Source organism: Tympanuchus pallidicinctus, unplaced genomic scaffold (genome assembly GCF_026119805.1).
Source record: "Tympanuchus pallidicinctus isolate F22 unplaced genomic scaffold, pur_lepc_1.0 scaffold5, whole genome shotgun sequence".
Classification (NCBI taxonomy): domain Eukaryota; kingdom Metazoa; phylum Chordata; class Aves; order Galliformes; family Phasianidae; genus Tympanuchus; species Tympanuchus pallidicinctus.
Window position 1 is genome coordinate 11,690,726 of NW_026294769.1, and position 72,089 is coordinate 11,762,814.

At 35.5% G+C, this 72,089-nt stretch overlaps 1 long non-coding RNA gene across 1 annotated transcript; it reads right to left on the bottom strand.

Moving 5' to 3' along the window:
• Nucleotides 1-3,184: 3,184 nt before the first annotated feature.
• Nucleotides 3,185-41,472, bottom strand: LOC128091298 (uncharacterized). Its single transcript, XR_008211335.1, has 5 exons — nt 41,414-41,472; nt 15,724-15,783; nt 15,332-15,407; nt 4,199-4,308; nt 3,185-3,978 (listed from the first exon to the last, which is right to left on the bottom strand). It is a non-coding gene; the product is annotated as an uncharacterized LOC128091298 (long non-coding RNA).
• Between the last annotated feature and the right edge of the window lie 30,617 nt (nt 41,473-72,089).

Below are 72,089 nucleotides of genomic sequence, written 5' to 3' on the forward strand. Positions count from 1 at the left end.
CCATGGTTGAACTTGCAGAGGAAAAAGATCTGGACATGGTTTCAGGTTTGTACCAAAGATAATACAAACAAACAAGCAATCAAAAAAAAAAAAAAAAAAGAAAAAACAACAAACAACCCAACACAACAAAAACAACAGAATAATCTTTGAGGAAGTCCTTACAGAATCAGACAAAGACTAACTTATGTCTTATCATTAAGTCTCAGTTTATTTCAAGCATTCATTTAAGCTGCTATGAATATTAAATGATGACAAATATTTACTATTAAACCTGTAGAAATTAGTATTTGTTTTAAAATCAGGAATGGTAATCACTGACACTAAGGCAGCACTCCTGACCAACCTTCTACTGTTAATTGAATGACTTCAAATTTTCTCCGGAAAAATAAGAACCATTAGGCTTATTAAGTCCTAAATCTGATCAGTTCTTCATTTATTTTTGTATTAAGTATAGACATTTTCAATGTCAAAAGATTATTTGATTCAAAAATAATTGTCACTGGGGAAAGTAAGGCAATGAAAACAAATTGATGATAATGGACATTTTCATTTGTTCCAATCCCAGAAGCAATAAAGAAAGAATTAATATTGGCATATCCTGGCTCCCTCCCTTTGCTTTCTATTAATTCATTTCAACTTCATTAATGGGAGATAAAACTTGAAGTTTTGTTTTCACACCACCAAACAGTAATGCAGATCTTCACAACAGAAAAGCAATATGACTGTGAGTAACACTCCCTCAGCAACTGAAGCTTTAAGATATCTGAGAGCTGGAGGCACAGCCTCCTTACAGAATAATAAAACCTTTCTTGACAGCAGGAGGTGAAAATAAAATGACAGCAGTCCAATATCTGTTCTTCAGGAGGAGCCATGGATACACCCTGCTAGGCTAGAAAAGTGCAAATGTGGGTGTTTGACCTTCTAAGGATTCCTCTCTTGTACGCATAAAGATACAATCCTTGTTTAAGAGGAGAAGACATTAAAGATCCAGGTAAGAATTTATACTGAGACTTTAAAATGGCATTGGAAGTCATCTGTGAGCAAATAACAAAAATAATCCCGATTGTATCAGGACACAGGTATGTTTCTATGTTTCCATAAACTCACATTGCTCTTACATAGGTATGCATTCTTAATGACTTTCAGAAATAATTTTTTAGGGACTAATTTATTATTTGCATATTTTTATATTTTGATCCTCTACAATATCATCAGTAAAACATTACTTTTTAAATCCCCATTCAGAGGAAAGAAATAAAGGAAAATCCTCCTGTCTGAGTCTGGTAAGGAATTCGTAGTCTAAAATTAAAATGAGACAATCAACAACATTTTGTGGACAGTTTTACATTCAAAAGCATTTATTTGGAAATGCTTGAATGGGGAGGACCAGGAACGTTTTCTGGCACAAGACTTGGCCTGGGAGCAAATGAAAACAGTGTGATACAGGGAGTTAAAGAAATTAGGAGATGATACCATTGTATCTTCAGAAGGCAAGATACAAGCAGGCTCTCCCTGCCTCCTCTTATCTCTGCTGATTTAAATTTGGAAGGCCTGGAAGACAGGAACAAAAGAGAGAGCCAGAAGCTGTCACTCCAAAGAGCAGGCTTGACCATTCTGGAATATAAGTAAGAAAATGTGAATATGTAAATGTTCCTTGTAGACACTAACTAACCTTCACCACCTGGGCAACCTATCACAGTCAAAGACCAGAACCCCTGACACTAAGACTTTGCTGGATGGAGCAGTAGTGAACTGCTTTGCTTTGCTATTTGTATGTCGGTATGTCTGTCTATCTCCCTGTTTGCTACCTTTTCTCTTTACCTTCTATCTTTTCACCCTTTGTGGTAGCTGTTGCCTAACATTGTCTTAGAAATTTTAGCATAGAAATAACTCCCTCGCTGAAGTACTCTTGCCTGTAACACTTATTAGTCGTTATAAGCAAATTAGCCAGTTTTACCTCTGAATATTTGTTGTCAGAAATCTCTCAATAACTTGATTTGTCTTATTACTCTGAGTCTTGCCTAATTCCATTGTGGTAGTGACCCCTGTTGACCAGGGTGGGCACAACTTAAAAGGCAGAAAAAGATTCACTTCCTCAAAACCACTGAGTTTAGACACCTTCAAACCTCTACTAATGCAACATACAGGACAAATATGTACATTTAATGGCGTTTCTTGGGAGCAACCTTTTATGCTTTAATATATTTACTAGGATTTGAGTGGAGATCTTATTTTGTTTTGAAATTTATATGATTATTTAATAAAGATAATAGAGAGGTTTGTTGGTTAGTCTGAGTATTTCCATATCATTCAATCTCAGAAAAAATTCTGCTCAGGCTTTCTTCCAGTGGGAACAATTTCAGCAAAAAAATAATCAATAGCAAAATGGGGCTGGCTGTGCTTTGGTGCAATCAGCTTGCACTTGTGTTTGGAGAAAGATGCAAATAAATAATGTCTTAATATCTTCCTAATAATTGATTTTAACTTTAGCATTTTTGAAATGAATCTTGCAGTTTATAAAGCTAAAAATCAAGACTAATCACCAGTGTAATTTTCCAGCTTGTAAGAGAACAAGCTGTCATCCATGTCCTATAGTTAACATCTCGCTGCACAGCTAGACTTAATTTAGGTAAAGCTTTTTTTTTTTTTTCCTATAATTCTCTCATACAAGGTACCATCCATTCCAAATAAAACCCTGAATATTTCTTTCTTTCCATAGTGAACTCACTCAAAATACCAAACTGGTTTGTTTTTTTTTTACATGTTAGTTAAAAACATATCAAACACAAATGCTGAAATCAGTTATGTTGCACTTGAAGTACAAAATTGGCAGGCATTTAACCCTGCTAGTGTCTGACCACTGACTTCTCTTTCAGTACCATTTATATAATGTAGAGAGTTGTTTCCTGGTGATCTGAGGGCATTTCTGTGTTTTCATTCATCCATAACCTTCAGTCACTCATTTTTAAATAATCACTGCTATGTTAAATAATCATAAAGAATTCTGTTTATCATTAGCTCTTGACAAAGGCTACACATTATGGATAAAAAACTACAGTGGAAAGAGTAATGAGTCAGAAACTAATCACACTTCCTCAGATTCAGAGGATTCTATCAAACAATGCCATTAGATTTTTTCCATAAATTGAACGACATTTCAAAGTAGTTTTGAAGCCTTAGACAATTTCTGCAATAGTCAGTTTATGGTTTAATGAAAATTTCTGTGTATGAAGAAATATACAAAACACAGAATGACAGCAAAGATAATTTCTAAAAAAAATTATACTAAGTCTAATTACAGAATGATGTGTTTATATAGACAACATGGTTGTCAATTCTCTAGAAAGTTTATACTGTAGTATAAAGCTCCACTTTTAGATCATACATTATGCAATACATTGTATAAATCCAATAAAACTTTTACAAAATAATCAAAGCAGAACACAAGTAATTATCCTTGTAGGTCAAGCATTCAATTGTTTCCTGCAAGGATTAATTAAAAAGATATCTTCTCACAATTTAAAAGCAAGATTCTCATAAATAGCTAAATGCCCAATCCATTTTTTCAGTAAAGTTTTCAGAAATTCTCAGTGAGAGATGAACAGAACTCCTAAATGAATAAGGCTAAACACTAACAGAATGCTACAGTTCACAGGATTAGACACAAAAATCAATTAAATCATTCTTGCTGATTTCAATGAGCCATAGCCTTGATATAGATGAACATGAAGTTTTACTCACGAGAAAAAGGGATACTTCAACTGACATTAGGCCAATGCCACTGCTGGCTGTCCCAAGAATAGACCTCCTGCCTGGGTCCACCATGGCTGTTATAATTATATGTGATCCCCTCCTTACATGGAGAAGATGCATCTCCTCTCTGCTTTGCTTCTTTTCACATTCATGACTGACCCAGAGAAAGGTATCTGTCCCTGTTTTCCAGAGGATGCTGAAATATGAACCTTGATGAATCTTTTACTGACAGAAGAAAATAGAGAAAAGGGAATGGAACAATAAACACAGAACTAAAAACTCAGGATTTTTGCAAGCTACCGTTACATAATTTTTGGTACTTGCTTTTATCAGGTGAGTTTGGACTCAATGATCTCTTGAGGTCCTTTCAATTCTATGATTCTTTCTGACTTACTAGATCAATTGAGCTAGAAAAATATATTCCTCATTCCACTGGATGGTTTACCTTCTTTGCCCTTCTTCCAAAGCCATTTCTGGTAGGCTTGCTGCTTTAACTCCCTCCAGCCAGTGCAGGCCGTTGAGCAACGTGGAGTCAGGAGCACCACCGTGTGGCACCTGGGAAATAAAAAAAAAAAGTTACTACAACTGAAATGATGCAGGAAAAAGGCTGATAGGGGAAAGTTGCTATAAAATAGCACAACTTTTATTTATTTATTTATTTTAATAAAGGTAAGCAAAACTGTTTTTTTTTCAGTTTAAAAATAATATTAAATTATGTGGACAGACAGATAGATAAATTGTAGGATCCTTTCAGAATCTCAGAAAGATGTGTGGCCTGCTTTATTGTTACTTTCCAAACTTTAGAGCACTGGCTTTCTTAGGGCCTATACAACATAAACACATTTAAGTTTCTGCTGTGCTGAGGCTGCTTCCTACCAGATTAATTAATATCCCTGCTTTCATTTCCCATCTAGCCCTCCTGCTTGCTGTAGTTTAAACCTCAAAAGCATACACGAGGTCAGGACCATTTTTTGTTCTGAGCTTGGATGCCCCTCTGGCCAACAATGAGAGATCACAGTGCTATAGAAAGGTCAGTGGGTGAGGTAAAGATAAAGCTTGTTCAGTCAGCAAAAGGGAAATTAAATTATATTATTACTTGTTTTAAAAGCAAATAAGTAGATAACATTATTATAAGAGCAATTAGTTGCAAAGATTCTGATCTAAAAGAAATTATATTGGTAGAATATTTTATAACAGTGATAATGTGAGAAATAAATTATTTTTTTGGAGACCAAATCTCTTGTGAAAAAGTTTTAATTTGTGATATTGCAATCGCAGATGTCCTGCAAGCAGGATCACACAACCAAAAACACATCGCAGCTTTATATCTCCTATCCACTGACACCAAGAATTCCTTCTGTTCCCTAGTTAATCTACCCTATACTTAGTAGTGTATTTACATCCTAATCCCATCAACCTTTAATCACTCTCTCTCACCTCCTACTTTGTTACTCCTTGTTTATCGTGTTTGTCCCATCCATTTCCCTATCTCAACAGCTGAGCCTCTCACTATCTGCTTTTCTGTTAATCTAAGCTTACCATAACTGATGTGCGAGGTTGGAGGAAAAAAACAGTGACAATTTTAACTCTCACAATAAGAAAAATTCAATTTCTCTGTATTTTTCAAAGTTGAGGAAAACAAATCAGACATTGTAATTAAAATAATGACTTCATGAACTGTAAGAGTACTATACTTTTACAAACAAATCTTCAGAATAGCTGTGCTACTCAAATGCTGAATTCTACTCCCCATGAAAGGTACATTTTACTGAGAACTCAACTAGGTCCCAGCTGTATGTAATACATCTGTGGGATCTTGTATTTTCTACCAGTTTTCTCTGATGCTAAGGTGAGTTTGGCTGAGGAAAACAGGCCCTAGTGCTGAGAAACATTTTCAGCATGCTATTACTCCAGACAAAGTCAGAAACTTAAAACAGGAAGAATAGGATGTCTCCAGAGAAAGACATCTTCATGGTTACAGTTAACCATAATCAAACTTCAAAGAGTAATTACTTAAACTCTGGTCAAGCTTAGGGACATCAGACTAAACTGGTGACTTTCAAATAAGCACCTGAAAGTACATGCTCAGAAACAATCGTGTCCAAAAACACAAAGGGGCAGTAAAGGGAGCTCAGGGGCTGGCTGAAGGTGAGCCAGCTTTGCCAGGCACAGAACAGCCAGTATTCAGTTCCAGGACCACCCAGGTCCTATGCTTGTGTTCCTGCTGCAGCACACTGCTTCCCTCAGTCTTGTATAACCACAACTTCTTGGTTGTAACAGGAAATCACAAAAGAAATACATTTTTCAAGAGATTCTAACTTTTCTGTTGGCATTCACAACTGGGAGTAGTCCCTTTTTAATACTTTTTTCCTTTTTCATTTATTGATACCTTTCAAGACTAGTTCACTTCCAGAAATTCAGATGTTTGCAGCATTAATAAATAAGCAAAAGAGTATCATCATCTTGCAGGTTTCTGACCCTTCAGAAACGTCTGGCTTTGTTGTCTAATGCAGATTATAGTGCAAATTATTCTGCTTGTACATACATGACAAACATTTTGGGCACAGCTGGCTGGATTTTTTTTCGAATGGCTGCACTGGCATCCCAAAATGCAGCCATACAGTGTCCTCTGGCTTCTGCTATCAACCTAACATTTAATTGTAGTTCATTATCATTTCCTCAATGTTACAACAGAAAGGGAGGGAAAGATTGAACATAATTCTAAAACATAACATATAGCATCTATTTCTTTTATGGAAAAAAATTTCTTTAGTGGGAACTGGGGAGAGAGAATCAATTTCTCCCACATGAAATTTTTTTTCCATTTCACCCTTCTCCCCAAGGATTAAATCCTAGCAATATCAAAGATTATAAAGAAAATAGAAACATATGGGCTTTTCTAATTGCTGTCCTGCTGCATCTTATTAAAATATTAATACTTCTTACTTATATAGCACCTGTCTGCAGGAGCATCCTAGCTGCTTTAATTATAGAGCAAAGTCTATTTTAAAGATAAGTATGTGTAAGAGGAAAACAGAAATCATTAAACATAATTCAAAATAATAAATACACTCAGTGTGCCTTGAATGATGCATTATGATTAAAATAATCCCATGAATCTAACTTTTGGAGTGCCTTTTCAAATCTCAGGAGAAAATCTCATCCAACACACCACAGCCATGAGAACAAAGACACAGACGGCTTTGTCAGCTTCTGCAAACAGTGTTAGAGCAACACAATTTTAAGCTCTCTGAGGAAAAGATACTGTGATTGTTATTTATGTTACATTGGTGCCTAGGAGGCAAGAGCAGTCAGGCCCAGAGTTCCATTAAACTCTGCACTGTACAAGTGCAGTACAAGCCTGGTGTCAAGAGGTGAGTCCTTTCTGCCACCAAGCCTCTGACCTGTGCTGTGCCTGCTCTCACCATTAGCTCCAGTGCCTCACCAATTTCAGACAACCGAAAAAAACAAATTGCCTTTCAGTCAGAAATGGCAACTGCAAAATGTAAAAATAGAATGTCACAGGTAAATAGGAAGACAAAATTGCAAGGAAAGAAGAAACAGAGAGACAAGAGGTTGCTTTCACAAATTCTAGGTCAAAGGCAAAACACAACTGAGATCTCCCACATCTAAGTGTAAATCTCTGTTCCTTAGACTCAAGAGCCATGACTGTATATATGAAGAATTAAACTGCTATTAAAGCATTTAATTCCAAAAGAAAAATGAAATGATGCATAATTCTACTGGTAGCTAAAAACATGCACCCAGCAGTAGATGAGCAGAATCTTCCCTATTCAGACTATAAAATTATGATAGTTACTATATTTAGTACAAGTTGTATATATCAGTCAAATGTTCAAGCAGCTCAGCAAACCATGATGTCACAGTCTGGTCTTTTTCTTGAGCAAGCAAGCATCCATTGAACATATGAGCATGGAAAGTGAGGGCCAAACAGTCATTCTGAGGTTGTAGACCCCAGTCTGGTCACAATGCCTACTAAGCAAGTACTGAATTTTTAAAATCATCAGTATTTTTCCCCAAATCCTCTGCAATGACATCTCCTACAAAACAAATGCCCATGCACTGGGTGATGGACTTTGTACTGTGCAGATATGTGCTGGAGGTGAGCACCCAGACTGCAAAGCACAGAATGCTGAAGCACTGATAAAGGGCCAACAATCTCTTGTAAAATCCCTTACAACATCAACAAATGCTGCAGTTTGTGAAATATAAACAGGCTTCTGAATAAACTACAACATGCAAAAATAAATTATTTCTCTTTATATTTTATGTAGTTATTATGTATGTTGTCGTTGTTACTGCCCTATTTCAAGCCTTACAGAAAATAAGTCCTCCTGTAGTCATTACCCAGTCTTTCTATGACCAGATCAGTCAGTTCTGAGTGACCTAGACTTAGACAACACAAGTGATGGCTCTGCTACATGTCACTCCTGCTCTTACTGCAAAACTATTGAGAGGAATGTTGCTGTATATTATCAGTAGCACCAGGGGCCAATTTTTTGTTATTATTATTTTTTTATTTTTATTTATTTATTTATTTTTTCAAGAGAGCCTTAACCTAAATTACTAGCAAAAAAAAAAAAAAAAAAAAAGTGAAAAAAGGTGAATTACTGTCTGTAACCAGAGTGGGACCTTCTGGGAGCACCCCACTGTCTTTTGGCATTTTCTGTCTGCTCTGATTAGAAATAGTCTAGAACATACAACTTGACAGAAGAATCACACAGAGCAAACACAATGCTCTGTGACCCAGCCTACCAGGCACTACTGGAATCAGAGAGTATTAACAAGGATTCTTCTGGCTCTCTGTGATAAGGAAGTCATTACTGATTGACAAGAGGACCTGGACTGATATTCTCAGTATAAATCAGTGCTGCTCAAGTACAAATATTCACAAATCTAGAGATACAAGATATTCCTTTTTCACCAGTTTTGTAATTTTCATTGTTCCTGACTGAAAGTTCATAGAAATTGATAACAATCACAATGTATGTATTATAACCCAGCTGGCCTTTGATTTTGCAGGACAGTGGATTTATTTGTTGTTGTTTTTAAAATAATGATAACAATTTTAATATGTTTTAGGAACAATGTTTCCCTCTTATTTTCAGTGTCATAGCAGTTGCTCTGCATAAGGCAGTTCACAATTTCAGAGAAGTATGAAAACATGGATAAAGAACTAAAAAAAAAAAAGTCTTTTTTCACCCATTAAGGATGTACTGTCTCCCAATAATAGCTCAGCTCTTCTTATAGCACATTTGCAGAGTTCCTCAAATCACTCAACCTAATGCATATAACATGAGTGCCTTACACAGTGATAGAGTTCCCCAGAGAATCACCTGCAAGAAGCGTGTTATAGCAAAGTATAATCTACAGCATCCAGACTAGGAGGACGCCTTTGCAATTAGGCCAAATCTCTGAGTTTTATTAATTTAGACCATTTTTCTTTTCTTTCTTTAAAATTAATCAAAATTATGCTTCATCTAAGAGGCAAAGACTGTTTAAAGATAAAGTAATTCCAATATATAAACTGTGGCTGCTCTACTAACTTTGACAATACGTGGACAACCTCAGAATGACCATTTCCCCTTGTCACTGGAAGCAGAGTGGAAAACAGCACAGGATAGCCATAGGAAATATGGTCTTGTTCAAGACCACCCAGTCTGAGGACAGATCATCATACTTCAAATCTTATAACTGCCTTGTGACAGAGGGGACATACTCTGTATCCTGTTCCATTTATTTGGAGAACAGGGCATTACAGTAGTGGCAATTTCAACAATTCCTCAACAATTTGGTCATCAATTCCTCACAAGATTATTTTCTATCATTTTAAAATGCTGGCATATATCTTTGTGTTATAGCAATGAGACATAACATTGTGCAGTGATTCCTTCAAGTTAAGTGTGCAACTGCATGACTCATCTGTTTTCCAAATTTCACATTGTTCGTATTTCAGAAGCCATTCTATAGGATTTTGTGTCATGGTTAACGATATAGTAATTTTTACTTCACACTTTTCAACTGCCCACATTTATTAAAAAATTAAAAACTCCATGACAGCTCTGCACAGCCATCAGTCCTGTGAAGCACATACTATTCCATTTACTCTCAAGGCAGATAATATAAGATTGAGAAATTAATATGATTTGATTTAGCCTGCATGATTTACAGATTTAAGCTACAATCCCCCAACAACAACAAAACTGATTGTAATATGTGAAAATAAATTTAATAGACATTCACTGGACTCACTGAGTGGTTCCTGTGCCTTCCCACTTTTCTCTGCATGCTGAATGACTGTTTTACAAATACTATGTGCTCACAGTTCAGTTGAGAGCAGTAATGAATTCAAAACAAACACATCAAATGCTGCAGACACATCAGACTCAAACCAATAACTACCTTGAAACATTTTTTAGCTTCTGGTGCATTTTCTTTTGTTCCAGTGTAAAAACATTAACACAACACAGACATGAAAATAATGGGAAGAATTTTATGCAAAGGAGAGCCCCAAGTCTGAACAGCAACCAAAGCAACTTTCACAAAAAAAGATTTCTAGTGCAGAAAATGATTTGTAGACCAAAGTCTCTAAGGAATGCAGAGAAGCTGCAGTCTGACAGCTTTAATCTTTTGGTCACAACCTCATGATGAAAAGACACCAAATGTCAAGAATGATATTTGATTGTAGAAGCACCCAAAATTGGAGACACTCATTTCTGTACATGACTGATTAACGAAAATGAAGACCATCGTGATTTGATCCCAAGGGAAAAATTCCAGCAAAAGGGAAAGAGGTCTTAACTGCAGCACATTTGGGATTCAATGATCTGAGCACTGAGGCAAGCAGAAATACCTTGTGCAGGGATAGGACAATTGACAGTTCTAGAAAAGGAAAATAAATAAGAGGTAAAAATAATTTAGAGCCAATTTATGCTTTTCTTCTCCTGTCACCAAAGATACAGTGTTCAGCCTGAGATCTCCTTCACATATTCTGCAGCCCATGATCCAGAGAGATGAACAGTGAATCATGTCCTCCGCTGTCAATATGTTCTACTTTAAATTCAGCCTTTAGTACATCCAACCACATTGAGTTTTGAGGTGCATTGGCCTGCAGAGCATCTCCATTATTACTCTGTTGCAGAAAGACCTCAGAACCTGGCCTTGATGTTTTATTTCTTTTTTCTCCTCATTCTATGGGAGTATCATTTCTGTTTGTGCTATAGCCCTATGGCAACTTGTTAAACAATAACAAAATTGTATAACAATGTATCAATGCAAAGAGTATGCTAGCGTGCCTCACTGTCTCATGCACACTCTAGGAAAAGATAGCAATCATGAATGCTACCATACCTAGCCAAAATGGCACAATGTACTCATAACCCAAGCGGATCTAGCTCACTGCATTTGCAGATAATTCTGAAACTGAACTGCCAGTTAATTTCTAATTTAGTTTCTACAGATGAAAGACTTGGTGACTGGCCCCACTTACTCAAACTACAAAAAACTGCGCCAAAATTTACTATTCTACAGTTCCAGGAAAAAGAGAAGCTTAGAAGATGGTAGAAAATATTTTGTCTCCCCTTTTGAATTTTCAGACCTTAGAGTATGTCTTAATTTCCTCTAATTACTTCATTAGATCAATCTCCACTTGCAAAATGCAATGATTTTTGGCTGACTATAAAATAATCCCTTTCTCTAGTATGGACAGCAATAAATAACACTCACAAGGAAAGGTTACATTTTATTTTCTCATCAGTGCTTGGAAGCAGTTACTTTAAATTCTAAAGATCAGTGACAGAGAGGATATTTTGAATTAACAGATGCAATATGAATACTCTTTAATCTTCAATTTAACCTGTAAATACAAGCACACAATCTCGATATATTCCGTTTATATGCATCTCAGTGCTAATAAAAATACCTACAGAGAGAGATGCAATAATAATAATAATAATAAATCCCTTCCAAAAGTGCAAAATGACACAGAAGAGTCATAATGAGCTATTACACTGCAGAGTCTTGTTTCAATTACCCAGAAGATAAGGATGACTTGAAGATTTTGTCATTCAATTGCAAATTAAAGCATCACTTCATATGCAACAGGATCAGGCACTGAAATCACCTGTCAGGAGTTTGACACTTATAAAAGCTTCAGTGTTTGGAATTCATCATACCTTTTCCCACTGACTTACACACATTGAGGAGAATAAACTGCTCATTCAGCCATTAAGGTCTCAATGAAACTGTTGGTCCAGACTGAAATATTTTCATAAAAATGGAATGAGGAGAAGGAAGAGGGAACTCCAACCACATTATTTAGCTTAGAATCAATAATCTTGCACTCAATGAACAAGATTTAAGGAACTACAATTCCTTATGGCCATGCTTATTACAAAAATTAGTTAAGTAAAATGTCACCACTCAAGTTATACAAACTGATTTGACTACTATGGATTGTATTCTGGTGTAATGTTCTTGGGAATAAGTAATCATCACACATCTGAGTGACTTTAAAATCTTGCTCTTTTACAACGGGCAATTTCTCTAAAGTCAAGACCACTCAAACCATTCACATGACAACAGCCTCTTCTGAGATGAGGATGCATTCCATCATTTTGTCAGTTGCTACTGCCACTTTTTCTATAAAAATATTTAAAATGAACTGAAACAGAAAACTGAAAACAAGCCTTTTATCCTTTACTGAATGTTTCCCAAGCAGCTCTTCTACCAAAATAACCATCCTGCTTTCACTCAAAAGCGCGTATATAAATCTTTTCATGTATTCTGTAATGACTTCAAAAGCGGATACTGTGAGAATTCAAACTACAAAATATTCTCTTATCTGGAATTTAGAAAGACATGGCCTAGTCTGTCTTCAAGTGCCCTCAAGCAAATGTAGGATTTTATATTTTGTCTCCTTTAATCCAGATGATTTCTCTAACTGTTAGAAATGGAAGAAATGAAGCAAAGACAAACCCTTCTCTAATGACTCATCTTTACTTGAAGTGTGACAGACAAAAATATGTAGGGAAATCTATACCTAACCTTTGATTCTCAGAGTCCTGAGTTATCTTTAAGTTGAAGAAAATACTTGCTGGATTTTATCCCTCCATTCCTCACTGATATCATAGAATCACAAGGTTGGAAAGAACCTACAAGATCATCTAGTCCAACTGTCCTCCCATCACCATTACTACCACAAGCTGCTAAACCATATCTCATAGCTCCTCATCCAGACATCTCTTTAACACTGCCAGGGATGGTGACTCCACCACGTCCTTGGGCAGGCCACTTGTTTGCACCACGTCCAGTGCTTGACCACTCTCTGAGAGAAAAAGTTCTTCCTTATGCCTAACCTGAACCTGCTCATTGCCTGGGAGAAGAGGTCAAAACCCTTCTCATCACAACCTTTCTTCAGGAAGTTGTAGAGTGCAATGAGGTCTCCTCTGAGCCTCCTCTTCTCCAGACTAAACAATTCCAGCTCCCTCAGCCGCTTCCCATAAGATTTGTGCTCCAGACCCCTCACCAGTTTCGTTGCCATTTTCTGGACACATTCCAGGGCCTCAATACCTTTCTTGTAGTGAGGTGCCCCAAACTGAATGCAGTACTCTAGGTGTGGCCTCACCAGTGCTGAGTACAGAGGGATGATTGTCTCCTTGCTCCTGCTGGCCACACTATTTCTAATGCAGGCCAGGATGGCACTGGCCAAACAACATCAAGGGAGCAGACAGATTTCAAAGCATATATTTTGAGACTGAATATCTTTCTTGAATTATGGCCAAAACTACTCTACAAAATCCCATTTAAAATACCTGTGAAATTCAGCCATGCACCGGAACATGAACAGAAGAGAAATTGCTGTCAGTTGTATCATGACCAGCAGTGCTATATCATATTTTCAATGTCAACATTAAAAAGAAAACTTTTTAGATTAAATCTGACAAAAAAAAAAAAAAAAAAAAAAGATATATTACTATAAAAATAGTATAAACTGCTTATACAAATTACTTAGTGAAACAATAGTAGAACTATACCAAAGCCATGAAGGTTTCCACTCATAATTCCAGAAATCTCAGGGGCTAACAACAGCAAACCTGAAATCTATAAACCAAAGAAAAATACTGTAACAGTTTTAATAACAAAAGTGGACTAGATTTCCTATGTATCTGTTCAGGCCCTCTGATTTATCTCTTGAAGAATAGTCCATCACAAAACTAGCAATCATACATCATACTTGAAGGCACAAGACATAAGAAACACCTTACAGAAAATAAAGTACTCTTTCTCACCAGAAAAGTTTTATTTACAATGATGAAGCAACACAGATAATCTTTTTATCTACATTCTGACAATCTACAGTCCAGTCACTCCACCATAGTGGACTCTGGCTTGAGCAAGCAAAGAATTACAAAGAGAATAAAGTGGAAAGACATAACTCTCACCATCTTCCCAATGTCCCATCAGCATTAGCAGTATGCTTAGTCCAGAATGGGAGAGTAACTAATATGAGATGAGTATATATGGATTTGACCACACCTATCTCAGTATGCCCTATTGAACATCTTGCAAAGTTCACACATCATTTGCAAGAGTAAGTTCTTTCAGTTTTCATTAGGAAAAGGACAAAGTCTGTTCAAAAGAGTGTTCAGTTTCTTAACATGTTAGACTTCACCAAAATATTTTCTGACTTCTATTTTATGATGTCAAGCCTCATGAAATAAGCTAGAAATAAATTCAAAAAATTAAATCCACAAAAGGTGCAAGCTGATGGCCAAGACCCTTGGAAAAAATCATCATATACTCAGAATCCTCTGATGTGTAGTACCCCTCAGGCAGAGAAGCAAAGCTCACAAATGCACTGTACTACTCTCACAGGTCAGACTTTACTGCAAGGGTAAGCTTTTATCAGTAAAGACTTTTAAAACCATTGTGCCTGATGTTTTGACAGTTGTCGTAAATTATGAGGATTCACATTTCCAAACAGGATTTTTTTCCCCTAAAGCTACAATGAACACTGAATTTTCCATTGAGAATGAATAAGAGAGGAAAGGGAAGTTCTGCATATCACTGTGTAACTAATGAAAGAAAGAAAGAGAGAAATAGAGAAAGATGGAAAGAGAGAGTGAAAGAGTGATGGAAAAAGAAGAGGGAGGGAGAGAGGAAGGGAGGGAAACGAAGAATATACAAACCAAAAAACTCTGAATGCTGGCCATGTAAGTAAAAATTCATAAGAAAAAAAAAAGTCAGAATTTTGCTAGCAGGAAAGTAACCCTTCTTTTCTCATTCTTACGATGATTTTTTTTTTTGAGCCTTTCTCAGAGAAAGAGCCAGTGGTACTCCTAACAGTGCAACAGTTTTAGGAAACAACATTGCCTATTTCATGACATAGTAATGAGCCACAGAGAAACAGATCAGAACTATCACAAAGTCAACAACTACATCCAACACAGTTACTTTCCTGGTTTTTCCTATACTTTTCCTATACTTCCTTTACTATTACTGAGTGCAGTGTATCAAACAACATTCTACTTGAGACCTTGGTAAAGAAATATCTCACCTTCACGTGATCAATCACATAATTCAGGAATTGATAGCAATGACAGCATGAATTGATGACTCTCTTCACAGCTTGTCTTCAGCAACGTAAAATGAAGGAAAATAAAAATCAGGAAATCAGTTCATCATTCAGAGGAAAAAAATCAACATAATGAACAAAACAGAGGCATGGTTGAGAAGGCTGATCATAATTTAGCTCATTCCTAAATATCTGATTGACTGATGAACTCTTTCCAAACACCTTTCTGCTCTGGTGTTTTATGGAGAGTTTTTCCACGTGTCTGTTCAATTGGAGGAACAAATTAAGTTAAAACTCAACTTAAAGGTAATTTTGGATCTCAAGAGAGGGCTCAGAATAATTTAAAAAATAAAATGAAAACAGCAGGTATTTACCATTCTCTGGAGGAAGTACACCAAAATGTTCCAGAGGAACATTTCAGAACACATGCTGACCTATGGATGTGTAGGATGAGAAGCTTCAACTAGAAATCTTGTGAGAATTTCAAATGTCTACAAATTGCAAGTACTACATAGCAAACAGTGTGTATAACTGGTTCAGTTTCACAGTAGCATGTATCTCCAACATCGCTATAATCATTCTGAATCTTGGAAAATATGAAGACAATTCTGAGAGCTGTACTGCATATGAAATTGACTTTTATTATTGGCTGTGAGAAAACAAAACATTTTATTGATTTTTCTGTATTTTTTCTTACTGTTAGGTATTATCTGGGAAACATTTGAAAGTATGAAAATATGTATTTATCTGTGCTGCGAATTTTTTCACTTATATAGATCTGTATATTTTCTTGTCACAAATACTGTCCAGACTTCTCAAAATGTATTTGAGTTTAGGTTCTGTTAAAAAAGAATTATTTATTTCTATAGAAAGCAAATATTCCACTACAGAAGTGAAAGAATTTACTCCTAAAACAAATAAAAGAAGAAAAAAGCCCAACAACATAGCTACACAAAGGGCTAACAGTCCAAAAGTTTGTGAGGAAGGCAGTAAATTTAGTAAATTTAGCTAATTGTATCCGGTTATATCTCTTCTGCAGTTGCCCAGCGTTTTAATAACTATGGGTTTGTAAATACACTTGAAGCAGTAGGCAAAAATAGCAGTTAGAAAAGCAGGCAGGTCAGAGGGAAGAGAGGAGACACTAAAGTATTTTGTTCTGTTTGTATTATATACAAATAATGTCTTATAGTTAAGTATTTATGAATGTATTAAGTATTTAAAAATGTATTTAAGAATAAGGCAAAGCATGGAAAGCCTTATCATTTAAAACTCTTTAGATATTCTACAAGTAAAAATCTTTGACTATATAATTGAACGTGCAAATTCCAAGAAAGAAGATTTTCTAAGACAATCTGTATCTATCTTATTAAAAATAATCATGCTTCCAAACACACATAACACTTAGGTTAGCACAAACTAGTAGACATCTTCATAGCTACACCTTTACTCTTGATTTGTAATACTTTCTTTGATCAGATGATTGACTTCACGTATTACTTTCCTTTACCAATAATTTCACTCCAGATTTACTCCCTTTGACTAGCAGCACATACAAACATTTTTCTGAATCTACAGCTCAGATATGATGACTACATACAAAAAGTCACTGAATGATAAAAGATTTTGTAACTATTTTTCATATGATTTTCAATAGCTTTGGATTTCAGTTTGATTGTATCAACATAGAATCTAATATTAGCATTAACTTAAGGATATAAAATAAAAAATGTCCAAAAACATTATATAATTATTATATAATATATAATTATATTTATATAATATATATAACATATATAATATAATATATATTATTATATAATATAAAAGTGATAAAACCTCACTGTGGGACAACACTTGTTCTTGGAAATATAGGACAAACAAACAAGTGGAAAAAAAAGGCTTCCTATAGAGTAAACTAATTTTTGCAACCAGATGTATTTGCTGGCAAATTTAGGTGAAAGGAAGGCCTGTAAATCCAGACAATAATAAGAACCTCAGTAGTATTGAAGCGATGCCTTTCAACAAGGTAAAGCTAAATGGGGCAGTGACTCAAATACATCCTTGCAGGTATTTGACAAATATTTCAATCTAGCCATTACTAAAGAAGCAGGTTTGACTTATTTTCATCAGCACTTCTCTTCCCATCTCCAACAGTTCTCTACACAGCAGATATAAAGCTGTTTGAAATATCATGCCTTGTACTAATTGATTTAATACAGACTTGAAGAACTTCAGTGAAATTTAATGATATTCAATTATGTGCAATAGATTTGTTTCCTACCTAGCTCTTGCCTGATCAGCTCTTTTTCCTAGACACAATCAAGTACATACACAGACGTTTTGTTTCACAGTCATTTTATTGGTCTCAGCAGCAATTTAACTCCCATACTTTATCCGCTTCTCTAATCATTAAACCTCAGATAAGTATAATAGAGAAGGGGATCATTCACAATTTTGGGTGCTGACTATTGTCCATATACACAAGGAAAGACAAGGACTGTGAATAAACATAGAATGTAACTTAGTATCACTGGACTTAATTAATCTTCACAAAATTTTCTTATGGATTCCTTGGAGTTTATCTCTATTTTGACAGAAATTTCTAGTTCTCTTATTAAGCTGTCATTCTTCCATAAGCTTCTCAAAAACCTAGATCATTTAAACTGTCATCTGTCTTGCCATTTTGTTACATAAGGTCAGACTTGTTCAAAAAGAGTTTAATTGCAGGAGCCATATAGACAATTGCAGTTTTTCTCGAGAGGTGCATATACCAAATGCTACAAACTCTCCAACAAAGTCAACCAATGCTTTGTAGCAGCCAGAATTACTCTTTGCTAGCACAGGATCTAACCATAAAGTCATAGTAACACAGGGTCACTTTAGTAACCCTGTCGTCAAGAAGAAAAGGAATTGAATAACAAATCACAAGTAAAAAAATGAGATGTGTCAGAAGACACTTCAATATGTAGATATACCTTCAGAAACATATGCCAAAATAGTACACCTAAAGACATACCATTGAACTTCTGTCTCAACTGGAATAGTACTTTTCTGACACACTTGTAGATAGTACAGGAAGCAGATGCAATACCTAAGGTGATATAAACACCTTTTCCATACAAATCAATTAAATTTTGCTCCTAAATAAAAAATGCAGCCTAAAGAAAGTTTGAAACATGTTGATAACTTCAAGATAATCATTAAGATAACTTAGAAATACCTTAGCAAGTTATATAAACTCTTGACTCATCACCAAAGAGATTAATAACAGAAGTTCTGCAGTTCCTTTACAGTGAAGTATGAATTTCACTTTTGAAAATAGTCTCCTGCACAAAGAGAGTAGAATCACTAGGTTTGCCCGGAGAGGTTGTGGATGCCCCACCATGAAGGTGTTCAAGGCTAGGTTGGATGGGGACCTGAGCAGCCTAGTCTAGTATTCAGTGTTGAGGTTGGCAGCCCTGCCTGTGGTGGAAGGGTTGGATATTCACAATAGTTGAGCTCCCTTCCAAACCTAGGCTATTCTGTGATTCTGTGATTAGATATCCCTGCTGGTAAGTCATCTAACAATTAGAAACTAATACATCTCTATTCTTAACAGCGATATGCAATTGCTTTGACTCCATGTGTCTGGGAACAGTAATTTTAAGTGTCTGTGTAAAAAGACGTTTGAAATTCTTAAATATTTCTGAGAGATAAATCTACATCAATGGAGACAGAATTTGAAGCACTTTTGAGGATGACTGTTTGCTAATTGACAATTCTTAACACAAAGCTTGATCTACACCTGAAATGTATTGTTATTATTAAACAAAAAAATACCACTACAGTTAATCACCAGTAATATGCATCAGCTGAAAGATAATACACCCTGTTTTTGGAATAAATAGAATATATATTTTTTAAAAAAATTTCAAACATAATTAAAATAAAATATATCAATGAAAATGCATTAAGCCCTCACCTGTGACAGCTTTTATTTTTGCATTTGTAAAAAACCACAGGATTCAACAGGAAGTAAAAGCTCACATGTACAAATATTTGCAATTTTCTTGCTGACAGAAAATGATGCACCAGAAGTAAGTATTTTCTTAAGGCATATTGCAAGACATATATTGCATTTTCACTTCTAGAGATGGAATTTCAGCTTAGCACTAAAGTTACTCGTAAAAATTACAAATACTGGTATACGAAAATATTTCATTTGAATTTTTTTCATGAATGTCTCAATTCTAAAATATGTACTATTTAAATACATTTAGAATTTATGTTCCTAATTTTTATAAAATTCATTTGCATTTTCCACAAATGAGAAAGAAATCACGTTTTCATTTCTGATCTTTTTTTTTTTTTTTTTTTAATTCCTGAATTCATTTTTATAATAAAAAGTTTTATAAGTAATACTTCTTAAGGAAATGAAGGAAATTATATCAAAATAAAGGTTCCCTTTCATTTTTCCTTAGGAACATTTGTTGTTTTACAGAATTGCAAAATTTCCACAAAATATTTTCTTTGATATCATTATCTTTGTTAATAGACATGTTCTATTGACAACTGCAAAGAAAAATATATATGCCATCTATAACTGTTCACAGTATTTTTCTGGATTTAATTAAGAATATAATCTTCAAACGTTTTTGTTCTCATGAATGATTTGTCAAGATAAAACTTTAGTTATCTGTGCTTTTCATAGCATTATTTGTATCACAAAATAAACTATTCACTTACAAGATTTTAACGAACAAAGATGTCCATCAGCCAGTACAGCAATTCCAGAAGTAAGAAATAGCATGGGACATGGTTTAGTGGGAGCTATTGGGAATAGGTGAATGGTTGGACTGGATGACCTTTTAGGTCTTTTCCAACCTTGGTGATTCTATGATTCTATAACTATTACTTCTTTTTCACAGCTGTAATATGTCAGTCCTCTGCTCCGGTATATGTAACAGAAAATACTTAAAGTATTCTTGGGAAAATTATTATACATATGCATATTTCAATAGAGAAACTAAACTTGTGTTAAAAAGATAGGGCACTCTTTTCTTCGCATGCAGTGATGTATATAATATCCCGTATACCATGGTATTTTTGGCAAGGTAGCTTAAACACTCAACATCATAAGATCATTTTAAAACATTCAGTTTAAATTCTTCCATAGAATAATTATCTGCCTTTTTTCCACTTTTTTTTTTTTTTTTTTTTTGCTTGCTTCCTTATTAGAATTGGAAAATGAGTAAACAGATCTCTCAGCATGGATATGCAGAAATGTATTGGTTTTGCCCTAGAGCAACATGACAGAGCTTCCCTACAGGTAGGAACTACCTTTAGCTCTCATTAAACAGCAGCATGAGCTGAGACTGTGTGACAACCTGAATATGCATCCTTCCATTTTCTCAGTTAAATTCAGCCATGGACTATGTGAGCAATTATTTCTATTTATTACAATTTTTTTACTAGCCCCAAAAAATGCCAATAAAAACATACAAAAGAAATTATATTCAGAAAATGCTGGAGATCATCCAAACACTAGAAATGAAAATATGTGAGACTTTTTCAAAGACACACCTGTGTGTGGAAGGTTTTGACATACAGAAAGGACTTTATAGAAAAGCATTGGGTACGAAAAAAATTTTAACTATATACTTTGAAGTTTATAAAAATAAGAGTGTTTCTATGATTAAAAGTACATTTAGCCAAAATAAGAGAGCTTATACTTAAGCTTAGATAATACTTATAGCCTACGTGCACACAAAATCTTTCAGTAGAAAACCACAGGTTATTTATTTTCAGCAATGTACATGAGTCTAATAGAAAGACATGCTGACTCCTTTCAATGCAGAGATCTTCCCAGCAATGTGATGGAATTACCATCCTTGGAGGTGTTCAAGAAATCTGTAGATGTGTTAGTAAGAGACGTGGTTTAGTGAGTATGGTGGGGAAGAACTAGACTAGATGATCTTAAAGGTCTTTTCCAATCTTAACGATGCCATTATTCTGTTCTATGTTTCTAACTCTTGTTAAATTCAGGATTGAAACAAGAACCAGAACTTTCTACCTCATGTTGTTTTATTGAGTTAAATATTATGTTGTATGTAATAATTCTCCTGTTCCAGCCAGTACTACCAGGGATTCTGAGAAAAATACATACAGAAAATGGAGAGTCCACAGAAACCTTCTAGAACCATAAAACTAATAGTTCATGCAAATACATAAGCACTCCAGGATTTCAGCAACCAAAGGCTGTAACAGGCATTTACTAATTAGCTCTCCTGAGTCAAATGCAGTTACTTTGTTCAATATGTAACAGTATCAATTTACAGGACATATCAATGATTAACAGAGCTTTCTTTGTTTTCTTACATCGTGCACTGCAGGTGGTCAGAAGTAGAAGTTTTGAGTTAATTAAGCTAATATATTTTTTTAGATTGAGAACTCCAGAATGTGAACAGTTTTCTGAAAGGAAAATTAATATCAACTAATCACTTTGCCAATGCTTTGAATTTTACTATGTTGCATCATTTTTGCTCCCATAGTTAAACTGATCACATAGAAAGAAGTCTAGCCCCATAAGGACTGGTGACCTATGACTAGTTCACACAGTTTTTGCTGGGAACTTCACATTTGAGGTCATTCTTTTTTTTTTTTTCTTCTCTCTGTATGTACTAAGTGGCTAAACTGCTGACTCAGATGCAAAAAGATAGTAAGGTATCTTTAAGGCACTAACCACCAAAGAGGTTGAGATTCAGATCCACACTACACTACATCAGCTCAATTTGAAAAATATAATATAATAATCAGCTAAAACCTACTTTCAGAATTCCTAGTTTTAGCCAACTGACCAGAATGTTCTTTCTGAAGAAAAAAAAAGAAAAAAATGCTCATGCACATGGCACTGCAAATAAATTTCCATAGCTAAAAATTAAATGACTAATTTTCTTAAAAAACATATGATGAATGTATTTGTACACTGGTTGTTGCTTATATAGCTGGAGATAATTCATGGTTAGTAATTTGAATTAATTTCCGAGTAACCAGAGGTTATACAATAATCATTGAGACAGTACAGTCTGGAGAACTACTGGAGAATACCCACAAGATTTTTATGCTTGTAAAATTTAAGTAATCTTTACACTCATAGATACAACAGTGACTGCAGTTATGCAGGCTGCTTTTGTAAGAAAGAGAAAGCATCTGCCTACAGATCAAGCTACCTAAGCATATTCTCATTTGACCTCACTTTTTCTGCCTTCTATTGCTTTGACAATATTTTATTCCTTTTCTTTAAATGTCATTTGGAACATGTGAACATTTTTCACATCACTAGTATGTTGCCAGTTCTCTGACTGTCCTCAGCCTGTCTGTAATCACCATAAGTTTGTGAGAATTGACAAACATCAGGAATCCCCCTCCCCAACCTTGACTAACACTGCAATGCCCTGACAGAACAATATATATCTTTACAAAATATCCTTGCTGAAGGATATGATGTGATGTGGAATTCACAAATAATAAAGTTGCTCATACTCTCCCCCTTAGTTGTAGGCTGAAAGGAAAAAGTCAGATTGATGAAAACTCCCTTGTACCATAACCATCCCTGGTGCCTGCATTTCATTCTTGAACTCTGATGACCTGTGGGCAGAACCATTACATTGGATCTGACACAGCCTGTGTTTAGTGTAGTTCAAGAAAAGCCCCGTGGAGTTATTTGTGTCAAGATCCTTTCTACTCTATTTCCATCAGGAAGAGAACAACTATAGCAGAATATGCAGTGTTAAGTCTACTGTTCACATTCCCTCTCACACAAAGTAACCAGCTGTTCTGGCAGAAAGATTTGCTTCTAAAAGAAAAAGTCTACGACAGTTATTAAACATTACTACTGTGCATTTGAACCTTGAGACATTTCATGAGAGTGTGACAGAAAAAGTCACTGCTTTTCTGTTGACACCTGTAGTAACAGCTGGCTTATTTTCTGTAAAATATGTGAAGATGCATGAATAATACAGAAATCATAATCCTTTCGGAAATATTGATTTTTAGCAATACAAAACTTCTTATTTAAAAGAATACTGCTCTGCTAAATACTTACCAGGAGGGAAAGCATTATCCTTTCAATCTTTTCTGCAGCTCATCTACTCATTCTCTCTTGGTACTCCTCCATGACTGAACACTGTGGGGTAGCGCCTACTGAGGAAATGTCAAGTGACAAAGGCATTCAGCAGAGAGGGCAGAGATCTGATTGATCCTCATATAAACAAACTCAGGCCAAGCAGTAGTGCTGGAATCCTGTGAATGAGATTTTGTGTAGAGCAGATAAAATCCTCAGAAAGAAACATTACATCTCTTTCTAGCTGTAGAAGTTAAGTAAGTGTTCATTTGGTTATTTGTGCCTGTGCACAAACAAAATAAAAATGAGACCACTTCCCCTGAAAGAACTGCACATATAAGAATAAACCAGGGAAGACTCCAGCAAAACCCCTGGTTTCATCTCAGTATAAAGTGTGTACAGAAAGCAGAAGGCAGGGATTATGGCTCCATCAGTATGTTTGCCAATCCATCCATGATGTTTGAAGGAATGCAGCCTGAATGTCTGCATCCAAAAAAATGGCTTACTTCTATAAGCAGAGTCACCAGAGGTAGGACAAGACCTTTTGGCTGCTATCTCAATTCCTCACAGGCAGAAACACAACCAAATCATTTTTAATTTATTTAAAATTAAAAAAAAAAAAAAGGGGGGGGGGGGGGGGGGGAGGGGGAGGGGGGAGGGGAGGAGGAGGTAGGGGGAAGGGGGGGGGGAAGGGAAGAAAAAAAAAAAAAAAAAAAAGATGTAAAAAAAAAAAATCAACCATCATTGATTATCAGGAATTTCCAGTGTGCAACTACAGCAATTATTCCTATTGTTGATTTATTTGTTTTTCCATCTCGTTGCTTTAGTTAAAACTGACAAGTTCTACAGCCTGCAATCATAAGTGTTCATTATTCTAATCCCTAGTGCAATTGCAAAGAAAAAAATTGTCCCTCAATTTTTCTCAGAAAAAAGTGAGAGTCCACAGATAAGAAGGTTTTTCTTTGGATATGGTACCCATTTAAAATTCATATTGATTTTATTTGCAATGCATTTTTAATACTTCAAGGCAGAGAAAAAGAATGCAATGCAAAAGAATAGCACAGGAAACCCATTATTCCTGCCAAGTTTGTATATATATTGAACCAAGAGGGAAGTAGTATATCAAATCAATAACAAATAATGTGATGCAGTTTTATTTTTTATGTTTGGTAGAAACCTTTTACTATGGTAAACTTATGCAAATCACCATTTGGAAAGAAAAGGAAAATTCATTTTGAAAGCATAATATTAGGATTGTTCTGCTCTTCATTTTTTGACACACAGATCTATTGAGCAAATCTATCCCTTTATAGTTTAATTTTCTAAGTATGTTTATATCATATTTTTGAACAGGACCTAAGCCCAAAGACTTGATTAAGGCAGTGGTCTAACCACCACTGTTGCATCCAAATTAGAACATAAACTAAAACTGAGCTATTAGAGCCAAATATCTTGCTGAAGGCAGCTACCATTTCTCGCGTGACGATAGCCTGGACTCTGAATACTACTTCAGTACAGCTGCAGTTTGCAGGAAAGCAGATGAGCTCACTTTCTCACAGTTGTCTTAGCTGATCATTACTCATGCTTCTCCAACCTAAGGGCACTAAGTCCCACTGAAATATACTATTTGTTACCTTCTAGCTGAAATGACTAGCACATTTCTTCCTCATTTCAGCCAAGTGAGACCACAGGTGACAGTGTTGGTTTGTCTTTCTGTGTGCTGGACAAGGAGAAGAAAGTTACTTTCGTGATGAGCACAAGCTGGATCTTGTATCAGACATCAGTTTCATGCTGTAGCTACAAGATATTTCTTCCTATGTCGCTTTCAGTGCACACAACTGATAGAGGGAGTGGATACTCCCAAAGAGGCTTCAGTTTTCTCTAATCATTTCTTTCCAGGCATGGTCAGAAAGCATAGAGAAATTGGAAACAGCTCTTGGAAATGTATTAGAATGATCTATTAATTAGGGTTAAAACTCCAGTCCAAAAGAAGAACTACTGACAGATAAACTAAGTTCCACAGAACTTTCCTGCATGCAACTACTGTGTGTGGCAACTCTCATACTGATGTCAACTACTTCATAGGGCCAGAAACTCTCCCAAAGTAGTCCTATATAAAGCTTCAAAGAATGTGGTATAGCCCTTCAGTGCAAAAAATCCCACTGCAGCTAGGAAATAAGCAAACCAATCCACTAAATTCCTCTAAAAAATTCAACCTCAATTTTTTTGTTCCCCCCCCAAAATAAATCACCTTTGGAGAGTTTATACTCTGACAAATTATAATCGCTCATTCTGTTCTCACTTGCAACAGTATATATCAGAAATCTACTGATTAACTACTTGTATCTATAAAGGTACTTGTATTAGTGTACTTTACTGAGATACTGTGTAAGACAGAATGAATTGTTACATACAGAAATAGCACACTATAGTAGCTCTTCTTAGATGTGAAGTCTCTCTAATGCTCATCAAATAGCACCAGGGAACTTTAAGGATTGAATAAAGATAACGGGGAGAGAACCAGGCAGCCAGAAGTTTAATAAAATAAATAAATAAAAAGTAACAATATGATTCAAGACAGGGAAATAGAGAAAAAAAAATAAATGAGTCAAAATGTACAAACTGTCCAAATAATGAGAAAACAGCTATCAAGGACCAACAGAGAAACAGCAAGTAACAAATTACAGGCAACAACTATAGAAATGCTGCATTTTCCAATTCCAAGGTGAATACTCCTTTTTTGTTTGCACAAATATTTGGAGAACAATATTTCCTCCTGTCACAACTCTGATTTCTAAATAACAAGGCAATTTATGCAGAGTAAAGTGTATACATTATTTAGAATTCAGTGTGAGCCAGGCAACATTTGCCAGTGATTAGTCTTCTGTTTTAGAGATTTTTGCCACCAATAAATTTATGGACATGTAAATTAGGTAGCCAACCACAAAATGTAAATTAGGTAGCCAACCACGAAATACAATTAAAAAAGAGCATATACTTTACATAAGACAAAAAACCCACACAAACAGTATAATCAAATTTGATAACAATTCTTCAGTACTCAGGAATACAGAAATAAGAAAACAATATAAAGGGAAATTGGTGAGGTGTTTTGTATAGAATAGAACATAGAATTTGATTAAATTCCAAACGTGATAACTATGGTATAGGAAATCAGAAACTGTCTCTACTTTAGTTCAGTCAGGGTGGAATTACAGGGTGTCATTCCCCAAGCAATTTAGTTCTTATCTGGGTGGCATCGAGTGAAGGACTGACTGCTCAAGAGCTCTGGTGTATCACTGCCACAATGAAATTCACAGAAGCCAGTGTCTTGCTCTAATTTATAGGAGAGAGATGAGGTTCTTTTAATAATTTTAACACATGGCATGAGATTAAAAAACAATGGTTCGAATGTTGGTCCAATTACAGTACTCCAGGTTCAGCCACAACAGTGCCAAATATAATGATCACCTCCCTGATCCTGATGACTGCGCTCTCTCTGATACAAACAAGCCAGGATGCTATTGGCCTTCTTGGTCACCTGAGCACATTCATAGAATCATGCAATGGCCTGGATGAAAAGGACCATAATGATTGAGATTCAAACCCCTTGCCATGCACAGGTTCGCCAACCACCAGACCAGGCTGCCCAGAGCCACATCCAGCCTGACCTTGAATGCCTCCTGGAACGGGGCATCCACAACCTCCTTGGGCAACCTGTTCCAGTGCGTCACCACCCTTTGTGTGAAAAAATTGCTCCTAATAACCTAAACCTCCCCTGTTTCAGTTTAAAACCATTCCCTTTTGTCCTATCACAATCCACCCTTGTAAACAGCCATTCCCCCTCCTATTTAAATGCTCCCTTCAAGAACTGGAAGGTGACAGTGAGCAGCCCATTGCTAGCTCATGTTCAGCTAGCTGACAACTAACATCCCCAGATCCTTTTCTTTTGTGCTATTTGCTACCCATTCTGCCTCAAGCCTATAGTGATGTGTGAGATTGTTATTACCCAAGTATGGAATCCACAGCCTTTCCCTAATCCTCTAGGTGGGTCACCTTCTCCTTCTATGATATCAGGTTGGTCAAACAGGACCTGCCTTTCATGAATCCATATTTGCTAGGACTGACCCCCTGGCTCTCCTGCACACTCTGTGCATCACATTCAAGACAATCTACTCCATGACCTTCCCCAAAGTTGAGGTCAGACTGACTGGCTTGTAGTTCCCCAGATCCTCCTTCCAACCATTCTTGTAGACAGGAAATTTTTATGAAAGATTTGAATGCTCTGTACAAACCTTCACCAGCATCCTCATTTTCCTGTCCCTCAAGTTCCAGAGCCTCATACCTACCGTGAAAGGGCACTTGAGGAATCAAAGTAGGCCAGGAGGGTCCTTGCCTGCCACCCTGCCACCTTGAGCAGAGACCTGCTTTGACTCCTCCTTGACTTTTACATCCCCTTCTTCTGCCTGTTGGTGAGAGGACAGGGAATACTCCATTAGTTGTGGAATATCCACCTGGTGCTCTTCTCATAAGGATGTCAGGAAGTGGCTCCAACAAATGAACTCCATTTCACACTCCCTCATTATTAATATTTCTACCTCCTTAAGCTCTGTCGCTAGGCTGAGTAGATCATTCTCCTCACACCACACACAAGATCAAATGGTGCTTGTGCACCATCTAGCCATAGATGAATTTATCTCCTCCAAAGGCTAAGAAACCCACAGGCCTTACAGCACTTCACCTGTAGTGCAGCTCTTTAGCATGGAAGACTGTGGAATGGCACACAACTGTCCTTTATCTCTACATTCTGACTGCTACAGGAAATATATTTTTGCAATAAGGGTATATATATATAATTTTGCATGAGGGTAGGGGCAGCTTCAGAATGACATTTGCAGGAGAGAGATTCATTTTTACTAACTGCTCAGTCAAAATGTAGCCAAAATTACGTACTGAGGATAATATCTTGGAGTCATTCAACAAGCTGACAAATCTGGGTATGGACAGAAAAGCTGAATTTAGCTTTGTTCAGGCTGAACCTGCTTCAGATCTGAAAAATTCACTGCATGGCATCTTGTTTGCTTGTTCCATTGGTATCCAATTATCTCACAGAAGACTGTATCTCTTCCTCCTACATCATTTATTTCCTACTGTCACAGAGCTACCTTGCCACATCTGCAGCATTAAATATCTGCTATTCCAAGTAATGAAAGAACCAAATCCAGAACAGAGGGAGTCTGTAATGCCTATTACTGTGGTCAGTCAAAGCAGATACAAAGAGTACAAATCCTAGTGCGGGCTTCTATCCACTGGATTGAGTTTTGAAGTGAATACAAATCATTACTAACAAGTAGGACACTCAAATCAATTTTATTTCCATCCCCAGCCTCTGTGGTGACCTTCTCTCCACCATGCTTCACAGTGGCAAAAACAACACCAACATCCTTTCAAAAATACTCTCAGATCTACTGATGAAAGCCAACAGCCAAAGCTTTCCTCACTGTTAAGGAAAACTCCTATTTATGAAATTTTCACAGAAATCCAGACAGCACATAGTACTCCAAGACTCAAAACTTCAGACTTTCTGACTGAAACAACTCTCCAAATCTCCCTACTGCAAATGCAAAAAGGGAGGTTGATTTTCTAATGAAACTCAAGTGGTGTTCTTTCTGTATGTTTTAGAATACTTCAGGGCTGTTTGCCTGGGGATAGGAGTCTGCTTTAATAAGATTGTTGTATTTTATAGCTTTCACTATAATGCAGTGCAATTTTGCTTGATGTTCTTAAGCTACATATATACAATTCAAATTAAAGATGTTGTAAGCCTGACATCTTCAATATAATTGTTTCACAAAAGACATAAATGGATCGTCATCAGGCAAAATCAGAAATTCATGCTATGTTGATTGGATGAGCAATTAAGATAATGTATCAATTAACATCCATATGTAGAAACGGATGAATCTGAACTGAATAGTTTCAGCTTTGTTGATTCTTTATTCATATGCATCACTATGAAAGTAAACCTGTTTGGTTTTTCTAAACGCACCTTACAATTTATTGTTAGAGATGGCAGAAGTAAAGGTCAACTACCTGTAAACAAACTTATAGCCCAATTAGACTGTTCTTTTCTGGTTTCTTGCTTTTTTCTTTTTTAATTCAGCTCTCTTTAATTGGGTGCAACTTCACAAATGTCATGAAGCAGACAGATTTCCGGTAGGGCCTGAGTTGTATTTTTAGAACTCAGCAGACAGTATAATCTACTATTTCTTTCTATATACGTATTTAAAAAATTGAATTTTTAACACTTAAAGGCTTACAGAGGAATTTTAAAGACTGTTTAATTAACCATTACTCCCTAAATAGGCTGAGTAAATTAGCACATTAGTAAAAATTGCAATTTAGTACTCTATACATATTAATTTTACAATTTCATTTTGTAGCAAAAAAGATTATCGTATCAATATTAGGTAACTATCTCAAAATAAAAATATTATTTGTATATTGTTAATTAATGAGAAAAATCTACTTGTATAATTAATAGCATTTAAATAAAAGTTCATTATATGAATTTCTTTCAAAGATTGAATTCCTAAGCTTTTTCTCTCCTAAAACTGTATTTTACAAGACAACCTCCAATAATATCAAGTGAATTCACTGTAATTTCATTATTTTTCCTTCTCCTTAACTTTTTCCTAGCATTCATCTGGTTCTCATTGTGAAGCTGAGAATTATACAACTTATTTTCTACACTGTTTTAATCTATCATATCTAGTATGGTATATATAGTGTATACCTCTTTTTCATAAATGCAGCAATATAAGACACAGCTGCTAATTTGCCTCTAACAGGAGAACTGGCAGTGAGAGTCAGAAAAAAATTACAGAGGAAGACCTGACAGTGACTTGAATAAGCAGCTACCTGGCTGAATTATCTTATGCATTAGAACATGTTATAATTGCCAAAGACATAACAATACAAGCCAGCGATGCTAGTTACCAATGTCTGCTCAGGGTAGCTTTTAAAGTACAGTTATGATTCCCTCTCAACCTACATGACCTTTCTAAATTATCATCTCTTTTGATTTCCAGAAATATTCACACACACTTAATAGCGACTGGAGAAAGACTGCTATGAGCTAGTATCATGTAGGGACATCAAGATAAATCACCAGAGCTAAGAGAAAGCTTTCATTTACTTTTTTTTATTATTATTATTTCTTTTAGACACAATGATCGGCAATAGAAAAATAAATCAGAACAAGCACTTGTATCTGAAATACCAACAGCAATACCTCCTACGGTATTCTAAGCAAGATGTGTGCACTGCAGTAGTGCTGCAAAATCACCTAGCAGCATTAGATCTGAATTTGCAGATTTGGTTAGTGAAGCTTATAAAACTACTGCAGAAAGATATCCTATAGAGTCCTTAGTCATGCTAGGGAAACAGTGCTTGCTTCCTAATGTTATATCCTCCTGACATTTTAAATTTTTCATAGGGAACTGTAATGTTACAATAAAAGTAGGACACATCCAACTTTATCACAAAGATCATCTCACTTAACAAGCTTCAAAATTAATGTGTTGTTTTAAAGAAAAGAAAAACATGCATTTCCTTCCTGCCCCTGAAATGAAAGGACATGACTCACTACAGAAGTAGAGATAACTCAATCTGCAAATAGACCTTAACTGAAATGTGTTACTGATGTTACAGATGGGGAATATGGCAGGTTCATTCCTCTTGAAACTGGAGGACTTGGTAGGAATTAGGACCAAAAAAAAGTGGAGCTTGATTACCTCTGTGCTTCTTGCAACATGAGGCAATACAGTGTAAAAAGCCTTTATTCCTTTTACAAGAAATTTGTGACTGGAAACATGCAAAGCAGATTGAGAATATAAGTAATAAAAAGTACTAAATCCCTTCAAGAAAACTGAAAATGAAAAATATCAAAACAAAATATAAAAACAGTTCAAAAAGCTTTTCTATAAAGATAAAGCAATACCAGAGGTGCCTCTTTCTTTCTTCTTTCTGTATAAATCCCAGAACATCACAGACAATCCTCTAATAACTCAATTAAACTTTGTGATCACAAGACATTAATTACCTTACTGTATACTTCATTTTCAAAACTGTGAATAGCATATTACTCAGATACGGCCCTATTAACTAACTTTCATCACAGCTTCTCTTACATAGTTTAAGGCAGGGAGGGAGACAATCACATTCATAAAATAGAACAGAATCACAAGGTTGGAAAGGACCTACAAGATCATCTAGTCCAACTGTTCTCCCATCACCATTGGAGCCACAAGCTACTAAAACATATCTTGTAGCTCCTCATCCAGACGCCTCTTGAACACTGCCAGGGATGGCAACTCCACCACCTCCCTGGGCAGCCATTCCAGTGCCTGACCACCCTCTGAGAGAAAAAGCTCTTCCTTATGCCTAATACAAATCTCCACTTATACAACTTATGGCCATTTCCTCAATCTCATTTGTTGCCTGGGAGAAGAGGCCAAACTTCTCCTCATCACAACCTCCCTTCAGGAAGTTGTATAGTGCAGTAACATCTCCTCTGGGCCTCTTTTTCTCCAGACTAAACAGTCTCAGCTCCCCCAGCTGCTCCTCATAAGATTTGTGCTCCAAATCCCTCACCAGTTTTGTTGCCCTTCTCTGGATGCGCTTCAGTGCCTCAATGTCTTTCCTGTAGTGAGTGGCCCAAAACTGAATACAATACTCAAGGTGCAACCTCACCAGTGCTGAGTACAGGAGGATGTTTACCTCCCTGCTCCTGCTGGCCATACTATTTCTAATGCAGGCCAGGATAGCATTAAATGTGAGAGAGAAACTTCAAAGGGAAGTCTGTCACACACAGCTTTCTTCTTCACTGTGTAAGTGCACTGCTTTGCTAGCTGATGGAAAGAAAAGGAATGATAGGGTGAAATCCTCTGCTCTTACTATTTCACTTTGCACTTCTGCACAGGCTAGCAGAGCATTACAGTGATTCATTCCTTTTACACTGTGGACAGAAGTAAAGAAACCTCTTTCAACTCTCTCAAGTGCAGAATACATCAATAAATTAGTTGTGAACTGCATCAATACCAGAAATTATTACTGATCTTTTGCAACACACTTGCATATAAAACAAATCAAAAATTTTCATTTCCAAATAAGAAACATTCCAAATATAAGCAAGTTTCAGTAAGTTTTCAGTGTCATCTAGACCCTAAGTGCACTCTTAGCCTTCTTTTTCCAGGTAATTCTACATTGTAGAACTCATATGATTATTTGCCAGCCTACTAATATGATTTGTGAAGTATGCAAATCCATTTAATGCCCCTGTCAAGAAATGATACTGATTAATCATATTTTGTTTGCTTGCCATAACTGCTTCTTGGCAAAATGGACAAGTATCTATATTGGCAATCTATAGCAGTGCAGATACTTTAAAGACAAAATAAAGGCTAGATTTCTACCCTGAAAAGGTATACAATTTAATTTTCCTGTTAAAAAGACTCTGGTCTTTGCTTTTAGCATACTTAGAGGAGCCAAAATTACTTGCAAAACAATTTTCTGGTGCTCACTTCTGATGAGCTCTTTTTATCTGTCCAAGAACAGATGGCCCAAACAAATGACTGCATTAGCTTCTTTTGCCAGGTGTAGGACCAGCAAACTTCAGAGCTCTTTATTAGCTTGATTTTCCTTGCATTCTCTCTGCTGCCTCTCAACAAGAGAGTCTATTCTGCCATTTCTATCCAACTTTGTGCCAGCAGAGAACTGCCTAGGCAGGTTCAGCTGTTTTCAACATCTGTCAAAACTAGCATGCAGCACAGTAGAATTTCCAATGGTTCAGAAATCACAAGCTACAGGATTTGTCTTGCTAAGGAAGATCAACATTTTTTCCTTCTTTTTTCCTGGATAGATCATCTTAGTCTCTTTAAACTACTGAAGCGAGTTCTTTATATAAGTCAGTCATTCTTTGTCATCTCTATGAAAAAATTCTCCCTGTCTTTCAAAAAGCAGTTTTTCTGGGATACTTTTTCCACATAGAAAAGCCACATAATCTTCATTTTACTAGGAAAGACATTTAATTGCTCCTATAAAGCAGGAGCATATTTCACTAGAGGTACTAATTCATCTCCAGCATTACACAGTTACATCACTGATAGACTGTTAATCTTGTTCAAACTGTGGCGATAATCAAATTATCTAGGATTGTACAACAAGGCCAAGCAGGAAATTTTAAAAAAAGGAGCCTGTCACCAAGTAATTACACCAAAGCATTTATTCAGAAAATACAGAGGGAATAAAGCAGGTGAAAAATGGAGATTAAACCAACAGCAGAACAGTTAAATGCTGAACACGCATTCAAATACACTTAAATGCAGGTATTTGTAGAGTCACTGATCAAATGTGTGTTTCTGTTTGCAATTTTGCTCTGAATACTTAATAATAGATTAATATTTAAACAAAACACCTAGGGCAATAGGTAATATGACAAACAGAACCAGATCAACTTAGAAAAAAAGTTATTATATATATATATAAATATAAATAAATAAGTATATATATATATAAAAGCTATAATATAATATATAATATATAATATATAATATATAATATATAATATATAATATATAATATATAATATATAATATATAATATATAATATATAATATATAATATATAATATATAATATAATACCAGGAACCTTTCTTAAATTTGTAGAAGAATTTCTCTTCCATTTCGTATATGTCATTGAATTGAATTGTAATAATAATGTCCTAAATAACTGCTTAGCACTACTGTCTTGCTTGAGCAGGGTCAAAAGTTGATTTTAGCTTTATGCACTGGCAATAGCTTTTACAAAAGTTCTTCTCTCCCTTAGTATACAACAAACTCAAGAACATAAATTTAATATGGATGGGGCACAGTAATGTTTCACTAAATATCATTTTTCTTTCATATTTTCTTGTCTTGTTCTCCTCTCAGAGAAGTATTTCAGTTTATACAATATATATAAAAATTTATATCCGCCCGCCAAAATTTCAGTTCAGTTTTAGGCACTCAGAATAGAATGCAATTTTTAAAGATACAAACCTCCACCTCTTTATCTGAATAATTTTACACTGCAGAGTAACAAACCTATTCCATTTATTTAAAAAAATTATTTTCAGACAAATACTTTTGAAATATATAATTAAAGATATACTCAAAGTACTGAACATGAAATATTTTTCCTGAGCTCACTGAGTTAGTTTTATTTTTCCTTAAACAAAAAGCTGAAATCTCAAAAATAACCATGAACCAACATAACAAGAGGAAAATTATTCAGAATAATAAAAGTGTTTACCAGTGGTCATTCTAAAAATGTTTTGTTTCAATTTCCAGATTTTTACAGTCTGTTCCAAAGTGAAAAGAGACTCTGAGTGGGAAAATGATTCAGAAATAGATCTAAATTTACCTAAATCATTTTTTTTCCTCTCCACACAAAGGCACTACTTTACTTAAGTGGTGTTTCATTAGGCAAACAACTCCCAAGATTATTTTGTTTTTAGACCTTTGAATAGTTTCCCATTTACCTATGTTCCAGTACGTGGCCTTCATTTGTGAAGATGCAGGTTCTTTTTTATTATTGTTTTCAAGGAGAATGTTAGATATTATTCTAGTTATTTTACTTTATATAGGAATGCTAGCTTCTTACATAACAATAAAATTCAATCTGCAAAAAAATAATTTTCTGGATACTATTAAAATTAAAATCTGTCTGAACTTTTTTATGAAAAGTGCAAAGAAATAATTCGGATGTTACTTCTAAAGAGACTTACACTGGCTTCTATTTTGGAGGAGAAGGATCAAGTGATCAGAGATCATGTGTATTTCAGGTAAAAAAAAGCTTATAAATATTTTATGAGATTTTCTAGAAGAGGCTGTTGACTTACATCTTGTTGTTTTTCTTCATCATATACTCTTCCCCTGTATCTTGCAGTGAAGCTCCCAAAGTGTGAACCTTAATCTTTCCCTAGGAGATACTCTCAATGTATGCTGTCCAACGAATGAAGCACTGCATTGGCAGAGCTATTCCATAACTATACACAACACAGAAAGATTAGCAAGCATCTTTTACTTTGGAAAAGAAGCTTAGCTCATATGGTCATATCAGATTGAATGTGCTGAAACAGAGCTTTCTTCTAACTTTGGTTAAAATGGCAGCACAGAAAGAGTGTTTTGGCAGCAATAGTACTGATGGTGAACGTGAAGAGGGCTTCCTTGTCTTCTTTTACTTACACAAATGCTGCAGCCAGCAATAATAGGTTTTGTCTTGATCCCAGTGTAACTATCCACTGATTTCAAGGGGTAACCACTGCACAAACACCTCTCCACTAGAAATCAACTAAAGGATGTTTTAAAGAACTTTTCAATGAAGCTGATTTTGCATTCTCTAAGTAACCCTTTAGATTCACAAACTTTTTCCTCTTTACAGAAGTTTATTACATTGAGAACTTTCACTGCATTTTCTTCTATCAGTGTTATGTAAGGTCCTGCACTGTCACCTAGACCTTTATTCACACAGATCTTCATTAGAAATAATTCACTCCAGGGCTACTATTTCCATCTCTCACAAGATTATGACCAACCAGGAATTTGAAAGGTTACCTGAGGCTGGGATATTCAAAACAGAGTGCAATATTTCTTTTAACTAGGCATTAGTATTCCTGTGGCAGTTGTACTAGGTATCTCTTCAGAGAAATTTCCATTCAACTGAAGATCTCAAGAACTTTTGGTAGTGTTACAAAAGGTACTTCAACACAATGTTTGTCTTTGTCTTATTTTTTTTTAACTAAAAATTAAGACAGAAAAAGTGCAAAGGAAAATTGTCATTTTAAAATGTATTCCTGTCTTACTAATCAGACAGTTTAACCTTTCAAACAGTCTAAATACTTCAGATCTATTTCTTCTGAGCTAGTAAGTTATCCTTGCTTATTTACAAGAAGATCAACCAAAACAATCGTGTTAAATTAATACCTTAGCAATATTTGTATTCCCTGACTGTACTCCCATCTCTCTCTCAATGGTCTAGAAAATTAAAACCACCTGTGAAGTTGTACATTATAAAATTAAATATCTGGAAGCTAAATACAGTGCATAATAAAAAAAAAATCTATAATACGCATGAATATTTGTAAGTTCATAAGCATGTTAAGAACCCATTGAATGGAATGATGCTGAAAATAATTATGAAATATATTAAGATTATTAGGTATTTTCCTGGATTATAATTTATATTTACTTTTTTGACAAATACAAATCATTTTATGTAACTATTTTATTTATAAGGAGAGGGCAGTTGAAAGGGCAGAAAGGTAAGTATAGTTGTTTTTTTTTTTTAAAGAAATTCTGAGTCTTTAAATCTTCTTATACCAAGAATATTCCATTTTCTGACTTCAAAAATGGGAGATAAACATCCTAAAATTGAGTGCTATTTCAGTCTTTTTATGACTATATAAGAATAAAAAGAAAAAATAAAATTATGAAAGTTTCTTTAGTAATCTTATTACAGCAATGGTTAATATTGAAGATAAACATTGCTTTGAACTTTCTGTTGTATACTCCATGTTCGAATACTTACACATCTTGCTTTTAAAAATAAGAGACCTTCCTTTATTAGTCTATATTTTAGGGAGGATCAGCATGCCTCTGAGGAAATTATATCAAAATGCATAAAATTTGCAAGGAAACCTTGTAGGTTAATGATCTTTTATGTCCTTGGTTTTAGGAGCAAAGATTCATTAAATTCATATCAGATTTTCCAAAGCCAACTCCTTCCTTCTTCCTAGTTTAGGCACAGTTATAAAGCCAGGTTTTCCTATTTCAGTATCTAAAAATTAAGATCCTAAATAGATAATGAGGCAAATAAATAAATAAAAAAAAACACAAGTCAAAGTGCTTAATAATCGAAGAAATTCTCTCAAATTTTATGAAACGCTGTGGTCCTCACATGCTCTTCAAACAAAATAATTCAAGCAAGGACAGTGCCTCAACAGGTCAGCCATGAACTAGAATTCCAGCTTAGAACCACACCATATGTCAACTAATTGCTGCAACTTGTATGTTGCGGCATTTTTGAGAGGTTATAATTTGGAAGTCATGAGATTCATTGCCTCCTTTCCTGCACAGGAAAAGCAGAATAAATATAACTTCTAGAAATTCCTCTATAGCAAAATATGCAAATGAAGTTCTTCTCCAAAGTAAGTGTGGGCATCCACACTGTCTATGAAAATACAAAGAGGTTTAGGAATATGAATAGAACATTGTACAATTCTACGTTTTTACTGCATGGTTACTTAAGAGGAAAATAAACTTTACATCAAGAAAATGCATTTTTGACAGGCAGACCCTGAAGCTTTTCAAGATCCCATGAACTCATCTGTGTTTTATTTTTATTAGTTTACACAGTGGTGATGACCTACTTACAACAATTGAGTGTTTCTGATCCTGAGGGGAAATATGTGCCTTCAAGAAAGTTTTGAATTAAGAGACCAAAAGTGTCTTATATGGTTGACAGAGAGAATTTTCAAAAGTACAGGAGATGATGGAAGAATTTCTGAAGCAAGAGTAAGAAAAGAAAAGTACACCTAAAGCCTGAGGAGTTGAACCCAAGTAAAAGAACAGATAGACAGAGGACAAGGAGAAGTTCAAGGTTCATACCCTGAAGCAAGTCAAAAGCTCAGAAAACACAGCTCCAACAATTTCATATGGCCATATTTTCCCACAGAGTACTGTTTTATTGTTACCTTAGTATGAGGTGGATTTTGAAGCTGCTGTTTTTCTTAAAACTCAACTTGAGCGTGAAATTTGAACTATAGTCACACCCCAAAATTACATTCCAAAATTCATAACTGTAAAATGAAGTCTTTTCAGACTTTGTCTGTTCCTTGTTGGTTAGAGATCCTGAAATGCAAAAGTCCAGATTTCTATCTCCAATAGCTTCACACAGATACCTTTCACACTTCTCAGATCCCAAGAACCTTTTGATGAGAAGTACAATAAACAGTAAGCCATAGCTGGAGTGAAAACGAGGGATAAAGCCCTGAGGCTATGCTGCTAGCTAATTCACCCAAGACTCAGAAAGGAGTAAACAGAAACTATAATACCTTTCGATCTCACTATGTAGTTTCTCACATAGCATATACCTTTTTTCCACTTATCGCCTCTCCTGATTGAAATTTACTATCCTACAAATAGCATGTAGGAGTCTTTACCACGTGAAGAAGCCTAGCATCCCAATCATCACTACAACAATCTCTCAAGGCTAGAGAGTAAAGAATAGGAAATAGTCTTGAGGCATGCACAATTTTTTTCCTATTAAGTTACAATCACAATAGAAAAACACAGTCATAGGGCTCCCTGATAAAGAGCTCAAAGATCTTTCCATACAAAAGGGAATTAAATCCTCATAACTAACTCTTTTTGTCTTTTGTCTTACATAAAAAATCTCTCAGTTGCAATGTATCTCCCATTATTTATCATTCAAGGATACTGTCTTATTTGCCTGAGGTAATCTAGGTATATTGTGAACATAAAGGTTAAAATTGCTGTGCACAGCACAGACCAGAATATTCAGAGCAGACTTAGAGAGTAGGTAGTTTCCTAATGAAAATATCTGGAAAAATGTTGTACTGGGTAAAGAAATGTTTCTCTCTATAAAAAAATAATTGCCCTGGAGTTCCAAATTCTGTGAACACTGTGAGTACACAGATTGTTAGCCAAGGATATATTATTGCTTTTTTCAATACTACACTGAAATTCTCCTGACATTAGGGAGAAAAATTGTCAATTACTTTCAAAAAAATTGTCAATTTCTTTCAAAGCTGCAGATGAAAGGGATATTTGACAACTAAATAAACTGTAATGCCAAGAACAGGGTTTTCATTTGTAGAGTGGTACATGTATGTCTACAGTAGTAAGTACAAGTGCCTAAGACTTCTACCAATATATGCTTATAGCTTTTATCTTTTTATCCATCCTTTTTTGGGCTGGAGCTTGTCTTACTCTTTAATTTCATGCAAAGACTTAATGAAGCATAACTTCATAGAACAAATGAATGACCACATCGATTGAAAAGATAAGAGATTAACATATTGAAACGGATGAATATCACATGATTTGATAAAGATTTGAATTGTTTATTTGTTGGGAACTGCTGCAGGGCTCAATTTGCCTTTGCACTTCTATCCCTCCACTCAACTTTGGAGAAGTCGTTCTGGCTATACAAATATGACAGCTTTCAACTCAACAGTCCCGGAATGAAGAATGAGCCTTGCACAAGCACATGCCAAGGGCTAAAAATTTATTTTTATTTTATTCTAAATTATCACTAACACTAAGGTATAAGATTTTTTAAAAAGTACACAGTAAACACAACACATTGTAAAAGAGACAGTGAGCTGACATTTCTGCTCATTCACAAACTGTGAAACTGCTGAAAACAGGTTCCATTATTAATGGTGCTCATAAGATTGTTGTTTAGTAACAATTTTAAGACAGCTTCACACTGATAGTCACCCTTGGAGTACTCTTAGTAACTGGCCTGACTATAAACTCTTGGATAGGTCCAACAAACACTTCAGTACAGGGTTCATTTTAAGCACATTTTGCTTTGAATGTTTGCTTTTTTTGTGCGTGTGCAAATACATTTTTCCTGGAGTAGAAGACTACTTTTTACCTTGTGATTTTTCAAGTGCTTCTAGGGAAGTCTTATCTTTATGAAATCTAACAAGTTTAAGTATTTTGGAAAGCATACATGGTTTTTTAAAGTACCTATCCCCACGTAGTCCTGACAGCGATTTAAACTAGCTATGGATTACTCTTAAAAAAAGAAAGGCTATTTGTTAAAGTTTGCATAAGAGCTTTTTCATTAAAATTATATAGGTAGAAAGATGGAACATAAATTGAAGATAGAAGACTTTAAGCTGTATCACTAATCATTGACTACTAGAATGTTTTAGGAGCTCTTTATTGTAGATCCATACGTCTGTGAGCATGACAGGAGGCTATGGATGTTACTCACATAAACTGCTTGCTTTTTAAGACCCAATTTCATCTGTTATCTGCTAATGCCATACACTAAACAAAGTCACTCCATACTGTCCTAAACTGACACATCACAACTGGAGCTCATAACTCTTTCACATACAACACAGCCTTTTATCTTCAGGATCAGGAAGACCAAACTGTTTTTACATTATTTTAAATATAGAATCATAGAATTGCTCAGGTTGGAAAAGACCTTAAATATCATCGAGTCCAACCACAACCTAATCATATTAGGTCTCCTGACTTTTTGCTTTTTTTTGTAAAGTACTTTTTATTTAAAAAAAAAAAAAAAAAAAAGGCCAAAAAAAAACCAGACTCCACATTTCACAGCCAGGTTTTATTTAGTGATATAAACCACCACAGATAGTTTAAGGTAAGCAACCATAATTTATGTATTTAATGAAAAGATATCTGAAATACGAGTATTTTCCAAGCCTGTTCCAGAACCTATGGCTAACATTCTCCCTCACAAGACTCAATTTCATTACATTGTTTAATTATCAAAATATAGTATATTAACATAGAAACAAACATAATTTTGTATTCTCCAAATTTTTGGATGCCTTGTTTCATCAATTAAATACCCACTTATTTGCAGTAATCATCATAGCATACAAACATATTCAGGATTCTAGTGATCTCAGAAACCTGAAGAAACGTAACATACTCCAACCTCAGGAATGCCTTCATATTTTATAGCTATACCACTTCGTGTTTTATATCAATAGCTCTTTCTACAATAATCTAAGTGTACAATTAACAAACATACAGTTAGAAGAGTAGGATGGTTAGGATGGTATTTTACAGGCTTATAGTTAGAAAAATTATCATGACAGAAAGAGACAATCAAAAATGAAATGCTTACCTGTGTCCTAAGCTCACAGTAGAAAACTCCAAAAGAAGAGATCCCCAAAAAGAGAACCTTCCCCCACCCCTTCTGATCACACAGCTGAACTCCCACCAATCAGTTGTTCAGGCCATGGCTCAACAGTTCCCATACAGTAAGTCATCAGAGACATAAAATGTAATGAAATCTTACTGGGAAGGCTCAGTTTCTATTGCTATACCACCAACATCCACCTCCGATGTAGTGGACCAGCATCATAAAATAGGAGGCATTATTTTCTAGGCAGCCCTCATCACCTACATAAATATATATTCATGTGTAAACAGCCAGAACTCAGTAGTGTTTCACGCTTTAGAAAATGCCCAACTAAAAAAAAAGCACCAAATATTTGATGTCATAACAAAAGTATTGATATTTATTTTCCTGTTTTAAGTGTCATGAAGTACATATGCCATCTATGTAATACAGGATTTGAAACCTTTGCCTCAAAGATATACTCTGCTCAGAAGTTCCTAAAAAATCAGATGGAGTTTGTAGGTTTCCCCAAAGGATTTTGCCCTTTTGTCTGATACTTTTTTTTTTTTTTTTCATATTATAGAATACACACTGTGTAGATACTTGTACATTCCTGCAAAACCACAGACGTGTAACAGAAGAAATGCACATGGGATATGAATAGATAAAGTGATTTCTGAAGCTGATTCAGGCTACGTATGATTTTAAATATAACTTGCCCCTGAAGTTTAGATATAATGTCTCTGAATGAGGCATTCTTCCTGTAAGATTTTTCTGTTGTATGTATATTAATTTTCCTCCAGCTTCACACAGGAGTCCTACCTTGACAATTATGATTTACCACTAAGCATTTCTGTTGTTGTTATTTAGTGGCAGGCTTCTTTTCTTTGTTCGTTGTCTAGCTTGTATTCAGGAAGAAGTTACAACCATAAGATGGAATCCTGAAGTAAATATTACTTCAAATCAGATACAAATAGAAATACAAATTAATCATCACAGCCACTAGGGATTTTACAATACTCAATGACAGTGCAAATGTTTTCACTTGTTACTAATGGAATACTTAATAAAATTTAAAGTGGACAAAATAGCAAATGCCTTCGGACATCACACAGCAGTCTAAGATTTAGAAGATCAATGACTTCACAGTTAATTCATCTCTTTTAATTATTAACAGTGCAAAATATACTCACTATTTTCTAAGATATCCAAAAACATATTTAAATTTCCTCATTAAGTAGAAGTAGCTTTCTGAAGAGCAGTTATCTCTTTTGGCAAAGTTAAATCAACACTAGTTTACTAATTATCATCAAATAATGCAAGGTTAAGCCTCTTCCAATTAGGGGCATTTCAAGACAAGCATATAACTAATACTGTAACTAGTAAATGATCTCCTGCAATGCACTCATCATCAAGCCTACCACTTCTACGACAACAATCTCCCCATGTGCTCCTGAGAATCCCTGCATGAACTTTTACTTTTCCCATCTAACAAGAATGGGCAGCAAGTTCATTTTATAGGAGATAATAACTGGAAACAAACAAAGATATAAACTTTGCATGTTCCAATCCAACAACTATTTTGAATGCTGCTGGATATCATGAATAGTACTAGAATTATTTTTCTAAGAAAAAAAAGAAAAGGTAAACTCTTACTACTGTATGAATATCTTACAAGAAGGACAGGCTGCAAAAAAAATCTGTCAAAATACTCAGTGCAGTAGAAGAAGGTATATGTGTTTGGAAATATCTCTACTACAACTGCACACAAGCAGCACATTTTTTCTATCCTTGAATGTCCTACTAGTAGAAATAAGGAAAAATCTCCCTGTTTCCGAAGATCATTTTATAGAACTCTCAAAAATCTTTCTAAAATCATAAGATTGCTAAGAACTGAAAATTACTTCTTTCTAGAAATCAAATCACTTCCTTGTTGCTCACAAAAGAATAGTTTCTAAAGTGCATAAAACAACATTTTTTAAGTGTTTTGCACTGGTATATATTTGCACCTATGGGTCTTGTTATTTCTTTTGCTTCAATTTTTCTTGCAAAAAAACCCAAAACATTTTGTACAGGACTTAAAGGGAAATATTTCCAGTTTCACACAGGATTCCTAGGCTGTTACACAGAAATTCTGACAGAAATTTAAACACCATAGATCCATTCTGTCTTCCAATATTTCTTCTCATATTATGCCCCAAAAGTTATACCAACTAGGTTTGTAGAAAATTCTAGCTTTTGCTACCAAATAATGTTATAGAGCTTGTACATACTAGAATATAAAAATAAATTAAAAAAAAAAAAAAAAGATTTCAAGATATGCAGTAAGTAAAAGAGATAAAATAGGCACAGTAGCAACTAATGATCTCAAAGAGGGGAGGGTGGGTGCTTATCTTTAGTCATAGCTTTTGATTATTTTGATTATTATCATATTCATAGTTTTAAATCTTACTATCAGCTGCAGTATCACTTATCTTTTGAGGTGTAACTTAAAATACTTAAAATCCTTACAAATACTTCAATATTTTTTAAAAAATGGACATGTGGGAAATCAATCAGTTTATAACTCAACCAGTTACAAACCTACAGATTCATGAGAAAAATAATGGAAAAATAATGCATATGCATCCTTCTCCATAGTCAGCCTATATGTACTGGCTAGCAACCACATTCGTACCTGGAATGAAACATGAGCATATAGAAGCCTTCCTCCAAGCAAGCACCGCTGCTTTCAGATTGGACCCCTGAGAATCATGGAAACTAATAAAGCTTTTCATACACAACTGGGACTATTTGTGTAGAAGCACAGCTCAATTTAAAAATATGGAATGTGCATGAAATGTGAAATAAGATCTATAAATTTTAAAATACATACTTGTTTATCTTAAAATATGTAAACTCATGTTAAAATGTAAACTCTATTCATATTATTATAATTTACATGGAGAAGTATATATATATTCTGCTTGCTGGTTTGTTGTTTGTTTGTTTGTTTGCATGTTTTATGTGTTCCACCTTTTTCAACAAGCAGAAATATACCCTGAAAAAGAGTTTTCAGATAGCAAGGTCTCAACAGTTAGCAATACATGTAAAAAATTTTTTTCTAAGAAGGAAACAAACAAATAAAAAACTGATTTTTAAAGCAGAAAGAAATGCAACACCATTGTATGCAATGTTGGAGTGAAGAGATTTATTATCTGGCTATAAGCATGAATGAAAATATCCCTTTAAAACTGAAGCATTTATCTTCACAGGAATTTTTCCTGGACACTGAGGAGACTGACCCTGCACATACTGAAAAGCAGTATATCTGACAGTTTAAAAGTTGTTAATTTAGGGACAAATACTAATCTAGCAGATACTTACACTCATGAACTTTAGAGTTATATAGAGTATTAATTTCCTAACTAACCCACCAGGGAGATGCGAAGAGCTTGTTACTGGTGTTAGAATATATATTTCTGTTGGTTTCTTTTGAATAAGGAAACATTATTTATCAAGGCTGATTAGTGGACTTAGTACAAATACTGTGAGGTGCCTCGGTGATAACTGGTCCTTTGGTAAATAATTAAGAAATAAAAGAACACTAAAAACAGTAATAATTATATCTCTCTAGAAAAAAAATACTCCAAATCCTTGTTCATCTCCATGAGAACATCATTCTGGGCTTCCTGCTGCTAGTGCTATTATATTGGCATTATTTTGTCACATTAGGGACACTCAGTTCCCACCTTCAGAGGATAAGTGTTAGTACAAAAGACTCAAATACTCCGAGGTGAATTAGATGTAACAAAATTTATACATGAATGGTAACCTATTGAAAAGCCAAGTAGGAATCAGCACTGAAGATCAACACAATAGTAAATGTAGAAGCTTAAAAGTAATGCAATAAATATTATATTAACTAAACCATCATGTCAGGTAACAGGGGCACTAACACAGATTTGAGCAAACTTTCTTATAAAAAACAGACAAGAAGCATCAGGCAAGTGTGTTGTTTGATGAGAAAAAGACTAAGCTCTTGCAAGAAATTTCCAGTACATTTTACCCGTTCAACTGTTCATCAAAAGAATTTAAATTCTATTGAGTGTTTAATAAAATTAAAATTGTATTAAGAGTTTTATACATTTGTATTAGTGAAGAAAGTTTCAAACAAGCATATGAGAATACAAATGTGAATATTTTTATAAGGGTTCTTTATTTAAATTGTTAAATACCATGTTGGAAAACCAATTGTCACTGTAACTAACACTTTGCAGTTACTAAGAAACAAAGCTGTACGAGTCCTTCCTTTAATCACTGCAATTATGATACGTATTTCAATTTAGTACATGTCAACAAAGAGTATTTTAATTTCTCTGCAGATAAAGGCACCGTGTGTGATGTATAATGTGAATGGCATAAATGGAAGTCACAATCTATCCTTCATGACTTTCTGATATGACTAAGACTCAGTTTTATCTTAATCATTAATCATTGTATCTTAATATATCTGCCTATACTTCCGCGCCACAGTGAGCTGTGTGTTGCCCTTCTGTTGTGGAGTACGACACATTCAAAAGATGTTTAACATGCATGGCCATCCATTCAGAAAAAATGCTTCTATGTCAATTCTTTTGGAAAAACAAAACAAAACACAAACCACTTTATTTATAATTTATAGTGAAACGAGGGGTGCTCAACAGTGGATTTTTCTGGAATTAAAGCCCCACTCTCCACATTCCTTCAAATGAGAAATGAGCAAGTTCCTTGCTTGTTTATGAGGGATGCTCCAAAAGTAATGCTTCCTATCTTATTACGTTGGTCCACAACATCAGAGGTGGATGGTGGTGATATGGCGGTAGAGATTGAACCTTCCCAATAATATTTCATCACTTTTCGTTGTTGGATGAGAGATGGCACTAGAGAGGCAGTCTGACAAAATGGAATATAACACGGGAGTGCATATGAAGAAAAGGCATGGAATTTAATTCCTTCATGCAGAAAAAATGGCACCCATTAACATTCATTAATGCTTGCTGAACATTTATGAAGACCAAACAGTGGAGGTGTGCACAGTGGTGGGTGATGCATTTCAGCAGTAGCAGCAACAAACTGAAAGAAAAACCACATTCCAGATTGGTTACACAGATGCTTATGGGTGTGTCAAGGCAGCTCTTGTTCATCACCGGCAAAAATGCATAGCTAACAGTGGTGACCATGTTGAAAAATAATGTTTTGTAACTGAAAATTCGTTCTATCAAATGCTATTGTGTATCTTCTGTAGTTTCCATGCAAATAATTAGAAGGCATTACTTTTGGAGTGACCTATGTACATGAATATTTTTGTCACCCAAAGTGACATCACATCAAACTCACTTTTTTCATTCAATGAATCTTTTGTCCCACAACCCTTAGTCCAAGAAAGCCAGACAATAACATGTTAGAATTATTTGATTATTTCAGAGAAGGTCCAACATTTGTCAGCATGTTTTCTGACCAGGTGTAATTTGTTTTTGTCACACTGTTCACAGCTTTTTTTTCAGTGTAACATATTTTCAGCTTTTTCCCTATTTCACTCCAAGAAAAACTGAAGGCAATACATACAGTTAAGGTATTCCCTGGGTTTTTTCCCAGGATAAAATAAAGTAACAAAAATGCAATAAAAGTGCATTATTAGACAAGCACTCACTTTGAGTGTATCTAATTCAGTATACTTTTTGGTAACAAACTACCAAAATGCTTCTACTGAAGGAACAGGTTGTTTTTTTTTTTTTTTTTTTTTAAGACAAATAAAGATTTAGTTTCTTAGAGCAATTTATCTCTTTCACGCAGAGCATTCCCTATATCACAAAATACTGGAACTCGATGACACTGTGTAAGAAAATTATAACAGCAACGCAGACTTTCAATAATGAAGTGCCAGAATTTTAGATATAATTTTACAAATGTGAAATGCCTGCAGTGTCCTTAGCACTGCAGAAGAGTTGTGACGTTAAGTAAAAACAAGTTCCAGTTTTATGCCACTTGTTCTCATTCCATGTTAATCAGCAACAAATACAGAGAACAAAATTATACCTTATTTCTTCCCTAAGAGTTAAAAAGATGTGAGAATTCCTGAGAAGTGCCTGATATATTAATATATTTATTTTACTTATACTAGTAGCAGAGTCTTCAAAGCATTGACTGACAATTCAGTTTAAAAAACCGCCATTATTTGTGAAACCCAATGTCAATAAACCAGAAACCTTTAACAGATGATCACCCTTAGAAGGCCTTTAATATCTACTAGAGTTAGGTCTTATTAGCATATGATCTTCACCTGATTACACATTAAACAATACAATTCATCTCTGTCACATATGCAAAATCACACTCTGTTTTCCCGAAAATACCACAAATAAAAAATAATCACATACATAACAAGTCTTTAGGAACTTTGAGCCTGAGTCTTTAGAGTGCAGCTGTACTCTAAAAACTTGTTTGTAAATATAGAAAAAAAAATTTAAAAAACCAATCTCAATAATTAGCTTCTGCCTACCAGCAAAAAGATTTTGAGCTACATTCACAGCAGTTCACCCCATTTTCAATAAGTGATAGAGCAAGTTACACCTTCTACTAAATCTGAATGACAGATGTTCTCCAAATTAAAGCCTCAGATATATATGTATGCCTATTCAGGTATACAAATATATGTATATTTATGAGGGGCTGTGTTAGTTAAGGATTGATAATCCAATTTGCAGCCATATTTTATAACTGAGATTATTCTATAAAAACTGTGTTTGCAAATCCCTTAGGATATACACTGAGGTTCCTTGTTTTGGATTCACCACAGGTATTCTAGTTCAATTCGGTTTACCCCTTTGAAGTCCAATGAGAAATCTTCAGTAGGCACTTAAAAACAATTGGTTTACATGGTGTACGTGAATTTCCAAAAAGCATCAAAATTCCCATCACTAGTGTTTCCTTTTAACATTCAGCTGCAGATAAAGGAAAGGTCTCTTTTCATTTAATTTATTAAAGGAAACATAAGATAGAATGATATGACTGCCTCATTCTGTGGAAGAAAAAGGGTAGTTACCAGGAGGATTGCATATGAAACTGCTCCCATCAAAATCTTTATAAATGACCTTGGAAAGGGAATGACTCATGAATTGAAGATACAAATTAGTTGGGATCATTAATATACAAGGCAAGTGCAAAAAGCTGCAAAGGCTCTTGCAATACTGATTAGGCTAAGAAATAATACAGTGATAAAAGCAGAAGTAGAAATTCAAAATAGAAAAGTGCATACATAAAAAAACCCACAATCTTAACACTTCATCTACACTGTTGGAATCTACTGACAGCAACTGAAGGAGACATCTTGTCATCTGGATCCCTTTGAAAACTCAAGGCTCCATCCAGAGAAGGAGAAAAAAAAAACATTGGAAATTGCTTAAAAGGAAGAACAATCACCTGTGTAATTTTTCTACTGTATAAGCCATGCTATGTGAAAAATATATGTATATATACATACACACATATATATAGTCATAGAGGAATATTCTAAATTTAAAAAAAAAACAAAAAACCATGAAATCTGAGGAGAAATTAAACTGGGGATGATTGTAATGATTTTCTTTGTGTTGTCATCTTTTTCTGTTTTTTTTTTTTTTTTTTTTTTTTCCTGATTATCAGACAGCTCCTGCAAATAACCAATTAAATAATCAGAAAAAAAAAACAAAAATAATTTATTTTCTAGTGCATGGACACCTAGATGCAATACACACTGCCATAGCACATGTAGATTAAACATGCAAGTTAGTTAAAGAAGATAAATCCTATTTAGTTTAAGAAGAAATATAAGGCCATCAGTGTGATTAAACAAGATGCTCCAGACAAAATCTACAGCTCAGAAGAGTCCGTGTAGATGATGAGAACTGGAAATGAAATGCAAAAAATGCATCTTCTCCTTAAGGGCTACTTATGCAAGCAAGGATGAAGGCAGGACAAATTGGACCTCTGATCTACCCTCACATAGCAGTTCCTATTGTGTCAAAAAGACAGGCTATTGAAACAGAGATAAACCCTGCCTTCTTCAGGAGCAAAGAAAGCATGTTTGTACATTGTAAAAATATAGCAACCACTTCTCCAGTACATTAAGTAGTACTGTCAAGAACATAAAATATATAATGCAATCTTTTCAATGGTTTTTGATTCCTTCAGTTATGTCTACTACATTGGGAGTTTAAAAACCCCAGAAATCAGAGCAGCAGCATTAAGCTCTTATTTAGTACTACATTTGCAGCTACAAATTTCTTCTTATTTGATTATTGCATCTACAGAACAAAGGCAAAACAGAATTCAAGAGTTCTAACACGTGTAACAGGCCGGTTTCCAAATCAATCTAAAACACTGATGTGGTGCTCACTGTGCTCAAAATGGTCATTCCACTCATGATAATGTAACTTCAAGCATTGAAGAGCACTCTGGACACTACTGGGTACTAGGGAAGTCATCTGGAGAATATGACTTGACAGCTACTTCTTTGAGTGAAAACAGATGATGTTCACTGACATCTTTGGAACCCTTAGCAAGGCTTCTTTGCACAGTTATTTATTCATGGCTGGAGATAAATCTGATGTTTCTTTCCACTCCCTAAACTGGGAGGGAAATGCAAATGGGAATTCATCTGGCCTAGACACACAGTAATGTTTTCAGATCATGTTTCACTTGAAATATATTTTTATTAGTGCATTTCTCACCCAAGAAGCTGCTGATTAGTGTATTCAATCTCTGTGCACAATATACTGTTCTCTCATTCTCAGAGTGATGGATGAGAACATTGGAAAGGTTTAGATTAATCCTTAAACTTTCCTATTATCTAACTTTGTTCCTCTTACTCTCACATCTTCCCAAGGTAGCTAATACTAAATCTAATTTGTCTCTCTCCACAGGCATATGGCAGAATTTAAGGTGGCAGGGATATGAAGTTAAAAAGACATTCTTACAGTTCTCACAATTACCATGCAGGTGGATTAAAATTTTATTGCTCATGAACTGCACAGTTCATGGAATACACTACTCTAATAATTCTACCTCAATGAAATGAGGTGGTAGATGCAGCTGAAAATCTTTAACTAGGAGAGTCTCATGCTTGAATGCTGACTTTCTAGCATCTACACGCTCAAGAAGAAAATGCTGACTCCAAAAAAAGATCTAAGATAAATAAGACAATTTCCTGATACTTTATATTTTCATAAACTTAACTATGAAGATAGGCAACTTTGGCACTTAGCTGAATGTAACGAAGCTCCCATCCTGGTATATACTGTGAAGGGCCAGAAATCTCTTCTGAGTTTCCACTCTATGGACTATAAATACCATCAGCAAAATTCTGGAGTAATAGTGATTCAGAAGAAATTAACTGGGACTTGAATAATCAATGATAGTAACAGTTAACAGTAATAGCAACTGTCCAGCAGTATATAAACAAACAATCACTGAAGTAAAGGAAGTAATAGCATTTCTAGTAGTTACTGAAAATAGCTGATTCCATGGAGAGAGACAAATCATGGCTACACTTAGTCCTGTAAGATTTTTGCTAATGGCTACCAGTATTCTTGGCTACACTAGGGAAAGTACTGCCAACAGTTCAAGGGAGGTGATCTTTCTCTTCTGCTCAGGTACCAGGAGTATTGCATCCAGTTCTGGGCTCCCCAGCATAAGAGAAACATGAACATAATGCAGTGAAAGACCATGGAAGTAACTAGAAGTCTAGAAGAGCACCTCTCCTATGAGGAAAGATGGGACTGAAAGGCACAAACTCATTAAAACAGAGAAGTTTTAGGGCGATAAACAGACACTTCTGATGCTCCACTGATACCTTTGATCAGATCCAAAATTATCTACAGTAATTCTTTTTAAATACATTTTGGGCATTTAGCTACTACATTAGCGAGAGCTCCAAAAATAAATGACATTTACTCTTACCTAAGAAGTCTTTGCAATACAGAATTAAAATTGTCAAAATCCCAGCCAAGAAGGTAATATAACAATGAGAACTGTGAAGAGAAACACCTGATTTGCAGCTAAATTGGTGCAAGAAATTTTTTTAAAATAGGATTTTAAAAGCTGTCAGAATAGTACAAAAAATCCAATTGTATCTCACACGGGATTATTAATTGTTTCTGCAAGCAAAACATGTTAACATAAAGTCTAGCCATAGACATCCTCACCTAGATATAAAATAATGAGACTAGCTGCCTGTCCTTGTTAAAGAAAAATCTTTTCTTCCCCAAGTTTTTCCACTTACAATTCACTTCATGTTTTCACAAACTTCTTGGTGTTCCATAGCTATATGCACTGTGGGAATAAACAGCTAAAACACAGAATGTATTTCATAACACATTTTATTATTTTTGTCTTAACTTCTATCAAATCACAGAAAAAATAATTTAACTTTCCCAAGTAGCAAGTTCTTCAAGAAAATAAAACAGACTGTTTCATATAATTTTGTTTCTGAACACACAAGTACGAAAGAATTTTGAAAATAAACTGTAAAGCAATTTTTTTCTTCAGTTCATGACATGTAAATACACTATATGTAGTTCCCTAAAAAGTATCACATACTTTTGGCACGGAAAAGATGAACATGAGGATATGTATGACTGCTTATCAAATACTGATGTGAGAGCTCCACTGAATCTAAACTCATTAGCCATTTACACCAATTTCACATAATTTGCATGAACATCATCCAATTGCTAGACAAAAATGAAAGAGGAAAGTACCAAGGGCATGATACAAGCAGCAAAAGGCAGGCAGATGGGGTTACCCACCCAGTCTTTGTACAGTCTCAAGTTCACACCATCACCAAAAGGGAAATCCAATTACTCTATCATGTAACTTCTTGTGGATAGTGCCTAACGATAAAAAAGTCATAGTTCCCTACTGAAGAATCCCAGTGGCATGTGCTGCAAAGGCGGATGGGATCTGCGGGCAGCCCAAACTTGGATTGCTATTACGACATCCAGATATTAAAAGATTGAACATAACGTGCTTCGGGAGTGTCAAAATATGCTGCTGCCTGACGCAAACAACTTAATACATGACAAGCTTATCCAGGAGAAAAGTGGTGTTATAGTTCTTATGTACTGAATGAGCAATAATAAAATATTCCATGAAATATACTCATTTGTTTAATACAAGTCAAAATTACTGAAGCACCAGTTCTGGGAAAAAAAAAAAAAAAAAAAAAAAAAAAGCTCTTTCTCTGTTTTTCTTCAGATAAATCTACTTAGCACCATATAAATGCATCTTACAGAAGAAGCAAAGAACAGCATTTTTTAAAAACAGGATCTTAAAACATTCATTTTTCCAAATATAAGAGAGCTTTAAATCAGATTGGGCTGAGCTTAAGACAGTTTTGTGTTCCTTCAAGCATGGTTCCTCAGCTTTAAAAACAAGGATACATTTATACATGTTCAGATATAGATTTAGAGATTTAATTTAGTCAGCCAGTCTTCAAGTCTTGCCTATTTTCCCTTTCTGCAATGTTTGCAACAATGCTACTAAGGAAATTCAAATTTATATGGACAAATCCAAAATCACAGCAGTACAACTAGAGTTTTTCCCCGCTAATGTGGTCTTAATGGCAATGATTTGTATACAGGAGATTTTTTTTCCAATTCTCATAGTGTTATGTGTAATGTTTAAAGACAGGCTTAGATGAAGGTTAGCCTGTATAAGAAAAAACATTACGAGAGAGAGAAGCAATGTGAAAGTATGGTAAGATATAAAGAGAAATATTATGAAAAAGAAACAATCTCTCTCATCACTAGAATATGAAGAAAAATAAGATCAGGCAAAATCATAATAATGCTATTACGGATGAGGTTTATTGTAAATCTACCAAGGTCAAATGTGATGTAGTAAAGGATGCCTGGCTCATGAAGACAAGTAAGACTGAAAAAAAGCCCAAAGCAAGGGCTGAGGAATATTGTTTGATGTGACAGGCACAGCCAGAAATTACTAAACCTACTTTATGGAGATTTTATTTCTTCAGAAGGATTTCTTCAGAAGGATTCTTCAATCCACACTGCTAAGAGGTATTTACAAGGTTATGTTAAGGGTGAGCAGTTTGTCATCTTCACAAACAACACTCTGCCAGCAGCAGGAAAATGTGTTCCTTGCCTCATGACTGACTCAAATCAATTCTTACAGCACAGATACTCCCTTATAATGTGATCTAATATTCATTTACATATAAACATTTCTATTCCAGTACACAGAAAATGTTAAAGTCAAAAATGTCATGTCTCAACATCACTGATTTCTGCTATAGTGAACAGCAGCCTGCAAAACTGCAGTTATCTGCTGCAGCTGGGAAAGAAGAGCATGGCCATCTTAGAAGCAGGGTACTGTGAGCACAGGCTAAATGCTAATGCACAGCTATCTTGCATTTGAGATATCCTAGATTATACTGGATAGCCACAAGAGATCAATCAGTTTGACACAGGATCTAGGGGAACTCCATGCTTTCTTGCAATTGTAGGCCAGTCAGAAAGGAAAACATATACATAAATATTTTTTAAAAAAGGAACATCAGAAGGGAATAGAGGCTGCAGAGATAGAACTTCAAAATTTGAATATGTTGGATGAGCTAGACATACTTCTCAGAAGGCAAGACTATACAAGCAACAAATGTATAGTCTACTATTAGTAGTAGACTATATATTCATACTTTTGCATGAATACAAACTGCAAAAGCTATGATAAGCATGCTTCCTTCTTTCATAGGCCAAGAGGGAATGGTCTTAAAAGAGAGGAGATTTAGATTAGATGTCAGGGGGAAAGCTTTTCTGAGAAAGGGTGGTGAGTTTGCTCAAAGAAGCTATGGATACCCCATCCCTGGAGGTGTTCTTGGCTAGGCAGGATGGGGCCCTGGACAACCTGATTGAGTTCTTGATCTAGTTGTTGGCAATCCTGCCCATGGCAGGGGCTTGGAACTAGATGATCTTTGAGGTCATTCCAACCCATTCTATGATTCATATCTTCATTTTTTCAGAAAAAGCATATCCTAAAAAGAGCCATATTTGGGTCACATGGAGGATGAGCAAGTATAAAATAGGCAGGATCCAAGTCTGTCAGAGAAAAAAAAAAAAAGGAAATAAAAATAACCAATTTTTTTAACATGAGTTTTCATGGACATAAAAGTTAATTTTTCAAAGCCATTATGGCTACAAAAACTACTCAAATTTCCTGCCTTTGAAAGATTTTTTATAGATCGCATCAGAAAATCTTGCACTAAACAGCCTCTTAATAAAATTTTTTCAGGTAGGAATTACATCATTACCTCTCCAAAACTTTGAAGTCCTGCACCGACTTATCAATGGCCTTACAAATCTGACCATATTTTAATATTCTACCTGTTCTTTTACAAAATTTTTGAGTACTCAAGTTCTGAGCATGGTCGAAAGAACCAAGCATAATTTCAGGTAAGCAAAAATATCATCTAGGAAAGAGGACTTCACAAAAGTGGATTTGTTGGTGAACATGCAAGGGTTCATAGCCATTCTTTTCTCGCCTCTAGTGAGAATCCTTCTTTGTTTTTTAGCTCAAAGCTTGCTTCCTGAGGTATTTCTTGTGATAAGACTCAGATTGATTTATTGAGAAGGCAAGTGACGGATGCTACCATGTGACAATCAACATCACTTTGTGGACAATTGAAAGCACCTAACTCCAGAGCTGATTGCCTGCGGAAGAGAGTATTCAGGAGTGTTTACTGGCAGAAAATCTGGCCTGTGACTAAACAGCTCCAGCTTCGTATGGAAAAGTTGGGGAACGATACCATTGTGTTCTCTGAAAAACAGGATGCAGGTGGACATCCCTGCTCTCTCTTATCTGCTGGCAAGGCCTGGAAGATGGGAACAAATGAGTTCCTGCTGAGAGTCCAGAGCCAGAAGCTGCCACTCCAAGGAGAGCTGACTCAACCACTTTGGACTTATAGATAAGTTGGTACTACCATTGAAAAGTGGCCACCATCACCACGGTCACCGTTGTTGCCAACAGAACAATGACCGATGATCCGCCACTACTGAATATCAATGACTGAACTATGAACCACACTGGATCCATGGTGGTGACTATCTCCCTCATGCTTCCTATAAAGACTCCTTGCTTCTTCTTTCCTATCTTTTCTATCACCCTCCTTCCCTTCCCCATCAACCTAATTCAGTGTCCATCTTCTTCTTTCCCACCTCCAGATTAAGATTTGTAATAAAATGGACAAACATTTGAACCATTGTTTCTTAATCTCACGCTGGGTATACAGATATCAAAGAACCTCCTCTCCATCCTATAAACTGGAGCGTGACATCTCTGTTATAAAAACATAAGGTGGAGGAAAAGACCTTTGGAAAATATACATTGATTTAGGTGTACTTCTTTCATTAACAGTGATAAGATTTGCACAGTTTGAATCTCTGTGCCAAAAACTGAAAATGGGCTTCCTAGTCACTCTCTTACTGAATATGGAGAGTTTTCTTTTATTCCAGGTAGGATTGCATCTCCCATACAGGGAATCTATTATTTTGTCCAAGGCAAATGTGTGAATTCGTTATTCTGACTCTGCATTTTGACAAAGATCCTAACAGTTTACTAGCTCTACCAAGACCAAAAGTGAGCACTCACCTGCATAAACACCCTTAATTCTTAAGGGAGAAGATAAATATTAACCATGAAAGATTCACATAATAAATCCATCCTGAAAAAACATGGAAAATATTCAGATCTGAGAATGGCCCTGTTCAAGCTAGTAAAAATAAACTGAAGTGATCTGTAAAAAGAGAAAATAAATCCTACATTTTCCCTCTAAGAAGAATATTATAATGGTAAACCAGAGTAAACTTTTCTTTGCAGTTGTTGACCAAATAAAAATCATTTGGTTAATGCTCAATAGGATTTCACAAATGTGCCTACTGTTTTCAAAGCTAAAAATAATCTTATAATTTATGTGAATTGCTCTGAACAAAGGAAAGAAAATCCATCTAAAAACAAAACAAAAAAGAAAGCAAAGAAAAAAACTTATGTTGTGGATATTTCAGGAAAACTCTTCACAGAGAAATTACAAAAGATAATTGGAAATGTTGGTACTAAAAATATTAGTGCAGACTATGAACTTATATCCTTACATTACTGAAATGTCAGGTAGTTGTCTGAAAAGAAACTTACAAAAATATAGAACTAAAGCTGTTGTCACCAATGAATACACTACCTTCTGTAAAGTAGTCTTGAAAGCTTTGCTAAAATCCAGCTCCAATAAATGATATCTGATTAATAATTGTACTGACATAGTTAACTCACAAGGACAGTGTTTTCGAGACCTGCACTCATGCATGTATCATTTGTTTCATATTAAATTTGATACTGAAGCAATTAGCTGCATGCAGTATTCAAATGAATCAGATAAAGGAATAAGTAAAGGTAGTAAATCTACGCTTGGATGGTTTGTATCTGCACTGTAGTCACTGACATTTCATTAATGTGTGAGCTTTCAAAACATTTCATTAAATATGAAAATAAGGTTTTTCTCCAAAATATTTCTAATGGAATGTACACTATGACTTTGGCCCAGAGTTTTTTTGTCCTTTTTCAGGTCATATCTCAGTCACAATAGTCTATACTCTGCAAGTACTGATGTTAGTCAGTACCCACGCCAAATACGGATCTCAAAGCAAAGACAAAAATTTTCTAAAAGTAATTCTGAGCTGATCAAGCATATTTATAGATTTAAGCATATTTATAGAAATTTCTTTGCCTAAATTTGTCAGAAAGTGAAACTCATTAACATCATGATTTAAATATCACATAAAAATGTTCAGCAAATTTACCAAAAAATCAGTTTAAAAAAAAAACAACAGGGCAGCACAGTGTAAATGTTTGTCAGCTCAGAGAAAAAAAAGCTTTTGCAAACTTCATATATATTTTACATTACTGTCAGTTGCTCTTTTTGTACACGGTATTACCTCATGCAAGAGCTTTGAAGCTGATGTTTCTAGAAATTGCAGTCACTTATAGACAAAACTGACTATGCTCAGCATAGTCAGCAACACAAGGGGGCAAATACACAAACACATAGTCAGCAACAGAAATGTTTGCACAGATGCCCAGAAAAAATGATCACATAAATAGACACCTACAATGAAGTAGAAAAATCTTGAATAAGAAAAAGTGTCTTCTGATCTGGCCTGAAAACAGTCTCAGTAGTGGTAAATCTGAAAGGCTTCCAGCAGAACTAAGAAAAAAACAAAGGGACGCTTAACCATGGGTGCCCTCTTCCATGCAGAAAGAAGGAAATGAGAAGATCCTTTAAGCAAAACATACAAACAACAACACAAAAAATAACACACACAGAAATCTCCTTGTTTCAGTAATTTTGGCAAGTGGGAAATAATTTCAAGATCAGGCAACCTCTGATCACAGCTACGTCATTGATACAACACTATTTTCAAACATGCCAAAGTTTCCATCATACATTAAGTGGTAGATTTGGCACTAATATTTGGCATTAATATTTTGCACAGTTGTTGACTTTTCCCAACACATTTTCCCAGATACACAATGGCTTTCATTGCAATACAGAATGCTTCCAGTTCATATAAATGACAGTACTCTACTGGAGCTTACTTTATCCAATTTACCTGTTACAAAAGGTCATCTAAGATATTTTTCATTAAAACACTGTGTCCTATGCTAATTAAGTGGAAGATAATATACTCCAAAGGCAAAATATGGGTCTCCATTGTTATTTGCTTTTTACAGTTACTAATAGTTATGACAACTAAACATAAAATTAGTATTTTAAACAGAAGTATGAAATCTATCTCCACTTCCCACATTTTGGTAGTGATAGATTGACTTTCATCCTCACCATGCTGGCCAGCTTGTCTTGGTTTACTCCTTAACTGTAATGATCTTGAAGAGCTTCAGATCTCAAATAAAAGACTCTACATATTGTAATTTTTACCATTCATATGCAGTTTTAAATAAACCTATTTAACAAAATCTACGATTTGTGAATTTTCTAAATTTCCCTACATTCATTCAATTTCTTTGCTGATTTTTCTCTTATTTCTTTTTTTTCTTCCCATTTCCCTTGGGTTTGGCAATATTCCCTCCCATAGGCCTTTCCTTCTTCCAGTTTCTCTCCCTTTTTCTCAGTTTTCATGGCAACTGCCCAACTCTACACTTTCACTATTCTTTCACGTTCACTTCTTTCTTTCCAAAATTTTTATCATGGCCACTCAGTTTCCCAGCTTATTTTATTACATTCACAGCAGATTGTTATTTTTCACTCCTCTTTCCTTTCTTAATTTGTTCTTTCACTGACACTAGTTCTCTCTCTACAAAGTTTTTTTTTCCTTTTAACAAAATCCTCTAATAAATATTCAGTAGTTAATCTCAGAAGATTTGAATCTCAGAGGATTTCTTTCTTTTACAAAGATGATGTACAGTTATTGCATTGAGGAAATAGAGAAGATGAGGGAGAACGGTGGCTAAGGCAAGTCACCCCATTAGCACTGTCAGATCACAGCATTAAAAGTAAATTATTTTGAGTTACCTCAATTACTTGAATACTAAAACCTGACTTTTTTCCTGTCTTCAGTTCTTTCCTATCTCCAAATTTTACATCATCTCATCACATCTTCAAAACACACCTAGAGACACACAGGACAGGAAAGCCTTCAGCTACACCCTGTGACAGAACTGTGTTTCCCTCATTGCCAATATTCTAGAAAATCATTCAAAGCCAGACAACTGCTTATCCCAGACCTTATTATACAATCATGTAGTTCTAGTTTTGAAATTGCATTGCTTAAAGTCCATAGGAACTAACCCACATGTCAAGGCTAAGGTTTTGTCTTTAAATAACCACATAATAAACGGCAGCGTTCAAATCTTGAGGGATATTGTTTCATTTCAGTCTTAAGAAACCTATCATTATCTACCTCCGTTAAATAAATTGCCAGGGACAGTATCTGTCAAATTCATACAGTTCTTGAGTTTTCTAGAGAAATAAAATGACCAGTATGGAAGAAATGACAGATTGTACAAGTAATAGATATTTAAGTACTTCCTTTTATTTAGCACATTGTAAGCCTAGAGTAAGTAATTCAGACTTTGTATAATTTGATCAAAACGAATCTGGCTAATCTACTGGTTGTGGGACTTGGCCTATAGACATTTTGTAACTGTCCCAACGATGCATTTCTAAACATATATTCATAGAAAATATGAGTATTTCTTCCATTGTTATGACAGGGTTTGCAATTCAGTTAGAAACAATTGTAAACACATATGGATGGGTTTTTTTTTCTTTCTTTATTTTCTCTATTGACTATTCTAAAATTTGGGAAGGTTTTGTCCCTTTTCATCCTATTCTGCCTTTCCAGATGGTACACAAAAATTAGACAGTGGCACACCACAGGAAGGCAGCAGGCTATATTTTTAATACATTAAGTAGATGTAAACAATTTAAAAAGCAACAAACTAAATACAGGCTTCTGAACCATCAAATGACAACAGACCTCACCTCAACAGACCCCACCTCAGACTAAAGTCACTATCTTAAGCTCAAGGTCTCACAGATTTTAGTGCAGAATGAACTTGAATGCACCTGGCAACACAGGCAGGACAAATTTGCTTCTGACCACAAAACCCTGCAAAGATGCCTTTGCATGTCCCCATAGGAATAATCAGGAGAACAGTTTAGCCCCGTGTGTCTTAATCCATCCCTTAATCATCCTCTGACTTGTCACTAAAAGGTTTCTGTTAGGTTGCTCCCCAAATCCTCTGTTTATTTGGAAGTCCGGCAGTAAGGAAAATAAATTTTCTGGACAGTGACTTAATTTCTCAACTGCTAAACATGTATTGCTCAAGACAAAACCCATTACTGCCCAAAGCCCCATTTGTCTCTCACAGACAATCAGATAACTTCACATAAGGCTCTTACTGAAAAAGCTCAAGCTATACTTTTCCAAATCATATGTTGGTAGCTTCTTGAAAAGTCGTTTTCATGGTTACAATATACTCATTATATTGGATTCATCCAAAAGACTCTCCCTCTAAAGTCTTTATAAATGCTCAGGGCTCTGCAAAGTAACTAAGTTCATTTCAAAACATTAACCTTTAAAAACTAGTCAGTCTCATGCATAAAACAACACAAGCAGATGCACTAAAATAATTTCTCTCCATATAGTACATTTACCTCAAAAAACTATTACTGTATTTATTACTTGCCATCCAATAACCTTAGCTTTTTTTTTTTTTTAAAGTAAATATTCTTTTTTAGATAGACACAAATATATTACAATCACAGTTTATTGCTCTGCAATTAAACTACAGGCTTCGTGGTAAAGATGCAATTCATTTTTACTGAATATATATTGATAGTTTTGAGAGGTCTTTTGTTCTCAAGGCAAATTTAATTGCTTATGTTGTGATACTCTTCAAAGAATTGGAGGCATGATTCAGTGGAAAGTTTCTTATAGACTTTAGTTGCGTTTGGCTCATACCCAAAGGGTGGTTGGTAAGACAGTCAAGTCTTCCCACTCTCCAGAAAGATCTGGTGGTCTAAAAAGATGAATAGAAAAAAATAAAAGAATTCAAAACACATATTGTAACTAGATACAGAAAGAAGCTTGCACATCTTTTTTCCTTTAAAAAGAATCTAGCTCACATGTACCAAAACTACTTGGCAAACCTAGAAAGCTTAGGAGATAGGAATAACCAGGACATTCATGAAAAAATTCATGCATGTCCTGGATGAATGAATCATGGATGAATCTCAACAATGACAAGCTGGTAGTTATTTCTGGAAGATATTTTCTTAGTTTTTTGTGTAAATTTTGCCTCATGTTTGTAAACTCACTGGTTTACCATTGCTTGCATTGTGTAACTCGCCTACCAACAAACAGATTTGCATTACTATTCAGTGTATGACTGCTTTTTATGCAAGGAATAAAGGTAACTAACTAAGAAAAAGAACTGATCATTGAAAAATAAAAATTCATATTAAAAATTGAAAAATATTTTCGAAATTTTTATGAACATATATCTTCAGATTATAAATAAGATGATGTTAAATGTGTTTTTTTCACAAATTATTTTTCTTATTTCAGTTAGGATGTAATTGTATGAGGTCAATGTTCTCACTGAAATTTATTTATACCTACTAGCAAAACTTCTGATTTTCACAAATATTGGGTGGAAAAAAAGAAAAAAGTAACTCTCCAGAATGTCCACAAATAACAAGAATTGTGAAACAAACTAACAAATACATAAAGATAAAAGACACAGATTAGATAATTTGCTGGCTATATTTGAAATACTGAAATATCCATTCTATATTTGCACAAACATTTTATTTAGGAATTTCTAGCTCAGATTTTATGATGGATGCCAATAATGTATGTAGTTCTACACATAAATAAATTAATAAGAAGCAATCATGAAGATTATTTGGACAATCATGACCATACTAAAAGAACTGAAGTTGGTTATTAAATACTGTGAGTCAAGAAGATTCAGTGCTCTTGAGAGTAAATCAGCAACTTATAACAAAATGCATAATCAGTAAAAGGCTCTAAGAATTTCCAGTGTCTATTTGAAACTATTTTAAAGATCATTTACAGAAATTTCAGTGTAATTAGTAATTAAGAGGCATGTAATTCATGGCAGGAGAGACTTCAGCATGCTTCTGTATTAGACTGGAAACACTTATCCAGGGAGACCTTCTTCAAGGATGATCCTTGTCTTTTCTTTTGAGAGTGCCAACAGTTTAGTCATAGAGGAGATATATTTATTTTGGTAACATATCAAAAGTGCAGACACTTTTCACTGGTAATTAGATGACCAAACAGCATTTCTCTCTTCCAAGAGAAAGACAGAAAAGTGTTGTGTGGTGCAGAAGAATTTTTGGCTGATATCAAGCCAGTTTCTTCAGCACAGAAATAGCTCATTCTGTTAGACAAGACTGGTAGCATAAAAAAAATACACTTTTATACAGCCAAGAGTATGCTAAGAATTCCTTTCATGGAACTGTTGACATTACTTATTAAAACAAAACCTAGAGCATCCCTCCCATAAGAAAGGAATTCCTAAATATTTACCAAATTTTTAATCCTTTCCTTCAGTTTTAATCTAGAAGAAACCTCATTCCTTTGAATCAAAACAGGAAAACTTTAGCAGCAAGTGAGAGGAAAAAAAGCCATTCTTAATTGACCTGTCCATTTGTGTCCAAGATAAATTATACCAATCTTATTATATCGCTGTCATTTTACATACTGACAGTCTTCAATATGATTTGAATTGACGTGTTGAGGCATTGTAATGCTGTGAAAAAGATTTTTTAAATCACTTCAATCTGCTTTTATATTTTCCATTTCCATATAGATAAACATGAAGGCAGAGCAACACTGCAACAGAAAGCTTAAGGAGTGGTACCTAAAGCTGGAGATCTTTCCTTCAGTGCAAGATGAACTGACATGCAGACTGAACTCATTTACAACTCATTTAATCTCACTGCAAAGTAATTACAGTGCAAGTCATGCTAGGAGAGGCTTTGGCACACTTAAATTTGAGAGATTTTTTTTGAAGAAAAACATGTAAATCAGACATTCCCTTTTCTCTTCAGACTGCCAACAACAGGGCTAAGCACAGAGGAGACGCACCTTCCTTTGGTAATAGATCAAAAAGCATACAGACTTTTAAAGAAGCCTATTGTCAGCTTCATTTTCTCATATGACTATAACCTTCAGGACCTTTAAAACTAAAGACTGAATTGTCAAGCTTTGAACCTTAATAAAACTACTGTGAGGATATGCTGCACAAGATCTTCAACTGATAGGAACTGGCACTGCACATCAAGGTATCTATACCATGTTTATGCTAATTGAACAGATGAATTTACAGTTTTGATTACATGAAAGTTAGTCTGTACATACTCCTTGAGCAGTGCACACAAATTCCCTGAGCCTAAATATAACAGACTCGAGCAGCCTAGACTGCAAGAGTTCACTTCATTGTTAATAAACATTTTATTTTAAAAAGTGCTATTTCACTCATGTCACAGAAAAATCTAGATGTACAAGATGTACATCAAGATGTACATTGGGTTCTGCCCTGGACTTTCATGTTGTTCATGAAAAAGTCTGGTAAGTCAATCTTTCAAAAGCTAATGCAGAAATAGGAGAATCATTCAGTTAGCGCTTTACTAATGCATTCCACTAAGTAAAAATCTACAGATCCTAGATACACAATTAGGCAACTGTAAGAGCATTTTTCTAGCATTAAGAAATAAGATCATATACAAATGTGCATTAAATCAAGATATAAGACCATGCACGAGAGAAAGGAAAAAAGAATATGCTGAATTACTTTGTTTTACACACCATGAACAACAATGTTAAAAAAAAACAGTGAGGGGCTGCTTTAGTAATATCACAGCTTTCCAGTGAACTACTTACCTATTGTACGCTTTAGTCCTGTGCTGGATCATGGTAAGGGCTATGTACCAGCTTTCCTGCTGCAACACATTTATTTATTTATTTATTTATTAATAACTGATTACCTTCACACAAGCACAAAACTATTAAGCCAAAAAACTGTTCTTGATGGTAGAAGACTAATGAATTAGAGTGGAAAGCAGATCAGGAATAAGTTAAAGCTACAAAACTTCTCTTAAACTTGAAGTCTAAGCAAAAGAAAGCAAATTTCCCATGATGTTAGAATATCCAGTTAAATATCTGAATATCTAGAACCATATCTATGGTACCCTGGACTTCATCAGAAGAGGGGTGACCTGCAGGGACAGCGAAGTTCTTGCCTGTCTCTACCGTCATGAGGCCCCATCTGGAATATTGCGCTCAGGTCTGGGGCCCCCAGTACAGGAAAGATGCAGAGCTGTTGGAGAGGGTCCACAGGAAGGCTGTTATCAGAGGTCTGAAGCACCTCCCCTACAAAGACAGGTTGAGGGAGCCGGGCTTGTTCAACCTGGAGAAGAGAAGGCTATAAGGAGACCACACTGCAGCCCTCCATACTTAAAAGGGGATTATAAACAGGAGAAGAATAAACTTTTTTTACAAGGAGAGACAGTGACAGGACAAGGGGGAAATGTTTCAAGCTCAAGGACAGAGGTTTAGGTTGGATGCCAGGGGGAAGTTCTTTACAGAAAGAGTGGTGAGGTGCTGGAATGGGCTGCCCAAAGAGGTTGTGGATGCCCCCTCCTTGAAGGCGTTGAAGACCGCGTTGGATGGGGCCCTGGGCAACTTGGTCTAATACCAGATCTGGAGGCTGGTTGTCCTGCCTGAGGCAGGGGGAATGGAAGTTGATGATCTGTGGGGTTCCTTCCAACCCAAGCCATTCTATGATTTATATCTCTAAAGGTAAAAGAAAGGAAATGGAGTTTAGAAAGAGACAGATAGCCAAGGAAAGCTCCAAATAAAAGGCAAGAATGGTATGAAAACATCCAGAAGTCAAACTGAATTAGATCATGTAACTAAATTAAAATGAGCAAATTAATCAATGCAGTACTAAAAGAATCAGTCCTGGGATATATTTTGTTCCCATACTTTCAGTAATTATGCTAATGCAAGCAGTAGGAATGTGATACCTGACGGCACTGAGATGTGTGCCACTGCCAGTAAGTAAGGAGAAGAACTGAAATATTTTACAAGACTTAGAAGAACGTCTCTTTCCAATTGGTTACTCATGGAACTAGCTAGAAATGATGAAGAAGTATCATAATCTAAAGTTATTAATTCATCGGTCACTAAGATTTTAGTCCACCACAGTGAAGCTACTATAAAAATAGCAAATGATACAACAGGAATTCATCCAAAGAAATATTTCCAATATAAACAGGAAAGTAGTGACACTATGAGTGAGATCTGATCCAAAGTACTATTTTTGTCACATACTCCCAAAATGGTGAATATTATCTAGATTGTCTTTATCAGAGTGCTAATTTATTTCTAATGAAAATGTGGCAATTGAGTGAGTGTTAACAGAACTGCTGTATTACCAAGTAATTAGTAGACTCTGCATGGTTTCAAAACTCCTTTTTTGAAAGGCAGAAGGAGGAATGAAAATAAAACATTCAAAACATTTTAACCCCTCACATAAACTTAAACAAATGTTCTTTTCAGTCAGTGTGGCAAGATGTTATATTGAATTCACAGTCAGCTCCTTTGGCCAAAGATGGCTAACATAATAATTAAGGCAAAACCAGCACAACTGCTATGTAAGTGAATCATTAAGGATAACCACATGATAGGTTTTATTATATCCTTGTTTTTTATTTTTCCCCTTACGAAGTAGAAGATCTTTGGGTGCCAGTTATGTCTTATAGCTAAATATTTTCAATAGAATGGATATTTCAGAGAAGAGAAACAATATCTTTTCAATCCCTAGCATTAACAACAGCGCAGTCAGTGGATGAAAGAAAGAATGGCTCCTAAAGGAAGGCTATGCAAACTACTAAAACACTATTTATAGACCTAAGTGAAAAACAGTATTATTTCTGTCACTGTTTCAAAGTCCAGTTTGCATTGTGATTTGGAAAATAAATAAATAAATAAAAATCTACAGCATTGAAAAGAAAAAATAAAATCAGGAAGAAGAATCACTCTCCACAAAAGAAATACAGAGAACTTTTGGGCGAATCAAAAGGAGCTATTATTTCAACCATTTCAAAATATTTCATTTAGTTAGGTATTTAAAAAAAAAAAAAAAAAAAAAAGATCTCATATATAAGAAAACAAAATATAACAACAGCTCTTTTGGGAGCCATCCATAAAGACTCAGAGGATGCAGCTTTGAGTTTTAGTCCTGTATTCTTTAGCACTTTGTATACCAGTACTATCTTTCCTTTCCAGACCAACTTCACAATCCATTTATCCAGATGGATCCTGTCCTCATGCTCTGAAAGTTGGTGTAACTAAGTGTGCCACAACAGAGAAAGCAGAGTTATGAATGTCTCACTCCAATTTATAGGAGGGAGAGAAGGTTCTTTCAATATATTTATATCCAACAGCAAGATTAAGACACAATGGGTCAAATGTTAGCTTGACCATACAGAGATGGGGAAGGGAAGATGGGCAATAGAAACGACAGGAAAGAAAAGCAAAGAGTCTTTGTATGAAGCAAGAGGGAGATGGTCACCAACATGGGTCCACTGTGGTTCGTAGTTCAGTCCTTGATTTTCAGTAGCAGAGGGTCATCGGGCATTGTTGTTCTGCTGATGACAATGACCATAATGGTGACAATGGTAACTGTGGTGAAACTTCAATGGCAGTACACACTTAAACATTCCAAAATGGTTGAGTCAACTCCCTTTGGAGTGACAGCTTCTCATTTTTGTATTTCGGCAGAACTCCTTTTGTTCCCATTTTCTGGGCCTTGCCAGTACATAAGAGGGAGAATGGAGGTGCCAACTTGTGTCTTGCCTTCGCAGGATACAATGGTATCATCCCCCAGTCTTCCATAGCAAACTGGACTTATTTGGTCATAGGCCAGATCTTCCACCAGTATACAGTCCTGAGCACTCTCTTCTGTAGGCAAACAGCTCCAAAGAAATGCTTTCAAATGTAAAATTGTCCACACAGTGATGTTGATTGCCACATGGCAACACCCACCTCTCATCTCCTAGATAAGTCAGTCTTATTGCAAGAAATTGCTTTATTTCAGAAAGCAAGCTTTGAGCCAAAATCAAGAAAGGATTCATACAATGAAACATCTAAGTAATTCATGAGTAAGATGAGGTGAGGTCTCATCCTGGGTTGTTTCATATACAAGGGCATGCTGCACCTCCTGCCTTCTGCTCTAAGAAACATCTAGGCATTTCCTCTGCCTTTGCTCTGTGTCTGGAGAAATACATCGGTGAGGAAGGTAAGCTACTGAAAGCGGAAATTCATTCTCTTCACATCATGCGATATGGAGATTAAAGATGAAGGAGAAAATATATTAACATCTCCTCTCTTTCTTTTTCCAAAAGAACCTGGTGCTCAGACATCTCTTAGCATCCATTTCCTCTTAATCTCCTTCCCTAAAGAAAGGTTCTTCCTTTGAATTTCTTTCAGTGATTATATGCAATTCTCAGGGGGTGTTCCTGGGAAACTTATACTAACTTCGCAACTTAATGGTATCCAATTTCCTCAACAATAAGCACTGTTATAGGCCAGACTGCAGCTATCTGCAGTAATTTAAGAGACATTTAAAATGTACATCTGAAGAACCTTCCTGATGCTACACTGAGAGAAAAGTACCTTCCAGTGCACATTAACAAGCAAGGCTTGATCAATCAAACCTCTGTTTCCACACCATATGTTATTTTATTGTTCCTTCCCTACCCTTTATAATGCAGTGGAAATGCAAGATGGTGTCTCCTCTCAAATACAGGAAAATGAACCCTCATTCAATTGTAAAGAGAACAGCTCTAGCAAACACCTAGTGATGAATCTATTATCTTAACTGATCTTCATCAGAGCAGAAACATATCAACCAGATCTACAGCCTTTTTGATAAGTGCTCTTGACCTGTGCAGATGGTCCACCTGCTGAACCACCTGCTTATTGAGGTATGTGTACCTCGTCCTTCCACTTGGATAATGGAATGTCCTTCTTTGGAGAGGCATTCTCCATGTATATCCATCCTGTACAACAGCTGCCCACAGCCCTGACTGCCACGCCACCTTGTTTGCCCATGCTGGTCACAGCTCTCTCTGCAATTCTCTTTCATATGTGTGTGGAATAGACACAGCTCATCCTGGATCCATCCAAGTCTTTTCAGCTGCTCTCTGAGTACTGCCAGCTCATGGTGGGTCCGCATGCTACTCTGGGCTTCTTCAGGACTGGAGTACTCCATTAGTAAAATACCAACTTGCCTAAGGTTATCACTTTTAATGTGAGAGAAAGTAAACACTTTTTTGAGAAAGAGGGGTACACACAAAGCCTCCATTCTTGTGTACTTTGCAGATAATGTCACTACCTTAGGCTACATGTAACCATGATTTTTCCCTTTCAGATGTGCTCAATGCAGATTTTGAAACAAATTCATATAGGGTATGAGGAGCTAATTTCTGTTTTTTATCAGCATATAACAGTTTAGGTGGCTCCTACCTCCATCCTTGTCCGATCTTTCATCTCACACTGCTTCTGTCTCTCTTTTTAGAATGCTCCAGTATGCTCTCAGGCCCAGTCTTCTTTTCTTCCTCCCTGTGTTTGTAATCAGCCTTTGACTTTTGGGGCTGCAGCAAATGCTGTTCATTCATATGTGCTGCTGACTTTAGTACTGTCCTCATTACCAAAACAGGAATGATAAACTCCAGGGGGGATAATATTCAGTGTCTGCATAGGAGGAAAATGAGAGAAATGACTGCTCTGACAAACATTTCCAGAAGACATGGAAAAAGAAAACTCGAATAGGCACAGAGCTTTAGCCCAAATACTGTCACTACCAAATCCTTTCCAGACTGGCATCTGTAGCAAGTCAACACGATAAGAAAAATTGCTCACCAGGGGGCCAGCCAGTGCTTGCATAAACAACATCATGATCCTGTACCAACAGACACTGAGCTACATGATTCATCACATTCCTCCTCCTTGCACATGCCTCCTCTTATTGCATTCCCAACTAGTTGAGTTTCCAGGACTGCATTTCTTCCAATAGATCTAACATTGTCAAAGCCAATCCTATTCATTCTCCTTAATACAGATCTTCACCAATTTACTTCCTGGTTCACATCAAGTAAAAGCATCACAGCTATTTTTACCTGAGTGAACCAGAATTATCCTTTTACTCCATCATTCTCTAAGAAGTCCACTGAGGAACCTTATTTCAGAGTTGCCTGGTGCCTCAGCCTACTGAAGTAGAGCCCATTTGCTTTGGATCACCCTACAGTTATTATTTGGACATTTTGTCTGACATCCTGCTTTAAAGGTTCCTTTTTCACCTCTCAGAGTGAAGACGGAAGTCTCCCTGCAATGAAAGAAATCAATAAATAATTACTGCTTCATATAGCAGTATCACCATGAACCACTAGCACAGCTAGTCAGATGACACAAATAAGTACCAAGATGCTGAAAGAATGCTGCCTTGATGGTTCTCAGCCTGCTAAATTTCTGACATGAAAGAGCAAGATGAATTTCCCTGCTTTTTTAAGTGAAGTCACACAGAGCGAGGGCACCTTACAAAGCAATATATGTTCACCCAAGAAAAGAGATACAGAAAAAAAGGCAAAACAAGTGTTATATTAACATTTTAAAAGCTGTATCAACACAGAGGACTGGTCAATATTTAAATCTGTCTTCAGGCTCTGATTGTTAGCTATCCATACTAAAATCACTTGGATCCAAACCTTGGTTAGCATCCACTGTCATTCCCAAACTCCCTCTAATTGCTTGGGCCTGAGGCTGAACCTTTCCGCTCTTTTAGTAGAATCATAGAATTGTAGAACGGCTTCAGCTAGAAGGGACATTAAACACCATACAGTTTCAATCCCCTGCCAGAGGCAGGGTTGCCACTCACCAGATTAAGAAGCCCAGAACCCCATCCAATCTGGACTTGAATGTCTCCAGGCATAGGGCTTCCCCAGCTTCTCTGGATAACCAGTGCCTTTCCACACTGAACAAAAGATTTCCTCCTAACATTTAACATAAATCTTCCCTTCTTTGATTAAAACCATTCCCTCTTGTCCTATTACTATCTGACCACGTGAAAAAAAAAAAGTGTCTCCTTCCTCTTCATAATCTCTTTTTATGTAGTACAGGAAATCTGCAGTGGAGCCCTCTCTTCTCCAGGCTGAACAAACCCATTTGCCTTAGCCTGTGTTTGTAGGAGAGGTGCTCCAGCTCCAGCCCCTCTGATCATCTTTGTGGCTCTCCTCTGGACCCACTGAATCTTCATTTCTTTCTCATGCCAGGGGCCCCAGGCCTGGATGCAGTACTTCAGATGGGGCCTCACGAGGGCAGAGTAGAGGGTGACAATCACGTCCCTCTCCCTGTGACTACCCCAGATTTGATGCACTTGAGGACACAGTTGATTTTTCAGGCTGCAAAAGCACACTGCTGGCTCATATCCAGCTTTTCATCCCCACGTCCCCCCCATATCCTTCTTTGCAGGACTGCTCTCAATAAGTTTTTCTCTCAGTCTGTACACATGTTGGTTTGCCCTGGCATAAGTACAACATCTTGCTTTTGGCCTTGTTAAGTCTTATTAGGTTCACATGGGCTCACTTTTCAAGTTTGTGCAGGTCCTTTTGGACCCTTTCTTTTATTGTAACAAATGCACCACTCAGCTTAGTATAATCTGCAAACCTGCTGAAGGTGTATTCAATCCCTCTATCAAGGTCATTGATAAAGGTGTTAAAGAGCACCAGTCCCAAGACAGATCCCTGAGGAACACCATTCATCATTGGCCTTCTCCTGCACACTGAGCCATTGACATCCCTCTGGCTGTGACCTTCCAACCAATTCCTTATCCACTCAATAGTTCATCCTTCAAATCTGTATCTTTCCAATTTGAAGAAAAGAATGTAGTGTAGGACCATACCAAAGGCCTTAAAGAAGTCCAGGTAGTTCTTCGTTTGTCTACTACTTTGTCTTCCATCACTCCATCATAGCAGATTACCAGATTAGTCAGGCACAATCTTGGACTTCACTGATAAGGGGAAAGTTGTGGGATGAGAATGATCTGAGGGTAAATGCAGAACTTGTAGGAAAAGAGAAGAATGAATGTATAAGATTAAGGCATCCATGACTACCTGAAAATATAAAACTGTATTACCTTACTAATAATTTAGAATGCTACTTCTATGCATCCATAATTTGACAATATCTGTGAACAGAGACTGAACACAAATAATTGAAGAGGGAAACTTAGCAACATGGCAACAGATGTTTTAGCAGAAACTCTGTCAATTATGTGATGACAAAACAGCTGTTTGAGCAATTTTTAAGTTAGCTCAGTTTATGTAGAATCAGATGTTACCAGAGGCATCAATTAAAAGATGATTCCAACATTCAGAATGTTGGGTCTTTTTAAATCTATAAACGATTTCATATATATTTTGTTTAGACACTTCACTATTCAGAACTAAAATAATCACTCAGACTAAAAATTTTGTTATTCTACGTATGCCTAGATCTACATGACATAAAGCATAATCCATTCTATCAAAAAACTGTGCACCTGCTTGATGATAATCAATTTAAGAATAATTACTACTGTCTAATGTTTGTCAATTAGCTGTAGTTCACAAAGTATTCAAAACAGAACCTTTTGTGATTCTTCTTTTGAAAAGCAGAGCCAGTCAGACTAAGCTATAACAACTGAGTAAACAACAGCATTCTAACACAGAAAGTGAGGCTTATACTAGTTTTCAAATCTTCAGTCTACAAGTTTGTAATGGTATCTACACAGCTTCATACAAATGAGTTGATCAGACTGACGGTGTCAGCCACTTACTAAGACAGTCTTCAATGTTTTGTTTCTTCACTACTAGTATTTTTAAGAATGCCAACTTTTTACTGTTAACACCAAAAATGATGAGTGCTTATTGTTTTGCTCACCTGAGACTAAGTGCTCAAACATAGATCACACACTACTTTTGTGACTGATGTATATGTAAATAAAATTCCACCTAACAATGCTAACA